The sequence below is a fragment of the Onychomys torridus genome, chromosome 17, assembly GCF_903995425.1.
Source record: "Onychomys torridus chromosome 17, mOncTor1.1, whole genome shotgun sequence".
NCBI lineage: Eukaryota > Metazoa > Chordata > Mammalia > Rodentia > Cricetidae > Onychomys > Onychomys torridus.
In genome coordinates, this window is record NC_050459.1 from 30,335,135 (window position 1) to 30,407,223 (window position 72,089).

At 43.6% G+C, this 72,089-nt stretch overlaps 1 protein-coding gene across 1 annotated transcript; it reads right to left on the reverse strand.

Moving 5' to 3' along the window:
* Nucleotides 1-26,261: 26,261 nt before the first annotated feature.
* Lonrf1 (LON peptidase N-terminal domain and ring finger 1) lies at nucleotides 26,262-58,645 on the reverse strand. Its single transcript, XM_036166508.1, has 12 exons — nucleotides 57,885-58,645; nucleotides 45,509-45,627; nucleotides 42,440-42,562; nucleotides 40,758-40,907; nucleotides 40,061-40,301; nucleotides 39,864-39,960; nucleotides 38,137-38,251; nucleotides 34,421-34,542; nucleotides 32,380-32,538; nucleotides 32,131-32,293; nucleotides 29,079-29,231; nucleotides 26,262-26,796 (listed from the first exon to the last, which is right to left on the reverse strand). Exons 1-12 carry the CDS (start codon nucleotides 58,591-58,593, stop codon nucleotides 26,638-26,640), a joined length of 2,310 nt encoding a protein of 769 aa, XP_036022401.1. The 5' UTR covers nucleotides 58,594-58,645; the 3' UTR covers nucleotides 26,262-26,637.
* Between the last annotated feature and the right edge of the window lie 13,444 nt (nucleotides 58,646-72,089).

Below are 72,089 nucleotides of genomic sequence, written 5' to 3' on the forward strand. Positions count from 1 at the left end.
AGTTGGTGATAATAGCCAGACAAGATAGAACCAAGGCTCATTTCTGCTGGTAGACACAGACCCACATAGACACATAGGGCCAGCAAAATAGGTCAATGGGTATATACCCTTGCCACCAAGCCTAACAAAATGAGTTTTATCCCAGGACCCATATGGTGGGAGCGAGAACCATCTCCCACAAATTGTCCTCTGATCTACACACACACACACACACACACACACACACACACACACACACACACATACACACACACACACATACACACACACACACACACACACACACACACATACACACACACACATACACACACACACACACACACACACACACACACACACGATGTAGAGATGCAGAGGAGAGAGACAGAGAGAGAGACACAGAGAGAGAGAGACAGAGAGAATTGACAGAAGATTAGAGTTGGTCCTGTTTACTGGATCAGCTAGGTGGCCATGACTGACCTGAGTAAGCAAACCAGCCACAAAACCCTTCACCACACTCAGGTTAGGGAGGGGATGCATGCTCTGTAGACTTTCTATTGCAGCTGAGCCTGATCTGATTTGGAAGGAGTGCCAACCAGAGCTGGTTTTAGCAAGTAGGGAAAGATCTTATCTGACATTAAAGCTCTCTGAAAAACACTTTGCTCTTCTATTGCATGAAAAAGTATTGGAAAAATCTCAATTCATAAATGCCTGTTAACCATTAGAATTCTCTGTGGGGTGTCTGGGTAATAACTTTGGAGGATGCAGTTGGTTGTATGCAAATATAGGCCCCCAACAATTTGCTCCATCGCTGCTTACACCTGCTCACCCGACAATCAAGAAATGGATTCCATTTCCCAACCCTTCAGCCTCTCTGGTCTTATACTTTGTTTTAATTTTTGTCCCTAATAGAAGTAAACAGAAGTGACATTCTGAGATTTCCAAGGCCAGGAACTAAGGGGCTAGTCATTTTTCCCTTTTGGAAGCCAGTGGCTTTGTAAATATGCATGCAAATACACTCAAATCACAAAAACTCAATAGTACAAAGATCTGAAAGTAAGATATATAATCATATGGCACGATCTTTACATCACATGTTAATTATTGCACTATATTACCTCAAAATAACACATATTTCTTATTTTACAGTATCCATGGGTCAAGATTCTGGGTATGACTTCACTAGGTACACTGTAACCTAGGTATTTAGCAAATCTGAGCAATCCGCAGGGGGAGTGTCCACTCCCAAACTCACTTCTGGTTGTTGGCAGGAAGAGACTCATCACAGGCCATCCGACTTTGGTTTCCTAGTGGATGTTAACAGGAAGACATCAGGACTGTCTTGCCTCAGGGCCATTCCTCCTTGCTTTGCGTTGAAAGATCCTGAAATAGAGAAAAGGAGAGATGAAAGAGGAGAGAAAGGGAGGGAAGGAGTCGGGGGAGTGAAGAGGGAATAGGGGAGAAGGATGGAGATAGAAAGAAGAAGTATTGTTTTGCCGCCCCAATCTTGGAAGTAATGTTTCACTAGTTTTGTTTTTGTTCTTGTTTTATTCAAAATAAACCGGGAGCAGGTGGTGCACACCTTTAATCCCAGCACTCCGGATTTGCAAGACCTCTCTCCCCCCAGGTTATGGAAGTGGTAAGGGCTGTTGAGGGACTTTCTGACTTATGGCACTGCCTGCAAGAGCATTCTAGGGCTTCAGCCTCCACGAGCCACCAGCCGTGCTGGGGAGGGACGCTGGTGACGTAACTGACTTTGGGTCATCAGTCCCCTGGTAAGTAGCTCCTCGTCTGTGTGCCTATAAGTAACCCCAATGAACATGTTTGTTTACTAAGCTGGACTGGCATTATGGTTACTTGGGTCTGTCACTGATTTCTTTCTAGGGTATATAGACATTTCTGCATATCTCTCTGGGCATGGTGTTACATAACTATCTATCTATCTATCTATCTATCTATCTATCTATCTATCTCCACATATAATGTAGCAAAAAGAGATTAACTGTTGATAGATGCAATTATATTGATGAAATACTACAATTTAAATATGTGCAAGATTTATACACCAATAAGTTTATAAATACCTACTTTTAAGTAAACAGTTCCCAAATTTATTTTAATAAATATATGGTATATATTTGTATACGTTTGTATTTAGTTTTTAAATTTGTATATAGTATAACATTGTATTTACAGTGTATGGTATGGTTTGTTGATTTGTGTATGTATATATTATTTGTTTCTTGGTAGCATGGTCTCAAGTCACTCAGTCTGACCTCAAACTCACTCTGTAGCCACATGATGACACCGAGCTCCTCTTCTTCCTCCTTCCAACTCCAAGAGCTGGGATCATAGGTATGTGCCACCACAACCAGCTAGTATTTGGTTTGGGGGTTTTTGTGGTGGTGTTTTTGTTTTTTTGTCTTTTCAAGACAGTGTTTCACTACGTAGCTCTGGCTGTCCTAGAACTCACTCTGTAGACCAGGCTGGCCTTGAACTCACAGAGGTCTGCCTTCCTCTGCCTCCTCAGTGCTGGGACTAATGGAGTATGGCCCTACTTAACATTGTTCTTTTTTTTTTTTCTTTTTAAGAAGTGCATACATGTGGTCTTGAAGACAAACATCTGAGAAGGTTCATGTGACAGTTAATCTTGTCAATTTGACTGGGTTGGGAGATGCCTAGGGGATTAATGACATTAATGGCATATCTCTGAATGTGTCTGTGTATGAAAGAGCCACCAAATAGGTGCCATAGCACCATCCAATAGGCTGGGGGCCTAGATAAAATTAGAATGAGGGTGGGCACAGAGGAAATGACTTGGCTCTTGCAAGTTCCATTCTTCCTGGTTGATACTCTCTTCCAGATCTTCTCCCTGGGAGACCGTCACTTCTTACAAGGTCTGGTATGTGGGCACATCACAATTTCCTTCTTCCTGGCTGAAGAATTCCAGCATAAATGTCCTAGACAAACAGCCATGTTTTCATGTTCTACTCATCCTGGAAATCTCACAGCATCACTTCCAAAGGTTTAACGGGAGGGCATATATGAAACACTTCTTGATGGGATGGTCCAGAGATTCACAGACATGTTTTAGAGACATCACAAAGGCCTGTGTATGGTGTGTGTGTGTGTGTGTGTGTGTGTGTGTGTGTGTGTGTGTGTGTAGACATGGTGTATATGTGCCTTTGTATTCTCTCTCTTCTTTCCCTCCATACTACAGCCTAGAATGTAACTCTCAACTATCCTGGACCAAAAGGGAGTCCAGGTTTCATAGAGACACGAAACAGATACATACATTGTGGAGCATCACAGCAACCATTTGCTACTACCTAGAGTCTTCTTTCTTGCTTAAGAAGATGATATCTGGAGTGTTCCACACACAGCTAAACCTAATTCATACTGATTATTAAGGACAGCAAGATGAGCAGTGAACACCCTCAAGAGATTAGGCAGGCAATAAGAGTAATCCTATGATAGTATAAGAAAATCATCTCACCAACCTATAAGTGCGAATTATTAATTAATTTTTACTTTGTAGGAAGAAATCTTGTATCTGACTTGCTATGTGTAGTCAAAGAGAAACCCTAAAATAATGAGTAACTCCAGAGGACTGAGACTGTAGGGCACCTAGTGGGGCGTGTCCCGAAGGAGGTAGATCTGGGAGCTAAGATCCAGTGCTCATCTCATTACATTATATTGTCATATTCTTTGATCAAAACTCTCACAGCTTCTCAAATCTGAACACTACCATCAAGACTGAAAAATCACTCACGGTAAGTTTTAGAATCAATTGATGAGTTTGGTTGGGGGTGGGGCACATCCCAAAGGCTGCCTCCCAAAGGAAGGAGTCGAGTGAAGGAATGATATGGCGAGTCTGTATAAAGCATGTAGGAGAAACTGGGGTGAACCACAGCAACTGGGGTCAACACATTGCTGCCTGAACTCCCCATGCTGGCGTTTTTTAGACAGCAAATCCCCAAACTTCACAAAGTGCCTATGAAATTATTACTATTGTCGTTATTGTTATTATTATTATTTTATAATTCTCCATCCTCTCCAGTTGACTATTTGGGATTTGCCTGCATGTTATACATTTGTGTGAGTTCTTTTTATATCAAGGGTCCCAGCAGAATCCTTGATGCTTTTTAATGTCATTCTTCATCACTCATCGTTCTAAAATACATACATACATACATACATACATACATACATACATACATACACACACACACACATACATACATACATACATACATACATACATACATACATACAACATACATAAAGCAAGCTCTGTAACAGTCCTGTCTTGGGTATTGCCAAGAATTCAGCACCATGGCTCCTCATGAATGGCCTCTTGCAGATAATTGCTGCAAGGTTTATGGTTTACTGACCAGCTGGGGTTCATAGAGAGTTATTGACTCGGAGCTAATTAAATTGTTGCCTGCCGCTTTTGAAATTCTGCCAGAGAATCCTTGCTGTCATTAGCAAGCCTCTCAGTTGGAGGCAGTGGCTGAACTCTAACAACCGCATTTTAGAGTAAGTGCTTGCCTGGGGTAGTGCAGGGAAGGGGGTGACCACAATGGGACAGCTTGACTTACGTTAAGGGCATGTACATAGAAATGCCAATGTGAGAGATTTAAAAAAAAAGTTTTTGGTTTTCATCTTTTTCATTTTTTGTTATTGTTAGAGTTTCTCAGATATTGGAACTGTGTGTTTGATTTACTACATACAGCTTCTGGGGATTTCTTTTTCAACAGAAGCTCCATTTGGCAACCATCTTGATTTCTTTTAACATATATAACTTCCAGGGACATTTTTAAAGAACGTATTTTGGTACAGAGGTGTGAATATATGTCACGTGGGATAACTTCACATGAAGGTGTAAACTTTTCAGTTTAGGATATGACTCAGGAAGCTATGAGAAGGTTTAGAGATGGCTCCTGGTTACAAGCAGTCACTGCTCTTCCAGAGGACTCGGGTTTAATTCCCAACACCCTTCTGGCAGCTCACAACTATCTGCCATAAACAATCATCTTCACACGATTTACAAATTTTGTCTCAAGTCTTTGTCCCATGTATCTCAACTGGAAGTAGTTAAATTATGTATTATTGTCTCTTAGAAATGAGGATAGAAAGGTTGTCCCTCAAGTGATTAGTAACTATAAAGACTCCAGCTGCTGCAATACTCTGCCCAACTCAGTCTTCAAGTATTTTGTACCTCACACTGCCTGTCCATCAAACCATGGAATTAAAACTGGAGTGAAAAAAATCAGAAAACCTCTTATTCAAGCCCTTCATCCAAGGCATGCATGACAGTAACTTCAGAAAGAATGATCTGCCCACGATAGCCTCTTCTGGAGAAGACTATCAGATTGCAATTATAACCTAAAAGCCCTCTCCACCATAGATCAAACAGAAACTCTAAGAAGGTTCCCAAAGCTACCTAAATCCTTCCTGGTGACAGACATATCTAAAGAACAACCTTGTAGAGGAGGGATTAATTTATTACTGATTCAGGGATACATACTCCATCATGGCATGGAGGGCACCATGATGGGAGTATCTCCCAGGTGGGAGCACCTCCCTGGAGTAACATTGGGAAAACACTGTGTTCTACTAGGGCAGAAATGGGGCCAGGCTATGATGCTCAGTGCCTGCTGGCACAACCCATTTCTTCTGGCTATGCCTTGTGTCCCATGGGTTCCACACCCTCCCCAGTGTCAGCAAAGCATCCTGGCGGAGAGCATTTATGGTTAAGAAGACTCATGGTAGTGAGGAATCTAGAGAAAGTGGGAGAGAATCAAAAGCAGAGGTAGCAGAGAGGGAGGAAGGAGACTGAGCCAAGATATAGCCTACAAAGACACGTCCCCAGTGACCTATTTCCTCCACCAAGGTCCTACTCCCTGAAATTTCCCAAACCTCTCAAAGAGTGCTACCAGCTGGGGGTCCAGCCTTCAATACATGAGCCTTTTGTGGGACTTCTTTATGTCTAAACCATAACTGAGCCCAGTGGTGTCTATAAACACAATCACACACCACTACTTAGTGACATTTTTGTCAGTGGCAAACTATGTCTACAAATGTGGTCGCAAAAGACTGTTAATGGAGCTGATCAATCAATATCATCTACTGACATTGCAGATGTCATGGACTGCAGTGCATTCCTCACATGGCCATTGTGATGCTAGTGTAAGCCCCAACTAATATGACTCAAGTAATGGAAATCTACAGAGCAGAGTACTTGACCGTGACAGATGGCTGTGTGAGAGGGTTTGGTGTTTACTATACTTTTCTCCAGTTTAGTGTTTCCCTTCTCCTCACTGAAACAAGTGTAGTGTGAAAGAGGGTGTTGTGCCACACTGACCACAGTCAGCTGTGTCTCCTGCTAGCAGCATCTCTCGATGGCATCACACTCTCTGTGCTTGATCTCATTTCATGGTTCTTTGTCCACCTCGGCCTCAGGGTATCAAGGTCTGCTGCAGAGACTAAGTGTGGGTAGGCAACACAATTTATGTTTATGTGGGCATACTCTTATGATATACCCAAATCTCCTAACCCTAAGCAAGAGGCATGACTGTATTGGGAAGGATAATCCTTCATGGAGTTGAAACTCCAAAGACAAGAAAGAAGTGTTCTCTTCCTAAAGCGATAAAAAAAAAAAAAGTGTTCTCTGAAACAAGCCAGCCATCTCTAAGATCAAGTTCTCGTTCATCTGAGAGCGAAGTTGTTTAGTCATTTTAAACACAGGTCTGTCTCTTCTACCACTGACCGACTGTGCCTGTCACCTCTCTCCACCACCTGGTAGCATAACCGATGTAGAATAGTAGAGTGATTTTCTTCATTTAACACCTAATCCCATTTTGTTAAGAGTGATAACGGCTAGATATGATGACTCAGTCCTGTAAGCCCAGAGGCTGAAGCAGGGGGATTGCTGGAAGCATGAGAACAATCTGGGCCACTGAGTGAGGTTCAGGTTCCCTCAGATCTCAAAGGCCCTGCCTCATAAAAATAAAAGCAAATAACAAAAAAAAAACCAATGACACGTTTTAGGTTCTACCTAAAATAAAATGACAATGCACACTTAATCTCTTCTATCCGGAGAAATTCACTAAAATGGAGAGAATGAAAGGAAACCGTTATTAAGCCACAGAGACCAGGAGACGGGAGATAACTTACAAAGGACAAAGGCCGTTCAGATGCTTCAGGGACAGAACGTAGATAAACGAGGTAACTGATCCACACAACAGCACTAGCTAAGACCAATAACAGCCCGTGTGAGGGGAGCAGTGGGAGGTTGTGCTGCTGTCTTGCTCTGAAGGTCACATGCTCAGAACTTGACACTGTGTGATGAGGAGGAGTGTTCAGAGTGTTGTGACGCGGTACTGAGTCTGTTCAGCTCCGATCCAGAGAGTGAGGGGTGGGTCCACTGGGAGAATATCTGAAGCCAAAGCTCTAATCTCACAGCCAGCTGGCCTTCACAGGCCAGAAGGACCAAGAGTAAGTCCACACACTGAATGGTGGCCTTGTCTCCACCTCCTTCCCATACTCTGCTTGTGCACTCTCCATGGAAGGAAAAGATGGCGGTGGTCGTGGTCAGCCTTAGGAGGAGAGAACCTAATGGAGGAATTGCTTCCATCAGATTGGCCTGTGGGGACACTGTGGGGCATTTTCTTGATTGTTAATTGACAGACGAGCCCAGCCCACTGTGGGTATTACCATCTTTAGGCAGGCAGGCCAGGGCTGTTTAGGAAAAGTGGCTAACTAAGCTTGGGAGGAAGCCAGTAAGCAGTTTCTCTCTGTGGATTCTGCTTCGATTCCTGTCCTAACTGTTAGGAACCTGCTCTCACTTGGGCACATGCGCAGCTTGGGGTCTTGCGTCTAGCATCTTCAGCAGGCGCTGGCGACTACGTGGTCATGCAATCTGTACCTTAAAAAGGTGGATGTGGACCACCACCTTCTCTCTGTGTTCTTTCTGTTCCCTCTCTGCTCTCTGCTCTGCTCTGCTCCCTCCCCCCAGGCCTGGCTCCCCTCTTCCTCCCTCCCCCTCCTAATAAAGCTCTAATACTAGAGTTGGGTTCTGTCGTGACCAGCGCTGTTTATCATAACTATCACTAACTTCCCTCAATGATAGATCAAAATCTGGAAGTGTAGGATGAGTAGACCCTTTCCTCCAAGCTGCTTTTGGTCAGAGAGTTTCATGAAAGCAACAGGGCAAAGCAGAATGAGCACACCACACACCACACACCACACACCACACACCACACACCACACACCACACAGAAGTCTCCTCAGCCTGGGAGTCTTAGATGAGACTAGCATTCAGCAAAGCTGACCCATATCTGCTTTCTCTCTCCCTCTCTCTATCTCTCTCTCTGATGGAAACAGGGGGAAGTTGGGAACCAAAGGTCATCATCATTCATTCCAAGACTAGCACCAACAGGAAGAATGAAAACTGGAATTAACAAATGGGAAATGAAGGTAAGAGAAACAGAATTCTGGGAAGCAGGGGAAATGACGCTTATTGTTTGTTACTGAAAGAGAATGTTATACAAAACCAAACAAATTTTAAAAAAAAAGAGAGAGAGAGTTCTTTAAAATTCATAAAATTTATATTAAAAAGTAACTGAAATTTATAAAAATGGTAACTTAATTGAAATAACAATTTAAGTTTTCAAAGACTGAAGTGGAGGAAATTCTATGGAAGCTCAACAGAAAAGAAGTTATGTGAAATGGGAGATGAAAGAAAATTGGAAGTTGAGAAGAAACGTAGGGAAGAAAACTGATAGCCTGACAGAATTTTTCAGCTAAAGAAAAGGGGAGAGGAAATGACTTCTGTTTGCGACTTCCCTTGGGGCATTTCCTGTGCGTGATGATGGCTGCCTGGCTTTCGAGTGAAGCCTTGGGACCTTCGCTTCTCAGGGACGTCCTTGAAGCATTTAGCAGAACCCACGGGGTCCATTCATCTTAACTCTGTACCTAGAGCTAAACAGTTTGCTTAAGACTCGCTCTTCTACCAGCGGCAGATTTGGGGCTCTCCTGACCGGTTTTTGGGCGTTTGTGTGATGTCACAATGCTGCAGTTAATATCATGTAATCCTTCTCCTTGTCGGTGCCTGAACATTTCTCAGGAATTTACCTTAGAGCAAGATTTCTGTATCACCAAATATAAGAAATTTAAATTAAAAAAATATTAAATGGCGCTTTCCTTGTGACACACTGATTTATACTCCATCCAGCAGAACATCTGAACATCTCTGCATACCTCAGCCAATACTGAGTGTTAATGACCTTTTTCTTTACTTTACAACCTAGTAGGTTAAAAAAATAACCTCCTATTTTTTCTTTCTTTCTTTCATCTCCTATTGTTCCTGTAACTTACACCGCTGTTGTTAAGGCCGATTTGATTTTCTGTTTCTTTGTTTTTCATGACTCTCTAAGCAATAGGCTATTAAACGTTTACACACACATGTAATATGGCTCAAGTATCTTCTAGAAAATGGATAACCTCCACACACCTTCCCAAATGCTTTAAGTCTTTATAAATTACTAGAAATACTACAGTGGGCAGGCTCTGTAATCTGGATTTGGCTGAATCTGTGGAAAGGGAGGGTCCACTGTACTAGATGGCTGTGGCATGAAGGAGTTTAGGGAAGCCACTGGGGCTTCACAATAGCCCTGGAAAGGATCACTCACAGACTGCACCAACCACAGCAGTCCCGGTGTGCTTTGCAAAACCAAAGGCGTCGGAGAAGGCTGCAGGAGGATGAGTTAGATGTGAATTAGCAGGTATCGTGCAGTAATAGGGGAGGGGATGCTGCGGACTCACATTCGTTAAGAGGTACAAGTGAACAAAAATCTGACACTAGACCACTGAAGGTTTAACCCCTGTCAGCCGGAAAGGAGTACCTAGCCAGTAATAATCACTTAGCAAAAAGAGAGAATGGTTGGCATTTGACTACCTGGCAGACATGCATATGCCGTTTAAGACCAGAGATCTGCAAAAAGGTTCTTTTTGACAAGTGACTCATTCATCAAAGAGCCTGCAAGGATGGACATGTACATATCCAGCATGAGGTTGAATGTTTGGTTTTTATCCATGTATTACCATCAATTATTATCTGTTTCGGATCTTTGAAAGCATAGTATAGGGGCATTTTTGGATTTATCAATTGAGATATTTTATACAAATCAGAAAGTGTGGTATATGACTGGCACTTCCTGCTGCATTCATGTTTTTCCAATTTTCTATCAATTTAGTATGACTAATCTTCCAGCAAGCCTCATCTATCTAAAAACATGTCCAAATGGATGGAAGGTTACCACCAATGGGACTGGATCACAGGAGCAGTGGAGGTGGGTGGGGGGATGACTATGTGCTTTGTGCTTTTTTGCTTGTCTGTATTGGTTTTCGAAGTATATATTGTCATTTGAAGCTATGTTGAAAGAAACAATGTAATAAAAATAACCATTTAATATCAGTGCATCTGGGCCTGGAGAGCAGCATGGTAGGAGAGTCACCTGGCCCTCCCTCACATCAACAGGACCTAGCTTTTTAGTGTTTGGTGCTGTGGAATGTTCCTTTACACTGGGTGAAGATGTGTCACTGTGACTGGTTTAATAAAAAGCTAAACGCCCCATAGGTAGGCAGGAGGTATAGCCGGGACTTCCAGACAGAGAGAGCTCTGGGAAGAAGAAATGTGGAGTCGCCAGCCAGATGGAGAGGAAGCAGGATGGGCAATACAGAATAAAGGTAACTGAGCCACGTAAAGGAATGTAGATGAAAAGATACTGGTTAAGTTAAGTTATAAGAACTAGTTAGAAACAAATCTAAGCTAAGGTTGAGCTTTCATAATTAATAATAAGACTCCATGTTATTTTGGGGGAGCTGGCAGCCCAAAGAAAAATCCTTTGTGGTGGTATTGTGCACCCTAATAAACTTATCTGGGGTCAGAGAACAGAAAAGCCACAATATTTAACATAGAGGTTAGGTGGTGGCACTCACACCTTTAATCCTAGCATTCCAGAGACAGAAATACCTCTGGATCTCCAAGTTCAAGGCCACACACGCCTTTAATCCCAGGAAGTGATGGCAGAAAGTAGAAAGATATATAAGGCGTGAAGACCAGAAACTAGCAGCATATGGCTGGTTAAGCTTTTAGGCTTTGGAGCAGCAGTTCAGCAGAGGCCCATTCGGATAAGGACACAAAGGCTTCCAGTCTGAGGAAACAGGATCAGCTGAGGAATTGTCCAGGTGAGGAAGCTGTGGCCTGTTCTGTCTCTCTGATCTCCCAGCATTCACCCCAATACCTGGATCTGGGTTTGTTTTTATTAATAAGACTCTTTAAGATTCCTGCTACAATCCTTCTATAGTTTGTCATTGTGTTTAGATTCTTTTTTTTTTTTTTTTTTTTTTGGTAGCCGTTGGAGGTAAGAAAAGAAACCCAAATCTAGACACTGAAAAACAAACACTGTTTTGCTGTTGTTGTTGTTGAGACAGGCTCTCACCATGTACTCCTGCCTAGCTTAAAATTCACTACGGACCTTTAATCCCAGGACTCGGGAGGCAGAGGCAGGTGGATCTTTGTGAGTTCGAGGCCAGCCTGGACTACAGAGCGAGATCCAGGAAAGGCACAAAGCTACACAGAGAAACCCTGTCTCCAAAAACAAAAACAAAACCAAAATCACTACGGAGCTAAAGCAGGCCTTTGACTCACAGAGATCTGCTTGCCTCTGTATCCCAAGTGCTGGTAGTAAACGTGTGAGCCACCATGCACCCTGCATCTCCCTGTTTCTTTCACATCTTTTTCCGCATTCGAGCTACACAGGCTTGAAGGAGATTCTCCGTTTGGTACTCTCATGTGCAATAATCATCATCGCCACTAGGTGGTGCTGGTACAAGGGAAACCAACTCTGAGCAGCATTCATTAGTCCTAAGAGAAGTTTTTTTTAGCAATCTGGGAATTTAATGACTCTCCAATTAAACTCAACAGAGAAAATAAGAATAAGTTATTTCTTGACAAAATGAGATGTGATCATAAAAAGAAGTTCCATAAATTCCTCTTTCTTCACAGGAAATCCTGATGGCTGGTTTCTGTTCAAACATCCCACATTTGAACCCTAAACGTATATTTGCGATCATGGAAGCATGGTTCCTGTAAGGAAATGGTGCAGGGTGCCTACTTCAGACTCGGGACTTGGAGGCTCTGAGCTGGATCTGACCTGAAAGCCTCTTTCCTGAAGACTGGCTTTCACAGTCATAGCAGGTGCAGCATAAGCTGCCCAGGGAGCAAGGTAGCAAATAGTCCTACACCGCTGTGCACCCATGAACGACCAGCATGGCAAGATGTCCCTAAGGCTCATGGGACAACAGTGTGCAGGTTCCTCAACGAGCTAGAAATAGATCTGCTATCTAATCCAGCTATACCACTTGCCGGCACATACCTAGAGGACTATCTGTTCTCCTGCAGAGACACTTGCTCATCCATATTCATTGTTGGGCTGTTCACAATAGCCAGCAAATGGAAGCAGCCCAGATGTCCATAACAAAATGTGGTATATTTGCATAATGGAATATTATTCAGCTATTAAGAAAAAGTGAAATTCGAAGCAAAGGAGTGGATCTGGAAATAATTGTTCCTAGTGCTATAATGTAGATGCAGAAACCGCCTAAATGTATGTTTACATAATTTATCATTTATGAAGTCTTTGTTCAGCCCCACCTCTTGACGTTCATAGCTCCCACTGCTCCCCAGCTCGCATAACCTCTCATGGAGTTTTGATAATGCATGTGCAATACATCTATTTCCCTACTAAACTAAGTTTTGAAGGGCGAATGTTGGCACCCAAGTGGCTGTGCCAGAGCAAGGCACAGAACAAACCGTAATAAGTAATTTGGGGGACCAAAACTAAATTTTAAAATGGTGCTAGCTTATTTAAAGGATCTAAGTTTTATCCGTGTTGCCAATGCTAATCTTCAGATATTGCCAAAAGTAGATTTCAAAGCTTGCATAAGAATCCCAATAACTTAATGACCAGATTACATTATCCTCATAAATGCATGGGTAACTTTTGACCTCCCCAAATTCCCTTCTCTTGTAGAGTCTGTTCATCTCCTTCCCTCGCCTGGAGCTGAGGACCGAACCCAGGACCTTGCACTTGCTAGGCAAACACTCTACCACTGCGCTAAATCCCCAACCCCTCATCTTTTTAAAAAAACTTTCTTTTTATATTCTTTGTGTCTTTTACCTGTTCATCTTTTTATCTTGAAACAATTAAGAGGTGGCCTAAAAATAGTGTGAAAGCCATGTAGTCAGTGACTGCCAGGCATTTGTTGACTGATTCCTGTGCACCTGAGTTACTGGAGTTTTTCAGATACTCTGACCTATAGGTTACCTGTGCATGCCTCACACCTCACAACTCCTCGGAATGGCCCTGTGGTAACATCTCTGGAGCCAAAGGCATGATGCCTTTGAGTTTGCGGGGCAGCTTCATCCTGGACTCCACACTTTTCCCATCTGGGCAACTTTTTCTGTACCTAAAAATCCCCCAACGCCAGGTCCCTACCATCAGCTGCAACCCACAGTCACCGCATTCCTTCACATGGCTGGGCTGACATCTTTGCCAGCAATCTGAAATTAGAACCAAGTTTTCGGGGGCTTCTACAACAAAACACCACAAACAACAGAATTATTCCTCCATAGGTCAAGGCTACATGTCCAGAGTCTCTCTCTCTCTCTCTCTCTCTCTCTCTCTGTCTCTCTCTCTGTCTCTCTCTGTGTGTCTCTCTCTGTCTCTCTCTGTCTCTCTGTCTCTCTGTCTGTCTGTCTCTGTCTCTGTCTCTCTCTGTCTCTCTGTCTCTGTCTCTCTGTCTCTCTCTCTCTCTCTCTCCCTCCCTCTCTTTCTGCTCCCTCCCTTTCTCCCCCATGCCTGTCCTGTCTCTCTCTATTTAGGGAATGGTCCTCCCACTCCCCCACACCTCCCATCCCCATCTCTCTAGGGAATGGTCCTTGTGAACCTCTTCCAGCTGTGGTAACAGTCACAGGCTTGTAGACTCTGCCCTCCTGCCTCTATGGTCACAGAGTTTCCTGTGTCTTTGACTGCTCTTGCCTCTCAGTGGTCTCTCTTCTCCTCCATGATGTGATAGCAATCACATGGGATTAAAGTCCCCTTCTTCCTGGGGACCTCATTTTAACTTAACCACAACTGCAAAGATCCCATTTCTGTAGAGATTTACCCTCTCAGATGCTCAGGGTTAAGACTGCAACATAGCACATTTGGGTGATAAGCAGCTCAACCTACAGCAAGCAGCTTTAGTCAGCAAAGCTAAACACTAAAAATAGCCCAAATGCCCTTCAACCTGGGAATGGATGAACAAACATGGTATTTTTATACAACAGGATATTACTCAGAAACACGAGCAAATGACTTACTGGTATGCACAACACCTTGGATGGAACTCAAGTGCCTCGTGCTAAATGGAAGAAACTGGAGAGCCACACTCACCAATGGTTCAGAAGGGGCTATTTATAACATTGTATATGAGAGAAACAGACAGCACAGAAAACAGTATTTCCAGGTACAGGGCAGATGGGGAAAAAAATATCAAGAGGGACTTGGGACTGATAGATGATTACCATCAGCATTTTGGCATTAAGGCTGGCTTGATGACTGCATGTGTTTGTAAAAATCCACAGAAACATACCCCAAAAGAAAGAATTTAGCGTATGCCACTTATACACAGTAAGCTTGAGTAGTCCCTCCACAATGGTATATGGGAAGCTGGATATCAATGGCTATGGGCTGAATAGAGTTTGTTCCCAAAAATATTTGTGTTGAAATTGAATCCTCATCAGGACATGAAGAATGGAATCAGGAGGGACATGGAAGAGGTAAGATTGAGACTCTACTTTCGTCATGGGTGAGTCTGTCCATGTGATCAATGGAGTCATAGCACAAGAGGTTATCTAGAGATCTGCTGTGGAAACCAGTCTGGCTTGGTCTCGTATATGCTCCCCATCTCTTGCCATATGATGCCTCATGCCACCTTGAATGCAGGCCCTCAACCATGGGCCAGAAGTGTGAGCCAGAATAGGCATACCCAGGGGCTGGGGAAATGGTTCAGTGGGTAAGAACCCTTGCTTTGCAACTCTGAGGAACCGAGTCAGAATCCTCATGTAGACCCATGGGGCATATGCACATATAGACACACACATACCCATATACACAGAAAACAACAGTAACAACAACAACAATAGAATAGGTTTTACCTATACTGTAGTACTGTATAAAATACCAATAAAAACTGGAGAAGACATCCACATATGAATCTCTCTCTCTCTCTCTCTCTCTCTCTCTCTCTCTCTCTCTCTTCCCTGACTATGGTGGTTTGGAAGAAAATGTCCCCCATGGGCTCATGGGGAGTGGCACTAGTAGGAGGTGTGGCCTTGTTGGAGTAGGTGTGGCTTTGCTACAGGAAGTATGTGTCAGTCACTTCCTGTTGCCTGTGGATCAGGATGAAGAACTCTCAGCTCCTTCTCCAGCACCATGTCTGCCCGCATGCCACCATGCTTTCTGCCATGATGATAGTGGACTAAACCTCTGAAACTGTAAGACAGACCTAATTAGATGTTTTCCTTTTTAAGAGTTGTTGTGGTCTTGGTGTCTCTTCACAGCAAAAGAAACCCTAATAAGACACCCTCACACACAAAAATTAACTTAAAATTGATCACTAACTTCAAGGTAAATGCTAAAGCCATCAAACTTCTAGAAGAAAATAGAACACAAAAGTCCTCAAAACCCAGGAGAAAAGTAAAGATTTCTTAGATGTGATATGAAAAGCAGAGACTATATAAAGAGAAGGAGACAGAGACAGACAGACAGGGAAATGGGACTTCACCAAAATTTTAAACATGTCCTTTTTTACAAAGGAGTTCTCCCTGGGATATTTGAAGAAGTCTCCGGCGACTTCAGGAAACAAATGCTGTCAGTGAGCAAGATTCGAGCAAGTGTTTTTAAAAATGGATAAGCGTAAAAGATGCTCACAGTAAACAGACATCAAGCAGTGTTGAGAATGCTTTAGAACAGCTAAAATAAAACAGACAAAATAAGTGTCGGCAAGCACTGGGAGCAGCTGATGGAAACAGCCAAGGACGGCATTGGTAAAGGGAGTGTAAATGGGACCGCCACTGTAGACAACTAATCGCCAGGTTTTTACAAGGTTAAACATGCATTTAAATATTATTAGTTTTATTATTATTAGTGTTTATGTGTGTAAAACAGAGAGAGAGAGAGAGAGAGAGAGAGAGAGAGAGAGAGAGGAGGAGGAGGCCAGGGAATAATCAGCCTTTTAACCCTTCCTTCCACTGCGGGCTCCAGGTACTGTTCTCGGCTCCTCAGGTTTGTGCTGCAAGCTACCTGTGGGGCCATCCTTGTGAATCCCAAACCAACAATTAATATTCGCCTAACTTTCAGGTATATGAAAGTAAAACAAAAACACAGTTATGCAGAGATGTATACCTCTCTGGAGGGTTATAATTCCTGGGTCATACATACACTTAACTTTATTAAGGAACTTGTAGAATTTTCCAAAGTGACTGCACCCTAAATTAATAGGCTGTAGGAGTTTCAGTCTCCCAGACTTCTGGTTCTCCATGGAGCTCTCGTTCTTAGTTAGTGGCTGTCTGTGGTTGATCATGAGAGCACCTAGGATAACGTAGGGGTCTGTTCTAGCCCCACTGATGTGGAAATATTCTTGAAACTAAAGGCACACTTTTCTTTCACTCTCCTATCTCACGCAGGACCTCTTAAAGCCTTAAAAAACAAACAAACAAACAAACAAACAAACAAACAAAACACCCTTTGTCATGACATCTTGTTTTCTTCCTTGGAAGTGTTATAACGATTACTCTGCCTGCCAACGATACATCCGTATGTCACTGCTTCTTTATTTCTTTATCTCCATGCTCTATTTGTTCCAAGGTCTATGTTCCTCCCTCCCTCCTCTCTCCCATCTTCTCTCCCTCCTCCCTCCTTGCTGTCTTCCCTTAGAAGAGTCTGACTTTGCTTCCTGGAGTAACTGGTTCATGTAGCTCTGCTTTACATCGGAGCCAAGTGAATTGAGGATAGGAACGCATTCATTGAGTTCTCCTGGAAAAGTTCTGAAGAGTGAAGAAGACATTTCAAATATGCACAGATCATAGGTGTTTGTTGTTTTTTTTTTTTTTCTGGTGTAATTATTATATATGATGGCTCTGCTGGTTTTTGAGTTTTGATTTCTGCTAAGTGAAGTTCCACAGAGATGAGAATACTCCCCTCCCCCTAAAAATTTGAGTGACTAATACAAGTCATGTACAGGTAATTATAATACCCGTTTAGACTAGCTTTTCATCACTGGGATAAAAATACTCGAGACAAATCACCTTACAAGGAGGAAAAGGGTATTTGGGCTCATGGTTTTCAGTCCATGATCACTTGGTCCTCGTTGCTTTGTGGCCAGTTAACATACCATTGCATAAGGGCGTGTGTGAGGGACACTGCTCGCTCACGTGGCTGAGAAATGAAACAAGAGAAAGGAAGGGGTTGTTGCCAATATCGCCCTCAAGAGCAAGCCTCAGTGTCCAAACTTCTTCCTAGTAAGCCCCACCTCCTGAAGGTTCCGCTCCCGGCCGCAGGTAGGTGGCAAGAGCATTCACCACAAGGACATTCCCACTCTGAAGCATGATGGACATTAGAATCAGGAGAGACAGTAAGTGTGAAGGAGGAAAGCAAATTAGAGGATTTCTTGTTGCTTGAGGGCGGAGATATTTGTACGACAAGAGACATGATGTTTTTAATTCAGCCTTAGAGGAGACCTAGAATTTTACCATTTAGGGAAAAGGAACATGGCTTCCGAGCCCAAGAACCAGGGCAAAGTAAAGATCCCTTAGCCTGCCTTAGGATAGCTGGGAAGAGCGGCAGGCTGAGGTCAGAGCTGAGGAGCTGGACTTCCTCCTGTCCTTGAGTAGGACAAGCAAGTGGGGAATAGAGGATGAGATCAGCATGAGGAAAGAGCATCCTTGGGAATCAGAGGACCAAGGATGAGGGGGAGGGGCTTTCAGAATAATTCAGGGCAGAGGGAACAGCTGAAATAGTCTCAAATAGTTTAAACGCTTTTGATTGTGACTTCTGTAAAACAAAACTAAAACCATGTTCTTTCTTGTATATTTTTAGGTTGAGTATACCTAATTATTTGATTATAAATTTAATACATTTTTATTATAAATATATATTATAAATTTAAATGATAAAATATACTTCTCAGCTTATTTTAGCCATGGTTTAGAATAAAATGACATACAATTACTTAAATGTACCTAGTAAAATAAATTTCTACTCCATTCTCCTTCAAGAATGTTATGTGCATATGCCTTATACTTGAAAACCTATTATTGTTCATAATATTTTTTAATAAAATTTTTAAAGATTTATTTATTTTATGTATGCAGTGCTCTATCTGCATGTACACGTGCACACCAGAAGAGGGCATCAGATCCCATTACAGATGGCTGTGAGCCACTATGTGGTTGCTGGGAATTGAACTCAGGACCTCTGGAAGAGCTGCCAATGCTCTTAACCACTGAGCCATCTCTCCAACCCCATGATATATTTCTTTACAACCAGAAGTGTGTTTGTTTTTATTTACATATTGTAAGTGTTTATTTCCTAGGCAACAAAGCTTTAGTATAAACACTTTCTTCTGCATTGAATTTCTTCTGGCTTGAGTGTATACATGGAATTGTAATTAGATATTTTAGATAATTTAGAATAATTTAGAAATGATCAAAATTCTAGATGTACATTGTAAATTTTGATAATTTATTGAGAATGTGTCTACCAATGGAAAAAAGCAGTTTCCTCGCAGTCAGACCATGTATCCAATAATACAGATAAAGTATTATTGAAGGACACAGGGTTTACCCTTTCAGGTTAACTGCAACAAGAAAAGCAATTAAGCCAACAGGAAATGGAAAAGCTACAGACTTTCTAGGCTAATGGGGCTATCTTGAATCCAGGAGAGTCAGTATAACTTCATCCCACAGGGTTTTAGTATAAAGAATTTGTGGAGCATTCAACTGGGCCTTTCAGAAGATAAATTTGTACCCCCATCTTAACGAGACAGTCGACTGGGAGATTTGGAAAACCTTGTCATTCAATTCAGTGGGGATCACGGATGTGACCGAGTTCTCTGAACAACTGTGTAAGTGGGAAGAATTTTTGCAAACATCCTCTTCCCGGTCTGTGGGATGTGAACACTTTGAATTCCTGATTTCCACCTTTGCTTTCTTTTCTGAGTTTCCAGCACAGAGTCTGGGAAGTGTGAATGAGTAAGCAGCCAGGCATAGATGGGGAGAGGGTGATTATGCCCAAGGAAGCGCATACTTCCAGCTTCTTCCTTAGCCCCCATACAGCCCTGGACAGATTCCTGACTGCATGGCCCAGAACTTCCAGCATGAAGGAGAAACATGGGAGACCTTGATGTTTTTCCCTCAGTCATTTGTGTTTATTTTTAGGACAGAAACCAAGCAACTCCCTTGTCCAATCACAATGAGAAGGTACACAGTGGCATGCAGATCCCTAAGGCCTCTGTTAGGGATTCATGTCCTACAGATCTTCATTATCTCTGGTTCCCTGAGGAGAAAAATAAGCAGAGTCTCCCAAGCAACCTTCCCTCCTGACTTCCTACCTCCTCCACGTGATGACAAGTTCCAGGGTGTATTGTATCTACCCCAGAATATTTTTAGCTTTGAAAAACAATTTTACGAGTGCTGGGATTAAAGGCCTGCACCACCACCACCACCACCACCACCACCACCACCACCACCACCACCACCACCACCACCACTTCCACCACCACCACGGCATCTTTTAGGCTAGCAAATTGCTAGAATCACATATTCGTTATCTTCTGCAAGCCAGTATTGTTTTGGTTTACTCTTCTGGGTTTGAGATCTCAGGCTAATGTTGAAATTCTTGATTCTGTTGATCTTCTGTTTCTTAATCTGCCAGGAGACCTGCTTTCTACTGCCTGGTACTCTCTTGAGTCACCCCTCCCCCTACTCCACCACCTCTACCCCCCCCCCCCCCCACTACCCCCACCCAATCCCTTTGCTCTCACCTACCCCCAGTTATCTGCTTTTCTTGGCTCCTGAACATATAACTCCAGAGGATCTGAGCCTCAGGTCCCAAATTCAGGTGTGAAGAAAACACTGCCATTTTTTTTCATCTTAATAAAACATCAAATACTGATTCTGAATTTACACTGTGATGGGATTGTTGGGGGGGGGGAAATCAACTCCTATCATGTTATAAAAGTTTGCCTTCTCCCACCACAAAGTTGTTAGAATCCAGGTCTTTGGGAAAAAGGCAGATCTCAGCAGCAGAAAGTATATTTGGCCTATAAAGCCCTAGGTTCGATCCTTAACCCTTAAATCAGTAAGTCAAAAGTCTTTGGTCCTCCTGTTTTCTGCTTAGTGACATAGACCAGACTCAGCTGTGCCTGCCCCACCCATAGATTGTGTTCATTTGAATTGTGAGCCAAAGCAAACACTTCTTTCCTTCAAAAGACAAAAACAAACAATAAAACTTTAAGGGTGGTGAGATGGGTGAGCAGATAAAGGCACTTGCCAGGCCTTGAGACCTGTTTAATCTTGGAGTTCTGCTTGGTGAAGGAAGAGAGCACACTCATGTAAGTTGATTTTTGGCCTTCACACATATGACTTACAGTGATTCTCCTACTCACCCCCACCTACCCAGGGCGGGAGGGGGGCCTCAAATGTTCTAAATATTTTGTTTACAAGTCACATCTCAACAGACAAGTTCATTACAGGTCTGGGGAGTCTGTTGTTTCTACACTATTCTTAGGGTTCAGGGCAATGAAACAAACTAGAATACTGCAGCCCACGGTCTTCAGCTACTCAGTTAATCTCTCAGCCACCTCTAAGATCTTGTTAATGAAGACATGCCCCTGAATGACAGAGTCCCCACTTTCTCCTAAGAACCACAGATCTCAGAAAAGTTTTCCTCATCACTAATCTCAAGCTCTTGCTTCCTTCTCTCATCATTCCAAACCTTCACCTAAATCCTTCACTTGCTTAAATGATGATGGTGATGATGATGATGGTGATGATTGTTGTTGTTTTGAGACAGGATTTCTTTGTGTAGACCAGGCTGACCTGGAATTCAGAGATCCTCCTGCCTCTGCTTCCGAGTGCTGGGATTAAAGTCATGTGCCATCACTGTCCACTTCAATTTTAACAAGGGACAGATCATCTCCCTATATCATGCCAGGCTACCTGCAGAGGCAAGACATGTAAAACAGATATCTACTTCGAGAAATCTTAATAGTGGTTACACAAATCAGTGGCTACACAAATCAGTGGCTACACAAATCATGGGTGTGCAGCAACTTAACAGTGAAGAAGACAAACATTTAATTAATTATCCTGCCACGTATGCACAGATGTAAAAATCTGGCTGTAGCTCTTCGCACAGACAGGTTTATCCTACATATGCTCTCTCATGTGGACAAAGTCATCACTCCTCCACGATGCTCTAAGGCCAACAGTGTGAAGTATCACTACTTTGCATCCTCCCTACAGATTCCTAAGACAGCAAGAGTTGTTTCTGAGACCGTAAACAAAAAGCAAAACTCAAAATTGCAACCTCAAATCTCTCCACTGCTTTTTATGTAGCTCTAGATAGAGCTCATTCATCTGTGGGGACTTTAGTAACTGCTGCAGGCTAAGCCCAGGGCGGCGACAGTTCCGAGGATGTCTTAAAAACAAAAGCTGAGGCTGTACTGCAAAATTATTGAAACCTGCACAGCGTCCTCTTCCTAAACCTAATCAACAGCGTGTCCTGTTGTTCACCTGGGAGGGTAAATCCTTGACTTCTCCACCCATTCCGAAGAGTAGAGTGCTGTAGAGCAACATCAAAACCCCCTTCTCAAATCCCAGGTTATATGTACCACTTTCTCCACATCCGGTTCCTCTGTATTCCTGCCCTACAGTGCACACACCTGCTTAAATGTTCAAAAGACCCGTCTCCAGGCTTCATCTGGCAGACTTGGTTACAGCAGTCATGGCTGCCTCTTGTCTCAGTAATTGCTGTTCCTTTTGAGGATTACTTTTTTTTTTTTGTCTTCAATTCCTATTTTAAAAGGGGAATCTGGAAGTGAAACCTCATTCTCACTACCTCTCTTGTCATAGGAAGTGATGTCCTCTGACATCTTCCACTTAAGGGTTAGAATATTTCACTGGACGGTGGTGTCAAATGCCTTTAGCCAGCACTCAGGAGGCAGAGGCAGGTGGATCTCCATGAGTTTGAGGCCAGCCTGGTCCGCATAGTGAGTTCCAGGACAGTCAGGCTAGATATACCCGGTCTTCAAGAGCATTAGAATCTTTCATAGTCTATGGCTCTGACGATAATTAGGTTGTAAAAATGCCATACTATAAAATCAGTTCACTTTATTTTCTATGTTCTGTCCATCACCAACATTTGAACTGCAAGAATGTTCTGGTCTCCAGGTTAGTACCCTTATTGTTGTCTTCATACTGATTTCTGTTCATATTTCCTACTATTGAGCCATAGCAAGATGACACCAACGACACTCTTGCGGGCACATGGGCATTCAATTCTTAGCCATCTAGGTTTTATATACCTCAACTGCAGTGCTAACAATGCAGACTTAACAATGCATGGTCACAGTCTTAGGTCCCAACTACCTTCATAAGGTCGGGTTTCCCATGGAAAAGCCAGCTTACACAAGAATACATTCCTCATCAATCTTACTGATTTCATTTTGGCATCCCGTCTTCTAATCTCCAAGTTATATGCTGCAGAGTAACCATGTTATAATGACAAAATTGAATCACACATTTCCGTACATTAGTCCCTTGAGTTATTTTTAATGATTGAATACTATTTAAGTTTTTCTTTGCTGTTTATATTAAGTGTTGGTTATTTCCGTCTTTGCTGTTCTAGAGTCAGTGAAAACTATTCCACCTATCATGCATGGAGCTTTATTTTTAAATTACTTCAACCCCTCCCAAATTCTATTGGCTTTCAGGTATAGACATTTTAATGATCTTGATACGTTTATGAACTATCACTGCCTAAAAAGATTATCAATTTACCCTGCTTCCCAAAATACAGGGCTGAATGTGACTTGAGCATCTCAACAGTATTCACAAACATGCTAATTCCATAACTTTGAAATACACCCTTCACATGTAAATCCTATGCCACCAATCACTTCTGGAACCTTCACTCTTTGGTCTTTGATTACTTAATAGAACAGTCAGGTGGATCGAGGCTCCTCCGGTTCAAAGCTCCCCTGACCACATGGCAGCTCCACAATCCTCAGGCAGTTAGTCACTGCACTCAACACTTCCTGCTCCTCACCTGTATATGAACACCTTCCTTTCAGGATTTTTCTGAGAGTGAACTGTGATGCCCACTATCTTAAGGTTACTCTTGCTGCAATAAAACACCGTAATTTTTAAAATGTGTACTCATTTATGATTGTGTTTATCTGTGTGGGTGTGCATGTGCCAGAGCATGAGTCTGACAGTCAGACTCATGTGGGAGTCTGTCTCTCCTTCTGCCATATGGGTTCTGGGGACTGAACTCAGGTCAGCAAACTTGGTGGCTAGTGTCTTTGCTGGGCTGTCTGGCCAACCCTAACAATTTTTAAATACTGTCAGATTCACATTGACTTATGCAGAAAACACATGTTCTTACATTTGTGTCCTAGGGACTGTCATTCATCACTGGTCAACGCTGGATGATGTTTCCCTATTGTTCTTCTTCAGTCTATCTGTGTACGTAGTCTTTATTATGTGAATGGATCTGGTCCCTAAGAGTGCATAGGAGATGTTGCTGTAGTCTCAGCATGACTCATGGAAAGTTACTTCTTTCTTTCCTTCTACTAGAAAAAAATTTCTCAGCCGGCCAGACATTAAAATTTTCCTATTGCTTTCCTTCACGTTCCTATTGATTATTCTTTCCTGTTATCCTTCATGTTCCTATTGATTATTCATGCCTATTATCATCCTTCACGTTCCTATCTCTTATCCTGGGAAAGGCTTTAGCTGCATCCTCCCCTGGACTCATTATCTGCACTCAGTCTACTTGGCTGGGTGACAGACTTCACTTGGATGATTAATTCACTGGCTGAACGTTATTGAAGTTTCTAATGGTGGCAGAGACTGAGAAACTTTCCTGGTTCTGCCATCTTTGGGAGGATTGGGACCTCCCCAGATCTCAGCACCCTGCTGTTTTCTTCATTATCTTTAAACCTCTAGGATTTGCTTGTCTACTCATCTTTGTTGTTTGAGATGAAACCATTGGGGTTAGCTTAGCTAATGTTGACCATGGAACATTCAGGAACATACTGCCCAATATGAGGTGGCTTGTCTCTGAGTAGGTTCTTGATCACATAGGAGATCAGTATCTATGAAAGGTATGGTGAATCTTCTCTGGCCCAACACTCATGTTCAACGAACTGCTGTTTCTGTTTACAGCACAGTCGGGGACAAGGACAAGTTCAAGTTCGCACTCACCCTCCCTATCATCTGAGTCTGGGGGAGAAGGGGGAGGGAAGTCCCCTGAGCTACTTGCACTGGGTCCACAGTTCTCCACTTATGCAAAGCCATGGTCTCCTCAAGTCTAACATGCCAGCTTCACTTCGACCTCTGATACACTCAAAGGCTCCTGCCCATTCTTGATGTTCTGATTTCATAATGGCGTCTGATACACTCAAAGGCTCCTGTCCATTCTTGATGTTCTGATTTCATAATGGCGTCTTCACTGCTTCCCTTTGCATTATTATCTGAATTTGGGGAGTATGCAGAATTGTATCTTCAAAATTTTAAATTCGTTAGTGGCAAGACGTATTTTTAGCATATTGAAAAAGAATATCTTTATCTTAAAGGGATATGGGTTTTTTTAAAGGTTAAAAAACAATGCTTTAGAGAATGGTTGTTGGACCTAAAGCCTCAAGACACCACACAACTTGCTGGGTGTGGTGGCAGACGCCTTGAATCCCAACACTCAGGAGACAAGCAATTGGATCTTTGTGAGTTCAAAGCCAATGTGATCTACATAGTGAGCTCCAGGACAGCCAGAGCTATGGAGAGAGACCCTGTCTCAAAAAATACCACCCCCATCAAAAAAAAAAAAAAAACCAAAAAAAACCAAAAAACAAAACAAAAACCCCCCACAACTTAAGTCCTCATGTCACAAAACAGGAAACCAAAGACATGTGTTCTCTACTATATATAGCTTAGACCCTGTATTGACAGGTTCTTATTTGTTTGTTTAACAGCATTTACAATTTAAGGGCTAAAAGTATTATGAATTTAGCTTTTATTCAAAATTAAATAAGCAAAAGCAAAAATCTTAAGAAACTTGTACAAATTACTTACATAAAAGAAAGTTAATAGAGACAGTCACAAGTCTGCAACAGATAATTATAAAAGGGCTAGGGCAGCATGGATATAACCGTGTCAGAGCACGGCGCTAACTGGGAGGTGAATAAGGCATAACTAACATCGGCACCAAGACCAGAGGAAAAACAAAACAAACCTTACAAGCTTAGTTCTACGTTAAGCTCCTCCTCCCCCAGATCCTCAACGGGTTTATACACTACCTAATTCCTTAAATACGAGTTATCATGGCAAACTCTAAATGACAGAGACGGGCAGTGAATGTGAAAAGCCCCCCTAGAATGTACAAGCTAACCAGGTGAAGCGAGTTCTCCATCGACCTCTATGTACATTTGAATGTAAACCATATTTTCACAGTTTTAAGAATGGATGCACAGTACCATGTCAGGTTTGCAGCTGTCCCTGAAGAGAGACTGGCTCTGGATTCTGCATCCCTGCCTGCCTGCCGGCCACGGGGATGCAAGTATTTACATAAATAGGAAACTGTGTCATAGTCGATGGCCAAGACAGTTCAGCAAGAGCAGGATTCCCAACAACAAAAAAATGATACTCTGTACCATAGTTTATAGACGTGTGCAAATAGAAGCATCAGGACAAATAAATCTGAGGCAAATTCAATCGGCAAAAACTCCTATGACTACTGCTGCGCTGTAAACATGGGCAACAGAGGGCCCTCAGCAAGTTCACTCTCTATGGCTTTTTTTTTTTTTTTTTTTTTTTTTGTCTTTTAAAATTTAAAGCCAGAGGAAAAACACACACGCTACCCCACACAAACACACAGGCACGCACACACGCACGCCGGCTTGCATTCACACAGGCATACACACGCACACATCATACACACGCGGAGTACTTAGTTCAGTTAGAATATGGTACATAGTGCAACTTCATCACAATGTAGAGGTTTAACACACATTCAGTGTGTGTTTTCTGTGCAAGTTCTTAGTGGTCTGGGACCCAGTTGAAGGTACTCATTTGCAGATCCACGAGATTCAGGAGGTTGAAGGAAAAAAAAAAAGTTTCCTTAATTTTTTAAACCAGCACTGGGTGTGCAAAGGCAGCGGACAATCTGGCCATCCACGAGCCAGATTAGGGTGACTTTAAAATGAGATCCAACCGCTTCTTAGCCTTGGGGCCAAGAGCAAGCTAAGGAAGATCCAAGCGGTCCATCACTTAGACTGGTCTCTGGAGAAATAAGTCAGAATGTGCTGTATCTTTGTCAGCCGCTCCTCCAGGGACTTCATTGACAGCACGGACAGCTGATACCGGGGGTCCACAGGAAGGACTGCCAGCAGCCACCAACACCATGCAGGTCCATTGGGGGTTGCCTAAGACCAACCGAACAGTTCACACTGTTAAGAAAATGTAACAGTAAGAACTACCCAAAAATGCTCCACTGTACCTACATGCCAGGTACTACCGAGTCTCTTAATCATAGAAGGCAGGCAATTATTAAGCCCCCAGACACTGAGGAACAGAAGCTGGGAACTGGGATATAATCATCCCTGGTCTCTCAGCTCACATGCTAGGGAGTCAGGATTTTAATCCAGCCCTGATTCCACAGTAAACTGTTTCTTTTGTCAATGCAAGGTCAGGCTCTGGGCCTCAGGCTGCTGACATTTGGGGCCTGAGGACCCTTTGCTGTGTGCCACAGTCCTGCACTCTCTAGTTCAACAGCAGGTACCTGTGACTTCCATCCACTAGACACCAACAGCACCTCTCCAGTGCTAACAGTCAAAATGTCTCCAGATAGTGCCAAATGCCTCTTGAAGCCAAACCTGGCTATTTAAAGCATTATGGAAAGTTAATTGATAGTTGAATTTTTTGTTAAAACATCAGAATCCTCAAAAAGAAGAAAAAACTTGACTTCCCATTTTGAAAAATGACGTGTCTCTGCCAAGGAAGTTCCTGTGTATTACGGGAACAGCCGCTGAGACAAGGAATTTAAAGAGCAGGATTTGAAAGCCTCCCTCACTGCTCACTGCACTGGTGCTCACAAGGCAGGAACTACCAACTCTGAGAATGAATAAGGAACCATGACAGTGCCTAGGGGGTGGCTCCATGCACTATCTGCATTGTCTCAACTCGGCATCACATCTCCTTGCTTCTACATCCCAGAGACTATGGTTCCCAGAATCCTCTCCTCCACATGTCTCCAGGTTAGACTCAACCAGGCTGGCCAATGGCATTCTCAGCACATGCAGACACTGGAAAAGAGGTCATTATCCTCTGGAAACTCTTACCAAGTGTGTATGTAGGGGTGGGTGGATGGGTGTATGGGTGTGTGTGTGTGTGTGTGTGTGTGTGTGTGTGTGTGTGTGTGTGTGTGTGTGCAGCGTTCCAGAGAATTCTAGAAAACCATCCACTCCACTGCTGCTGACTGACAGGCAGATGGGCACTCCCTGGGGTCCTAAAACTGCAGCACTTTTCCTCACAAGTTCGTGTGAAGCATGGTGCTCGCCCTTCCAGATGGACCACAGTGAGATTCTGTTTCCTCTGGTGTGGCCACCACTGACCTTCACTCCTCCAGTCTCCAGCGGCTGTATCAGCTGTGCATGGTACAATGCTCTCCAGCGGCTGTATCAGCTGTGCATGGTACAATGCTCTCACTCCTGGACTGCACACAGTGGCTGCTTCCGTTCCCTGACTCCTAAGCTGTCACTAACGGAAACCAGTGGCAGTGACTGAACTACTGGGGAGGAGTGAGACAATGCAGAGGTACTGCCGGAAGTTACTTCCAGAGATTTTTTGTTTTTGTTTATTTATTTATTTACTTCTGGAGATTTTAAATGCACTACTCTATTCTGTCTGATAAAAGCCTATTTCTGTAATGTTTAACCAGATTCAACACCATAATGGGCAGAGACATGGTGTAACACAGCATGGGTCCTGTCCTCAGATGAAGAGAATCACTGGGATGAGAAACTCAGACCAACCTTTGAGGAATGGAATGAGATATGTTGCATCACACTGGGATCTATTATTATCTATTCCACTATGAGATTATCATCTTTTAACCATAAATATTTTTATGCAATTCAAAGTGCTGTGCCTAACACTGGTTCCTCCGTGGGTCTGTGATCGGATCCCCGAGGTAAGTGACTCCTTATGGTTTTTGCAATTGCTACCGCAGAGCTCCTTGCAAGGACAGCATCTAAACCACATTACTACTTCGGTTCGGTTTTAATGTAAAGCCCCAGTCTGGGGCAGGTCCCCAAGAGTGACAGTTTTATGACAGTGGAAATGTTAAACACAAACAGACAAAAGTGAATTGAACTGGTGAATGAGTCATAATGGATAAAAGGAGAGATGAGCAGATTTTTTTTTTTTAAAGATGGAAAAATCACTCATCTCTCAATTGCCAAAGTGTCAGGTGATGGTCTGGGAGGTCAGTGGCCTCTGAGTCATAGTTTAATGGAGGCTAGCATCCCATTTGAAACCTCTCATGCCTCTAGAAATCCACAGACAAGCCCTTCCTCCCTCTGTGGCCTAGAGACCAGGGCTCTACAACATACTCGTGATTAGAAAATAAAACAAGGAAATGTGTAAGATGATTCATCAGGTGTGTGAAGAAGTGAGACCATCGGCAACAGCACCAAAGTCATCTTACCTGGAGGTTTTCCTCCCTCTCAGGCATCGATCCAAAGTGCTGAAGGATTTGGCTGCGAAATCTATCTCTTAAATTCTGAAACCAGCTGCAGGCTTGTGAGTACACCAAGTCATGAAGCTCTCTCAGACTCTGTATTTCATCTCCATTCTCAATCTAGAAAGGAGAGTCGTCGGTAAGATCTCTGTGTCCGATTTCCCAGCCCTTAGCCTCAGCCACACAGAACACAAAAAGCATCGACAGAACAGAGGAACAGCCACGTCAGGCTGGATTATCACGGTGAGACGCTCTCGCGACAATAGCTTATGTTTCTGCCCTACAGAGTCCTAATGGGACTCACTGGGAAGAGCACGGCCTGATCGCCACTGAGAGCAGCCGGCGACCTGACTGACAGCCTGGGAAGAAGGATGGCGGACAGTGAGTTCTGGGTCAAAGGTCGACGCAAATTTGGAATAACACAGTTACTACACTACAGAGTCAAATGGGTCACCTGGGGTGCAAACCACATGGCAGAAAGCAGGATCAGGAGAGCAGTCATCAACACATCTTTTCCAGAGAACTGGGTCAAGACACAAAACAAAAAGCAGCAAAAAGACCTGTCCCCAAACTGGCAAACCAAAAGGTAGAGAATAGAGCAGACAATGTTCAACTTCTGCCATACAGGCTGAAGGCTGTGATCCCTCCATTAACTCCTCCACGAACCCTTCAGACCACCGAATGGCAAGTGTCAAATGACAGGCATCTTCTAGCCAGGAGACTCACAGAACACAGGTGGACCGTCAGGGAACTCATCCATTTGAACAGGCTTTCCCACGTTCCTGCCCCCACCCCCCTCCGGCTATGGGCCTGGCTGTGCTCCGAGACAGATGCATCAGTTCATCTGAACACACAGCAGGCAGGTGCTGCAAGACAGTTTTCTGGGCAAAGGGGCTTGCTGCAGAAACTGAGAGCCTGGCTGGGGACCCACACGGTGAAAGAGAACGGACTTCCAACATTGTCCTCTGAACTCCACATGAGCATCATGGCATATGAATGCCCCTGTCCCCACTACAAGTGAATGAATGAAGGAAGGAAGGAAGGAAGGAATGAAATATTTTTAAAAGGCAGGCTGACTCAGACTCTCATATTTTAAAGGATGACTAAGACAAAACCACAAAGGGACTCTGGAAGACTTTGAAATACAAAAACACAAGACACCAAAGGTCATGCATTTTACTCCTGAAAAAACTAAAATGACAATTGAAACTAAGCACCAAAATCAGTTGCAATTTGCATAACATGATCTACCCATGAGCTGTGCTTAAAAACAGATAAAATGGTAAAGGGCTGCACATCTGGGAGAAAAAGAGAACCAGCCCAGAAGCAAACCCATTTCAAAAGCAAGCGGCTTTAAGGTTATGAACACTGCTACAACAATTAAATAGAGCTTAAAATTTCATTTGACATTACAGAAAATAGGATTACCACAAGAAGAAAAGGTAAATAATAAAACTGAGATCTTCCAGACCAGAATAGTCAAAAACAAAAGCAAAGAGCCAAAACATATGAAAGGGAAAAAGAATTCCTAGACATTGTTATGACCAAAGACAAGAGTCCAGTCTCCTAAACATGGCACCATTTTCTAAACACACTTCCAACACACTACTCTATGGATATGAGCTTTCAGCCATAGATGTTCAGCTACACACTCAAGGGATTTTGCCATTAACAGGCAAATATATATATATATATATATATATATATATATATATATATATATATATATATATATATATATATATATATATACATATCATTACACAAATTTACCTAAAATTAAAACAAAGACCATTGTCTTTCACAAACAATTTCATCCCAAGTACACTAAAACAAAGACTGTCAATCAACTAAAATTTTCAAGTCATTCAACATTCTGCCCTGACAGAGCAAAGTATCCTCCCCCATGACTTTTCTGTTTGTTTGTTTGTTTCAGGCAGGGTCTCTCTGTGTAGCCCATCTGTCCTGAAACTCACTATACAGACCAGGCTGACCTCGAACTCTGCCTCCCTCTGCCTCTTCCCACATGACATCCTTCTAAGAGAGACCAGGCAAGATCAGACCAGTCAAGTCTATCACCAGAGAGGCAGCATGGTGCAAGGAGAAGGCACAGCGTGTGGAGCCGGTCAGCTGTCAATCATGTGTCACATACTACAGATTCCTGGGCGAGTGACCAGCCTTCACTACTCTCCCTTCAGCTGTTAACTGTCTCAGAGTTGAAAGTCTACGAACTCTCGGTGAGGCGGGCTGCCTGGGCCCAACAGTCAACAAGTGTTGACTGAAAAGAACAGTAATAATGTTAGACCTGTGCTTTACCCTGCCTTTCCCATAGGAATTGTTTTCAACTTGCTACTGAAAGAGCAACAACTTTCTGGTACTTTAATTCCAGTTGGTAAACCAGGTCCTGAAAACATCGTGAGGCCACATCAACCTCGTCTAAGAAAGATGTCTGTCACCTTAGGAAAACTATCAGCAGCATGTGTACACGGGCAGTGTCTTATCTGGGACATCTTACCATTTTAAAACAGCATCCAATTGTATTTATTTTCTAATTAAGATTGTCTCTGACACAGGAAAAATCCTAACACACAGAACAACCATTAAAGAATTTTGTGTTTACTTTCACATTAAATTTTAATCTATGAATGCTAGCAGTTTTAATTATTAATGAATCAAATACAATAAGGTAGAGATCTGATGAGCTGGGGGCTCAATTAGTCAACTGCTACTGTTAAGTGATTATCGAGAATACAATACGAACAAGCATAGGTAGGGTCCAGGCACCATACTGCCGGGGATGCCTGGAATGTGATGAAGCTGGAGATTCTCATGCCCAGGCTCTCCAGAATGGGCAAACGATTCAAGAGCAAGATAAAAAAGGCAACTGGAGCAGATCCTTCTAAGCAGCAATGACGAGTGTAAGAACTGGTTCTGTGCCTAGAAAACCTCACCTATATGTAGGTACCAAGCCCTAGGACGCGGCAGCCCAGAACACAGCAGAATAGAACATATTTAATACCTTAACATCTTCCAGATACTCAATGTCTGCAGTGCAATATCCGTCTTTCATTCCTCTTTTTAAAACTCTAAACCGCTTTCCTCCAACTGTGTCAACCACAGACCTTCCATCAGGTAAGAAATGCACATTTCGAATTTGTAACATACAACCATAATCTGCAAAACTAAAAGAAAAAGAGTGTTTCAGCGTTAAGTGTGCAAAACCTCGTTCAGACACACAGGAAGATATCAAAGTTCACAAGGAGTCTACCTGTTTTGTGTATCACTGACACACATCCCGAACTGCTTGGTTCCAGTCTGTATACTTCTTCGAATCATGAGCCTGTACCTGGGCTCAAATACATGGAGAGGGCAAGGCACAGTGGGATAGGCCATAGTGCAAACAAATATTGGGACATTCTTGGTCAAGCTGAAGAAGAAGAAGTTTCATTGTTATTGACCAAATCAGACGGCGGCAAAAATACATCAGGATTATAACAGTGAGAAAATGGATGCCAAAACAACAAAACCTATTTTAAGTACGTGCTCTCAATTCCTGGCTAGGACAGAAAGCAGTTCCCCTTTCTCAGGTTCACACTGCTGCATCCTAAGCCTGAAACTCTGATTACGTTCCTCTTATTTATAAGCTTGAATTCTAAAACAGTAGGTACCATCTCGAGCTAAGTTACCTTTCTTCTGCCAGATTGTGAACAGTAAGAGCAACCAAAGCAATGCCTAGGTAGCCAGGATGAGTAAGCCTGGCCTTGTGTGTGTGTGTGTGTGGGAGGGGGGGGCGAAGCTGACAAAGAAATGCACATCCAAGTACTTGGCTCCACAGCAGGAAACCCCACAGGTTTTTGGGTAGAAAATGTTCATGTTCCTTTGGACCAAGAATTTTTCTTTTTAGAAATAACCATCAGATGCAGAAATGAATATTCACAGCGACATTGTGGGGAGTATCTGGAAGTTGGCAATTGGAAGAGGAGACCTTATAGTACGGGGCAAAGCGCGGACTGGCCAAAGATGGAGTGCTGCCCCCTAGGAGGCCCAGCACTGCACTGACCTACAGAGTGACCTGCACTATGGAGAAGAGGACGGTGGGCAATAATGCTGCCAGCATGCTCCCTTTACATCTCACCAGCATGCCCCCTTTACATCTTCCTGCTACATGACCACTCATGACCTAAGGACATGTGAGCCTCCACACAAAAGCCCAGTTAAAAAACAGGCCTGCAAGCAAGCATGGATGCCCCTGGCTTCTCGCCACCACACTCGGCTCTCCACCTGCTGCTTCTGCAATGCCTCCCTTTCTCTAGGGGTGGGCTGGCTTCGCCACTGTGCTTCCCATCTGGAGCGCTGCCACATCTCTCTGATCTAGGCTTCTTGTTCGGTATCAAAGACAGGCAGGGTCTTCCCCTCAGTATCTTCTATCATAAACTACATGATAAAACATCAGTTTCTTAGGAGGACAAATCACTAACGGGCTGTGAAGAGCTTAGGAACTTCTGTGTTGAAGGTCACTGGCCTGGGAAGAATTTCCATGGGCAGGCAGAGGTGGGCAAACCTACCCAGCTCCAGCCAATCCATGGCAGTTGGGAGAGAGGCTAGCACCCCAAAGTCGCCTCTGGATGTTTCTTCATCCTTCCACTAACCTGGACATTCTCCATCCTGGTATCTTTGCCCAGGATATGACCCCTAAGGCATTCTCATGTTTCAATCCCACCCCATTCCAAGTCTCTAGCCTAGTGGTTCTCAACCTGTGCGTTATGATCCCCTTGAGGGGCCGCCTAAGACCACTGGAAAACATGGATAGTTACATTACGATCAGAACAGTAGCAAAATCACAGCTGTGAAGCAGCCACAAAAGCGATTATATGGTGGGGGGTCGCCACAACATGAAGAACTGTATTAGACGGCTGCAGCATTAGAAAGGTTGAGAACCACTGAGCTAGCCTGTCAAAGTCCCTGCTAATGTAGGTTGATGTTCCTCCTGGTCCAGGATGTGGGAGACCAGTTTGCATCTACCTTACCTAGTTCACCTCTACCCCATCCCACCGCCTGTTGTCAGAGCAGGAAATTGCTCCCTAACCTCTAACATTGCTTCAGTCCTAAGAGCTGCATTGATGACTCCCTACAGAACATCTGGACTCTACCGATCGAGCGTCCGAGATCCCATCTGCTCAGGACAGGAAACCTGACCAACCGTCGGTTGACATGTACCCCTGTGCTAGACTGACTAACTGCATCTGGCTCGCTCAGGGAAGGCTCTCTTGCTGCTTTCATACTCACGGTTAATTTCACAGGACACTTACTGTGAGAGCTCAGCAGTCTCTTCATCGTAGATTTTCTTCCTCTCAGACAGCTCATCCGGCAGATACTTCACTATTAACTCTTCCAACAGCTGGGTGACGCAGTACCTCCTGTCTGCTAGATACTACAAGACACAATTATCGCACACTCCAGTAGATGTTTGCCTACAGTATAAGGCAGGCAAAACAGGGTAACTGAGAGATCCAAGCCTTTGTTATAGACCAACACACTCGATTCTGACTGCATTTAATTAGCGAGGGGAACCCTGCAGTTCGTGCAGCTACACAATGAGCCTGCCTGGGCCTCTGCTCCGAGACTGGAGACACAGCTGGAAGCAAGCCCCGTGCCACAAGCACAGATCTTTTATCGGCAGCAACCAGCCTGGCCCCTGCCATCTCCCACAACACAAGCCAATTTCGAGGAAGCAAAAGGAAGACGTGGATGAAGACAATAATGCACTTGGCTGATTTCAGAAATTCAAAACAATTCCTGTTTTGTCTACTTTCAAAGATGAAGTCTCTACATCACTTTTGTGGTTGGGAATGCTGTGTCTATTTCTGTGAGATAAGGTCTCACTGTGTAATTCAGGATGGCCTGGAACTTGAGGTTCTCCTGCCTCAAGTTCTAGGATTGGAGGCATACAATACCACTCAACCCTTTAATTTTCCTCTTAGGTTTTCTTTCCAACGTTACTACCACTTAGTGTTCATCAGGACGATGCTTTTCCTGTAGGATCATCCCCACCTCTATGTAAATGGTACATTTGTGCTCCCTTTTAAACACTGAAAAGCTGCTATCCACATTAGTATATCTCATTGCTGATACACTGGAAAAAACAAAACAAAACAAAACATCCACCTCACTCCTGTCTGTCAAAGCTCTCTTGGGTCAGGAGCCAACTGCGTGTTTCATGACATCTTCCTTAATTACCCTTTACCTTACACCATGTATTTTATAGTTTTTACCACAGTAAAGGGACATAACCACCTCTACACTGTACCACATGGATATGGATACATAAGTATCTGTAACTAAACTAAAAGTTGCTTAAGACCAGGGACAAGCTCAGAGTAGGTAAACAAAAAATACACATGTATTAACTACACGTAGTCAGAAAGAACTCGGAAGAAAAACCACAAGAGATGCCATCCTTCAGTCTGTGGAGTCAACCAAAGCAGCAGTTCTGTCCAATGGAGAACACAACAGGAAACCGAAGAGTTGGGGGAGGAAATGAGGGAAGCCGTTTTCAGCGTTGACTAGGAGACAGACTGCAAGACCTACCCAGGATTCTGACTCAGGGGTGTGGTGTGGAGTCTGAGAATCAGTTCCTGCAAGGTCTCAGCTGACCCAGGTGCTGCTGCTCAGTGCACACACTGGAAGGAGGGCTGGATTTACAATGGAGAGGAGGCCTGAGCAGTACTCCATTAGACTGTGTGTGTGGACAGCAGGAGTTTGCCATGAGACTAAACACATTATACACTTCGTAAGAGCAGTCTTCTTACTATTTTCTGTTAATAAAGAGTTCTGAAAAAATGCATGCGCACACAGTTACAGCTGATGAAATAGTTCCTTAGGCCCCTGGGAGGGGTCTAAATCTGTGTGGCAGTTGTAAGGGACTAGGCAATCCGACAAATATTTTAGGAATACTATAAAAATATAGCCACTGATTCAGTAGTTCACCTCCCAGGAACTCAGCCAAGGATGATGCTAGCTAGCTACACTCATTAACTGACAAAGGGACAGAGCACTGTAAGTTCTGGAACAGGGAAATGCTGCAAAGCTCATGTCTTTACACCACACTTCATGGGGAAAGGAGGATGGCAAAATGCAAGCAGGAAATACGGGAAACTAGAGCATAGCAGCATTATTTTCAAATTCTACAATATCTACATTTACACTTTACAAATGGCAATGTAAGGTATTTGAAGAAAGCTGGAAATAGGATAGATATTTTTAAACAAATAGTTATATATTCAAATAGTATGTTCAAGGCTTCCTTCAAACTACTAATATATATATTTGTTTTTCGAGATAGGGTTTTTCTGTGTAGTTCTGGTGCCTGTCCTGAATCTCACTCTGTAGACCAGGCTGGCCTCGAACTCACAGAGATCCTTCTGCCTCTGCCCAAGTGCTGCAATTAAAGGTGTGTGTCACCATCACCCGGCCAAATTACTAATATTTTTTAAAGACAAAATATTTCTAAATGAAAGCAATGTACTGAATAGTTATTTTGAAAATAAGAGCAATTATAACACAGATTACCTAAACTGTGGGAAAAATTAGCATGTTTAGCACAGTTTATTCAAAAACATGGAGAAGCTGTTACAACTGGTAAACTCTTCTAAGACTTCATCTTACATTTCTTGACTTTGCAAACACTGTATGTGGGTGTGGGTGTGGGTGTGGGTGTGTACATGTGTGTGCTTGTGTGTGTTTTGAACATACCAGCTTGCTATGTAAGACACATATCAAATGTAGCAATACACACCACTGTGTTTTCCACACAGGTATTTTTTATATAGAAAATAACTACATTTAAAAAGGTTTTACTCATATTTTAATTCACTGGTGGAGGATGCTTTCTCTGTACGTGATACAGGGAGGCATGTATCCACAGATGCTCCCACTGCAGTTGCTCCATGGCACCATGATGAGCCCCACTTTGCTGATCCTGATCGAGGGGGCCAGCAGACAGCCCTGCCCCCACCTTGCCATCACAGGATGAGGGTGCTGGCACTGGTCTGACTCTGAGATGAAGGGGGATGCTTCTTCCATCACACCACTTCTTAGAGCTACTCTGTCCAGAGCAATAAGCCCTGGTCACCGTGCCTCAAGGGTTACAGTTTACTGAACAAAGTGAAAACCAGTCCCTTGGCCACTCTAGCCACAATTCAAGTGCATCGGCAGTCACATGGGCTGGTGGCCGCCAAACTGCACAGGAAAGCTGACCATTGCTACCATGCAGAGGCTGTACAGGACAGTTGCTCCAGGTGATAAGGGTTGTGAACAGGCCTCAAATCTGGGCGGGATGCAGGGCAGTAGAGTTTCCCCTAATAGTGTCATCATTAAAACCGAGCCTTCCCTGAGCAGGCAGCTGAAAGGGCTCGGTCTTTAGCACCTGTCTCTCCCCAACTCTCAATTCCCCTTTCCTAAACAACATGGGTGTCTAGTTAGGGTTTCCATTGCGGCAACCACACACCATGACCAAAGGGCAAATTGGGGAGGCAAGGGCTTATTTGGTTTACACTTCAGCATTGCTGTTCATCACTGAAGGAAGTCAGGGCAGGAACTCAAACAGGGCAGGATCCTGGAGGCAGGAGCTGATGCAGAGGGCATGAAGGGGTGCTGCTTACTAATTTGCTTCCTGTGGCTTGCTCAGCCTGCCTTCCTATAGATCCCGGGACTACCAGCCCAGGTATGGCACCACTCACCATGGGCTGGGCCCTCCCCCATTGATCACTAATTGAGAGAAATGCCTGACAACTGGGTCTCATGGAGGCCTTTCCTCAGCTGAGGCTCCTTCCTCTGATGACTCCAGCTTGTGTCAAGTTGACCCACACACCAGCCAGTACAATGGGTAATGAGCAGTGTGTGCATAGTCAGACAGAATGTACAATGCACCTCACTTTGAAAATGAAATCACTCTTTCTGGGCCTGAACAGAAACCAAACCATGTTGCCAAACTAAGGCCAGTAAACAGATGCAAATGCACACTTACCTCCTTTAAGCTCTCTTTGCAGAGGGGACAGTACGGCGTGTGATCCAAACAGCGCTCAAGACAATTCTTACAGAATGAATGTCCACAAGGGGTTGTTACTGGCTCAAAAAACAACCTGAAATCAAACAAAGTACATGTCAGCTTTCCCACCAGGAGCCTTCGAGTCAGAAAAGCATCTGTTCATGATGGATCACAACACAAATCTTTACTTAGAGGAGGGAGGCCAAGCTAGGGAGCAGGAGAGAAGGAAGAGGGCAATGCTCAGTGTTTTGCGCCCTCCTGAACCCTCCTCTGAAAGATCTTCATCAATGAAGTATGCTCCCGGGGCCTACAACTGTGCCGGCCACTGTAGTGGCCACTAAATGGACACTTGTGGCTACCAACCCCTTGAGCTGTGGCCCATCCGGACTGAGCCTCGAAAGCAAACTGTCAGCAAACGCAGATGTCAAAGACAGTTCAAAGTAATAAAGATCCTTATACAGCCTCATCAATGGAAGACGGCATTTTGTAGTTTCATGAAAGCTTTACTACATAGAATACACTAAAAAAAAAAATATTCTAAGCAAACTATAATGATGGAAGTATGAAGATGCCATGATGAAATTCCTTTGCATATTAACACAAAAACTTAATTTAGGGAAAGAATGATCTAATCTGGCATGGTGGAACAGGTATTGAATTCTTTTTTTTTTTTTAAAGATTTATTTATTTATTGTGTATACAATGTTCTCCCTACATGTATGCCTGCAGACCAGAGGAGGGTGCCAGATCTCATTACAGATGGCTGTGAGCCACCATGTGGTTGCTGGGAATTGAACTCAGGACCTCTGGAAGAGGGGCCAGTGCTCTTAACCTCTGAGCCATGGCTCCAGCCCTACTCCCAATATTTTAATCCTAGCTCACTGGAAGATGAGGTAAGGCAATCATCAATCAGTTCAAAGCACAGGCTACACACACTGAGACCCTGCTTCACCAAAGGAAAACAGAGTAAGTATGACTGAGGAAGCACCAGAATGTAATATCAGATATGACTCTCAACACAGAAAAAAATGTATTTATTCTATAATTACTTCCTAAAAAATAACCGTCTGGCTTCCCCAGAATACTGCTAGATATTTGTATATACTTTAGGAATGATAAGGAAACTGAGGTTCCCAATTAAGAACCCACAGAGGAGTATTATAGAGTCTCACTCTCACCCTAGAATGGCCAGCCCCAGGCCTTGGACAGGCTGTGAACTCTCAAGTCTACCATAATTCATGAAAATGAAAAAAAGTCTTTTCAAACCATCCTAACAGCCAGGATCATAAATATTCACATAAGGGAAATCCTCATCCCGTGTTATTTTAATAGGACTTAATGGTTACTATGAGAAAGACAAGATGAGATCCATACAATACATCCTTTGGATTCTTACTCAAATCTATCTCAGGACACATTACAACTTGCCACATTCTTTTTCTAATTGAACACTGAGGTACAGGCTGTGCAATTCTTTTTCTAATTGAACACTGAGGTACAGGCTGTGCAAACACTGGCCTCACTTTCTAAACCTGCAAATCTGAGATTCAGAGATCTAGTCCCTCAAAGGTGTAAAAAGCTAAACTTAGGACTAAAAATTCCATCGTCTGATCCTTAACTAGTATCATTACTCTTTCCTAACATTACCTTTATCTCTACTACATTCACATCAATAGAGTCATCTTTATAAAATGTGAAACACTTACCTCATACAGAGAGAACATTCAAAATCGGAGACATCTATTAACTCTTCTGGGATGTCACCATAAGCTAATGACAACACACAGTCTTCACGGGGGGACTCTATTGAAATAAACAGACAGGGGTTCACTCTTCAGGGAGGAAGTTCAAAGGCCATTCTGAATCAACCCTTCCTGGGGTAAGGGTAGGACGGAAGCCTTACCACTCTGCTTTTTAAGTTTATTCCTCCCATCTTCATTAATAATCACATCCTGTTCTAAGAGAGACAGCTTCCTTTTCAGCAGAACGCCCTTTCCCTGAGTGGACAGTAAAGGTTCTGAGGACACGCGCTTCAGACCATCTTCTCTGGCAGGCACTGGCGCTGCACTGATGGCTTGTGCTGACCGAGCACGGTTTAAACTCCCTTTGACAGGCACTGGGGCGTCCTCTGGTCGCTCTTCAGTCTAGAGAACACAATACACAGAGGTAACTCTTCTCGCTGTCCTTTATTCTTGCCCAGGAGAAAAATGGAAGTGAGGTTTCAACTCATTTAACGGAACTTTTTAATTCCCAAACTGGGCAAGTAAATGAGTTTGGTCAGCATTTACACAGCCTTAGACATCACGCTGACTGACGTCACCGTGAGGGTTAAGGCCATGGTGCTAACATCGATGTCTAGGAAGACCGAGAATAAACCATTTAAAACTGTCTGCATGTTCTAGAGCACTGTCAACTTCCTGACAGTGAAGTGACCTAAAATGGTGGTCAATGAAAAAACATTTTAGCATAAATCAAAAGCCACAGACAAGATCCTGCTACGATAACTAGACAGGCAATACACACTTCGGGGGGGGGGGGGCGCCCTCAGCTGTGAGGAGGTGGGGCTGTAGAGCAGACGGTCACCTCTTCCACCATCTTACCTGCCTCAGGCTAAGCTCCCCCGGAGAGGGAGGCTCTTCCACCACTGCAGGAAAACCCAAAGGTTTGTTTTTAATACACGGTAAGGAGCTCCAGGAAGACTCCTTCAGGCCTTCCTTCAAGTTTTCAGGCGACAATAAGTCACACAAGATCTGTAAGAAACATTATCAAAATATAACAGAAGGTACATACTATCCGGTGAAGAAGGACAAACTTACCTATTCAAATTCTCAGAGGTGTTTGTAGCAGACGTTATTTTTAATGATCAGGGAAAATAAATCAATATATTTTAAAGTTTTTTTTAACCAAGGTATGTCTCAGCAGGGATCATATCACCTCAAGAAAAAAAAAGGGTAGGGTCAAACCTTTGAAAAAAAGGAAGGCATAGAGTGGCCCGAGAAGGCACTCAGGGGAAAGGCTGGCTTTTTAAACATAGGGTTATAAAGGGAAAGGATTTTAAGAGAAGCAGAAACTATTTAATCTATTAGTGAGCCCGATTCTGTCAAGACAGACCAAGGGGTCCAGTCCAGTGTATTTTGAGGTTGGAACTGGAGTCCTGTGGTCCTGTGTGAACCACAGACTCTGGATTCAAGCCCCAAACTCTGAAGGTCCCTGTGCTTACGCCGCACTCAGCCTGTCACTAACCAACTACCCATAAGGCAGCCTGCAGTGGTGGGCACTTGCTCGGGAGCAGAGTGCTGCCCTGTAAGAGCCGGGAGTTCCAACGCAGCCGGCTGCACCATGGAACCTTCGGGGTGTGCAACAAGCAATACACCTCAGCCACTCAAACAGGTTTATTAAGAGAGAGGGAATGCCTGGTTTTCAGACGCTCTGTCAGTCTGGTGGCAGCTAAACGTTGGCCTTTTGCTTCTGTTTTGGTTTGTTTTCCATGAGGGCACCTATTTCACTTGGTTTGGTCCAATCTTTCCTCTGAAGTCATTTGATCATGGAACTCACATCTCCCCCAACCCCTGTCTACTAAAATAACAGCTATATCAACAGCAACAGGGCAATCGATGGACCAAGATGTGTGGTGTGCTGAGATATCATGGAAAGAAAAGGCCTGAATGACAGGTAAATCCAGAGATTCCTGAGTGGGTATAATGAAAGCAACTTTCCATAGGGACCATCAGCTTGGTTCTGACAGAACAAAGGACAGACCTTTCCAAAGCGCTTGGGGCCAGAAGGGTTCTAATTAATTATTTAACTATTAATTAATTTTAAATTTTGGAGTACTTACAAGGAGGTATCTTAGGTATGGGCCACAAGTCTAAATACAAAATTTGTCTGTCTGTATCTTGTACCCATACACTGAGGGTAATTTTATATCATGTTTTCAGTGCTCTTGTGTTTGGACTGTGACCAATCACTCATATGAGGTCAAGTATGAACTTTTACACATTCAGCATCTCACCCCCAAAGTTTCAGATTTTTGATTTTCCAATTAGAGATGTTGAACATCAACTTGGAAGCATCTGTATTAATTAAGCAAAACTACCACACTGAAATATCTGTGAATGAAACTCCTTGGTTTCCTCAAGAATCCAATATCTGAAGATAAGAACATGTTTGTCAAATGCTTCTCAGATGAAACTCCCGAAATTCCTGGTCTCACTTTTTTAGAGAGCCTGGTGGGTGTCCGCCCTGGCTTAGACAATGGATGACTATAAACACACTGTCATACCTTTTCGACTTGTAGCTTTGCAGGGGCAAAGTCCTCGTCCAGGGCTAAGCACTGAAGGAAGAGCTGTAAGGCATCGCCTAGGAAGCCGGCGTCCTGGAGGACCTTCCCCTTCCGGAAGTAGACCTTCAACAAAGCACACACGCCAAGTGTTAGGCACAGGACTCTTGGCCAAAACCATCCAGGAAACAAAGCATGCTCAGACATGCTGATTCTGCAACTGAGTGACTCTGAGGACAAAGCATGTGAAAGCCTACCTGTTACTCCAAAGAAATACTAATGGGTAAACTGAGGCCCTCAAATTGACTGGACCAATGTTGATAGCAGTTAGTGTTTCTCAAGACCAGAGATACAGCTTCACTTGACAAACTACTGATTTATCTTTTATCTCTCTCTCTCTCTGTGTGTGTGTGTGTGTACATGCAGGTACCCGAGAAGACCAGAAGAGGGTGTCTGAATCCCCAGGAACTAGGGTTCACAGGTGGTTATGAACTGCCCTCCACAGGTGCTGGAAACTAAACTCAGGTCCTCTAAAAAAAAGCAGCAAGTAATCTTAATTGCTAAATACCCCAAATCACCAATTGAAAGATTACTCATATAAGAAGTTGTTTGAGGGAAACAGGAAATAACATGTAGAATTTATTGACTTTAAGATGTATCAGAAGCATGTATTAAAAAGCATGTAAAACCCTCATATTTAAATCGGGGCGAATAATATTAATATTTAAATTATGAGTGATTTCTTCCAATACACTGAATAAATCATTACTAGTTACAAATAACTTCAGTAAAATTTAAATAACCTTGTAACTGTTAGTGACAAATAATCTAGGTAAAATTTAAGTTATTATCTTATAGTTCTTAACAAACAACTTTCAAATGTGTCTAGTGAACAACCTATGCATGTAAATAGTCTCGGGAGGCAGAGCCAGGTGAATCTCTATGAGTTCAAGGCCAGCCTGGTCTACAGCGAGATCCAGGACAGGCACCAAAACTACACAGAGAAACCCTGTCTTGAAAAAAAGAAAAAAAAAAAAAAAATCAAGCTAAAATACAACGTTCATACTATCTACAGAATGTGAGGGGATTTAAGTAATCAATTAACTGAATTCTCTACTACAAATTACCCGTGCTTATTACTACGCTCAGTTCCAATGACCTCTCTCTCTAGACACACACACACACACACACACACACACACACACACGCACACGCACACGCACACACAGACATTCAACTCATCTTTAGAAGGTGGAATTATTCTTTGAGGGCATTTTGTAATTAAAACAATTGAAGAAACATGTATATACTCATAAGTTTTTATAAAATTAAACAGGTTAAACATAAAACAATACATTTTTTAAAGTAAAAATAAATTCAGGGCAGCAGGCCAACATCTCCCAAGTTACTAAGGAATGTTATCTTTCTCTTTCTCTTTTGAGACAGGGTTTCTCTGTGTAGCTTTGAAGCCTGTCCTGGAACTCACTCTGTAGACCAGGTTGGCCTCGAACTCACAGAGATCCACCTGCTTCTGCCTCCCGAGTGCTGGGATTAAAGGAGTGCACCACCACTGCCTGGCATATCTTTCTCTTTAGTCTGTCTTAAGTAAGAATTTATAGACACAACCTTGTCAAAATCCTTGTCCTGTCTTATTTTTCTACATGATATGAGTTCAAGTTCTATGACAAGAGGTGAATCCTAGAAATCACCATTAATTCAGCAAAGATTCAGTGTGTGGGTCACTTCCACAGCAGGCAGCTTGGAAACATCTTATATGGTCAGAAGGAAGTGGTCTTCCAAGTCACAGGTTCACGGGTGCTAAACAGCATTAGAGGGCGCTAAATACTGTCCATGTCAGTTCTTAGTTATCAGTTCAATTAGTAAAGAAAATCAGATTTCTTTTTAAAGAAAATCAGATTTCTTTTTAAAGAAAATAATTTTGGGTTATTTTATGTGTATGTATTTAGGGCCACATGTGTACCACATGCACGCCTGGTGCCTGTGGAGGCCAGAAGAGGGCATCAGATCCCCTAGAACTGGAGTTACAGACAGTTGTGAGCTGCCACATGAATATTGGGAATTAAGTCCAGGTCCTCTGGAAGAGCAGCCAGTGCTCTTAACCACCGAACCGATCTCTCCAACCTGAAAACTATACTTATTACACCATTCTAATGAAATCACCAGAGGGCTCTTTCCTTTTTAAGTCTTAATGCTACTTCCCTTGTGCAAACGACCATGAGAAGTGTATCATTTTCCTCACAATGGTATGAGAGAATCCTTATTGGACTATCCTCAGAGACAGTTTTGAGTGGAAGGAGAAAGTCTAGCTCACAAGAGGCAGATCAGGAGAATCGGTAGGTGGATCACATCTTATATACATATATCCCTTGATCCTTGTAAAAACTACCCAGGCAAGGCCCACTTCTGTACAAATCCACTGTGCGGTCACCGCACTGAGACTCCACCACCTCCCAGCATCGCCCAGCTTAGAGGACTATGTGCTTTCCACTAACAAACTCGTAGTGAGTTCGCATGAATCCATATTTACAATGCAGGAAGTGGAAATTTTTATTTAAAAATTGTATAACATTTTTCTTTGTCATGAATTGTTTGTTCTTTACTTGGGAAACAAAGGAGTTTAACAATCCATCTTTTCAGGTAATAAAATTTGCTTAAAATACTTACCTTACCTAAATTTCTAGGAAGCTATGTATTTCTTTTCAAAAATGGTTTTCATTTGTGTGTATGTGTTCATGTGTAGGCAGGTGTGCATGGAGGCCAAAGGTCAACCTCTGGCACTCTTCAGGCACCGTCTTATGAGCCCCAGGGCTCTGCCTGGCTCTGCCTTCCTGGATTATAAAGTGTCCTGTAGCAAGACACCTGGTATGTACATATGGGTTCTGAGGCTTGAACTCGGACCTCTAAGCTTGTTTGGGAAACACTTCATTGACTTAGCTCCAAACTTTTTCATCTGAGGCCAACCAACCATTCTGTTAGGACCCGTGGTTCTAACTGAAGTTCCTCATAGTTGCCACTTTACAATCCACGAAAACGTGACAGTCAGCATCTTACCTCAGGCCAGTTTGGAAGCTGGAAGAGAACTGCATTTAGGTCCTCTATGGCTGCCTTAAACTCCTGGAGGCCAGCATAGGACTCTGCTCTGTAGATTTTGAGAGTCAGGTCACTAGGCTCTGAAATAGACATTTCACAAAGATATAATTAATTTAGAAAGATTACTATAATAATCTGCAAAATATTACACTAGCTTAAGACTTGAGTCCAAAGCCAAGAACTATCAAATTAAAGTTTATAAACCAAGTACAGCATTCATGCAACACACTTCTTATATTAAAAATTGAACACAAGTTCTGTCATAAGATTAAATGACGAGAATTATAATTAGAAACACTGGAAATATTTTTGTGATGAAAAAATTACTTGTAAAAAAAACCTCTTTTTTCCAAAAAAGTACCCTATAAAGATTTTCAAGCCACATGTTACATGTTTAGAAAACTTGTCTTTTTTGAAACTTTATCAATTAAAATAGAATTATATTACTCACCCCTGAAACTTTAATTTAAAAAACACTGTTTATAAAAACAAACTGTTTATAAAAAAAAAACCCAAACCACTTCAGATGAAGTGATGTGTGTGTCCATGGTTCAGTCTTACAGCAGTGTAAAGTGGTCTTGATTCTAAAGGGAATGGACTGATCAGAATTAGTTTGTATGTGGTCAAATCTTTAATTACCAGCCACAGCAGGGCTTGTACCTAAATACATACATCTAGTTTCAAATGCTCCTGGAAACCAGCTGTTCTCCTCACTATCCATTATGCACGTGCTTGAAAAACCAAACTCTTATCCAGTAGCTTTAGGACTCAGACACGTAGCTGGTCCTCTCTGTGACTGTAATTAAGTACTACAGGCGCTCGAACTGCCAGCTAAAGCCTAAGCAAATATTTAGTACACTACTGAGGAGGTTCAGCTGAGTCTTCTTTAGAGCTATTCATCTTTGAGCTTTCAAAATCTTACGTTTATAAAATAAAGCATTTGTTGTAAATGACACTGAATGCCTCCAAAAATACATTTAATAAAACTCCATACTTCCTAATTTACTCTAGTTTTTAAGTAAGTGTTTCCCACAGGTAGCCCCGACTTGAGAACTCAATTAGGCACTTTCAAGTCTCTGCAGCATGCTCGAGGACTCACTTTTACATTGATGAAAAACCTTGGATCAATGTTTCATGAGAAATACTTTACTTCCTAAATAAAAAGACCTGGGAGCTGCACACAGGAACTGACAATGGTGGTGACGACATGCACAAGCCAGACACATCCTCAAACCAGAGCAATGCCCAGCATGGGGAGGGGAGGCAGACAGGAAGTCCCACCCCTCACGGAAGAGCCTGGCAACTGACAGCTGCTGGGAAATAAGACTGTTTCAAGACTCCTGCCAATTGGCAGGTCAACCATGCGCCAGTGGAAGGCCACACATCCATGAATCCACGGGCCACACAAATTGCATTTGGTGGGTGGGGGAAAAAAAGGAGGACACAAAGCTGGGATGAAGTGGATCTGGGAGGAGTTGGGAGAAAGGGTGAATGTGACCCAAACTTGTTGACCCAAAGACCTGATAAAAAGTATTTTGAAAAAGACAGGACAAAAATTTCATGTTTCTTCTTAAAGCAATAATTTAAAACAAACGCTGAACAAAACTGCACAGAAATTTAAACGGCCCAGTGATTGATCAACCAATTAAAGGGCTCCCTTCCATTCCACCTGCCTCCGAGCACCTTACAATCTAGCGGGAAACAGCATCAGCAGCACTGACTGGCGAGCCGAGTGTGCGAGCCAACACCACCCAAAAATCAAGCAGCAAAGTCTCGGCATCCAGGAAGTGTGATTTCACATCACCGCTCAGGGGCTTCCAGCCGCCTCGGTGAGGCAGAGACCCACGGAGAGGTAGTTCAGAGCGGAAGCACAGCCCGCTCTGTCCCTGGACCCCTTGGTGGGCTTCTTCTCCTGTCACATGTTTACAAAGTTCTCACCATGCTGGGCACATGGTGCACACTCCCATCCTCCCATCCACCCACGGGACTGGAGTGTGAACTGGCTTCCTCCTGCCCCTGGGGGCACCTGGCCTCCAGCTGCTGGCAGTTTAGGGGGTCAGGGAACGTTTTGCACGTGGGGTCTAGATGGCAGATACCACTAGGCTAGAGGGCTGTAACCTAGCCGGTCTCCAGGCAGACATGCTTCCTGGTTGGTGTCACATATAGTTTGCCACCACCATGAAGCCACCGCGAACCACGCTTTCCTGGTCACCATGCCTAAACATAAGTCATTCTACAACAAGAAAAGAAGGAGCTGTCCTCACTCTGACAAACACGGAAAAGAGGCTGTATCTTCTCTACAAACACTCAGCTACACGGTCCACCTAAAGCCAGTCCTAAAAAGTGGGTGCACTTGGAATACTCTGAGAAGAGAGGAAAACAGAGCTGGAATTACAACACTTGCCCAGCTCCGTGCAGGTCAAATGTTAATGGAGTAATTATCCTGAGTGACCCCATTAGCAAACAGCGGTGTGTCAGTGAGCTCACACTTTGATAACTTCTGAAGAAAGCAGCCCCCCCCCACACACACACTCACTCACTTCCCATTCTCAATTCTCCAAGGGACCCAAGCACCCTACTCCAAGCCCTTTGGATAGTCAAGTGTACAGAATGCTTACTCTCCATAGAAGCTTTCAAGAAAGCCAACTGAAAATAGCAACCTGCCCTGGCTGTCATCAACCCAAGGTTAAACGTCAACAAGGATGAACCACCTGCTGCACACTTAAAGACACTGGAGTAAACAAAGGACTTTAGCACCTGGGTCACCACAGAGGACCCCAGTCCACCACTGCAGGTGTCCACAACACCCGGCACATGCCTGGCATGTTATACCCTCTGTTGAAAAGTTAGGAACTGGGATGTGACATGGTTTGGGTTAACCAAACTGAGGGAAATCGCTGTGGTTCTTAAGAGCTTGGCACTGTGGGGCCCACCTGTCACCTCCACATTCAGGAGTCTGGAAGATCCTGAATTAGAGGCTAGCCTGATCTACCTGATGAATTATAGGACGACATGGTGAGACCTGGCCAACAAAAAGATTTAAAAAAAAAAAAAAAAAAAGTGTGGTGGTCCTGAACTCTGTGATCTCATCTGGCTGTTTCCTGCCACCAGGCATGCGTCTACCTCTTTGCCATTATTTACCTCTAGGGTCTGTCCCGAGTCTTGAATTTTTACTCCAGTGTCACAATCGTACTTCCATCCTGCTATAACTCTCCTCCAATCAGCCTGTCCTCCATCAGAAAGTACTTCCGCCTCTCTATGAGGAACAGTGCTGTCTTCTCAAATTCACATCATCCTTAGCGCGGAGAAGGCTCTTCTCTGTCCCAATGCTCCTGTTAGAGAAGCTAGCCTCCTCCTGCCAATAGCTTTACCGGTCCTCACCATCCACAAGACAGAGATGTGAGTGAAGCCCTGCCTCTCTCAGCCTTATTGTTATCTTCACCCCCCCCCCAAACCCCCATTTCAATTCCCAATGAGAGACGACTGCTCTTCGGATGCCAGTCTACGCCCCGACTCCTCCCTTCACTCGGTCTTCCCTCCTCATCCTTCTGTCCCTTACATAGCCCTCTTCTTCTCTGCGTGACTTTTCCAGCCAACGTGTGACTCAGCTCACCAACCTCCTTTCGGGATGCTTTCCTCTGGAGTCTGCCTTGGTACAGAAGATCATTAGGATCAATAGTGTGTGAGGTCAGACGACTTGGCCCCTCCTCACTGTCATCTGGGGAAAATGACAAATATCCTTTACTTCACTTAGCTCTGCCTGAGGAGTTTAAGGTTTTAAAACTTAACCAAAAAAAAAAAAAAAAAAATCTTGCGCAGTAGAACAGGTGTGCCCATGCCACAGCACCCACGTGGAGGTCAGAGGACAATCTCAGGCATCAAGCCCTCAGCTTTGACCTAAAGACAGCGTCTCTCCTGTTCCAATGCTGCGGCTACCAGGCTGGCTGGCCACTCAGCCTCTTGCTGTTTTCGTTGTTGGCTTCTCACCCCACTATAGAAATGCCAGGGTGACAGATCCACGGTACTGCCTCAAGCTTTACTTGAGTGTCCATGCATGCACTCACCTAGGAAGACATCGCCCCACCCCCCCCCCCCTGAAATTTATTTTTATGAGACTGGGCCTGCTGGCTCGGATTTGTAACCTCGGCTACTAGGGAGACAGAAGCGGGAAGATCTCAAGTTCAAGGCCTGCCTAGGCAACTTAGTGAGGCCTGTCAAACTAAAAAGTGAGGCAAGCTGGGGATGAAGCTTGGTGCTGTAGGGCTTGCCCACATGCATGAGACCCTGGTTGTAACACATGCAACTTGCCCACGCTGGTAATGAAGGACTCAAGATTCTCAACCCAGGGTGTTCATGCTGTTCACCTCCACACAGCTAGTAATGAGAAATGAGCACAGGACTGATGCATGGGACACGGGGTGGGCTAGGCTGATTGTCTGTCATGGTATGTGCACAGCCTTGGAAAGCAGCTCCGTGTTGAGATAAGGGACGTCTCTGTCTTTTACTCTGTGTCCTGAGTGTTTTGTGATCTAAGGGAAACACTAAAACCTGAGCCGTCTGAACTCCTCGGTCAAGTTCTCATTTCCTCTTGCACGTGGTACTGTCGTCTATAGACAGCTAAGCTCTACTGCACAGCTGAAGAAACTAGACGAGCCGCCCACGCACACCATGGACTGAAGGGGTTCTCTAGCCACGGTTCCTCATCACCGCGTCTATCTTCAGGGATCTACAACATTAGCGAGAATCTTAAAAGTTGTTTCTTTAATCCACCTTAAAGATTTTTTTTTTTTTTTTTTTTGCCGTAGTGCAAAAGTTCTAAAATGCATACTGAGAAATTCAAAAATAAAGAAAGTTAGGAATTAAGGTGGATAGGGTGGTACATGTTACGACTTTCAGCATGTGGGTAGGTTGAGGCAGGATGGGGAACTTGAGGCCAGCCTGTACTAAATGTGTTCAAGGTTAGCCTACATGATACAGTAAGAACATACCTCAAAAGAAAATATATGTGTGTGTGTATATATATATGTGTGTGTGTGTATATGTATATATGCATATATATTTTTCCCTCTCACTCCCCATCGCCTCTAAATAGCCAGTATCTGTACCATGAAAAGACAAAATCGAGGTACACTAGCTGCAAACTTTATCCTAGGGGAGGAAGAGCAAGGCAGGTGGAGGCAGGTGGTACCCTGGGCAACCAGGAAACTAGTGACAGGCGAACTCCACTTCCAGCTGTTCCAGCAGCAGCGATGGACTAAGGATCACACGCTCCATCATCACCAATACCTCAGACTCTTCTCTCCTCCAGAAAATCGTCAGGGACAGGTAGGGATGAAGTGTTCTGAGCTGTCACATGTGGGAATTTGGGAATCCACATCTGCACAAGTCAGGAGTCTTACCATCAGCTCAGTTACGTGAGTTTTAGTTTAACCAGTCTTCAGGTTCTCCAAGGTGCACATACACCATCATCACTGCACACTGCCAGTGGAGTTCTCATCCTAGCCAGGAGACAGGCCAGCCAGCTGTGACCTGATCATGTATTACAACAAGCATGAGTCTATCCAGAGGCAGAGACGGTTTCTTTAACAAAGACGGGGGTCATGACCACAGGAATCATGACAATGGAAACCATATAGTAACGACAGAGAGTGCCTGTCACCTCAGCATAAGTGACAAAAAAAAAACAAAAAAACACTGTTTGATTATTCTTGAAAATCTATAAAGAACAGCTTTACAATTTGCCACGTTTCTTTATACAAATTTTAAAATCCACATCTAGTTTTACACAGAAAGGAGAATTGTGGTTGCAGTTTAGTTACACTGATACCACGTCAATGCTGAGATCCATCCATCTATGCATCTGTCCGTCCGTCTGTCCTCTGTCCATCTGTGTGTCTGTGTAATAACAATCTCACACTGAACCTGAGGTCATCAATTCAGCTAGACTAGCTTGCCAGCAAGCACTGTGGAGTCTCCTTCTTTCTCCCCAGCCTTGGGATTAAAAGTAGATGCTAATAATGCTCAGCTTTCTCCATGGGTGCTGGGCAGAGAACTCAGGTCTCCATGCTTGTGTTGCTGCCTCATTTTCCCAGCCTCATCTGTGGGTTTTATGAAGACAGAAGGGTTTCCATAATAGGAAGTGCCACAATTCTTAACAATTTCAGACAGCTTGGGATGGGCGAATTGTATAGATTAGCTGTATTATAGAGTAAGTATTTTAAATACAGTATCTATTATACTGAAAGAAATCTCTTGCCAGTGAGAGAGATTTCAACATTCAAGTTGAAAGGGTTATGCATGTTCTGGTAATCAGAAAATATGCTTTTTTGGTGATTCATTTTTATTAGCATTTTGAGAATACTTATTGGTTACATTTGGGGATAAACCATATTATTTACCTCAAAAGTATAGGTTCTGTAAAAGGTTTTAATGAGTTTTAAAACTCTAATTGAACACACAGGTCAAAATCGAAACATGTTACTATGTCCTAAAATTTCAGAAGTTTTTCATTAAACCATGTTTGATGTATGGCTGCACCACTGGATATTACCCATCTCTACATGTTCACCTGTGCAATAAGATTAGTGTTGCAATTATTTTTCAAGGAGAACAAAATGTCAATGCATAGTCAGATAAAACTCTGAATCAGTTTCACTAAAAGTATTCTTTTTGAGGTGAAGACCCACGCAGCCGTATCATGGGGAGACAATGCCCTCCTTACCCATATGCCTTCCGCCACATTCAATGTGACATTTCAGTCAGTAGAGATCTGCATTTCTGACAGCAATCCTACAGGATTCTAATATCACCTCGCTGTGTAGGCCAGTCCACTCAGGCATGCCCACAGACTACCAAGAGACAGGCTAATGATACACCCTCAAGTGATGTAGGACTCTTAGCAGTAAGTTTCTACATTGTGTGTGTGCACACAATGTCCTCATGGATGGCCTTATTATTTCTTCCTTATTGATATATTAAACTATCAAAATATCCAATGAGTAACAAAAAAATAAACTTTTCCATTGTTTTTTGAGTAGTCACAGGTGAGGAAAAAGATCCCAAATGAGGAAAAAGATCCCAAATGAGGTGTGGATCCCAAGATGTGGGTTCAGGTTCCCTTCAGGCAGCTTAACTCTTTGGCTCTCAATTTCCCCACCTAGAAAGTGCTTCTCTATAAAACAGTTATATCGGAGGGCATGGTAATACATGCCTTTACCCCAGCACTCAGGAAGCAGAGGTAGGATTATCTCTGGGAATTTGAGGCCAGCCTCAATTTGCCACGTTGTGGAGACTGGACACCACAGCTGTCCAAAGTGAGTTGGGGAAAAAAAAAGAGTTAAACAAAGCTGCTGTCTTGTAGATCAGAGTGTTCTGAGGTAATTTATTTTCTGTAACAACTCAATTCCAATTCTGAAAAATACCTCATAATAAAAGAAATGGAAAACTATACCATGTTATCTAAAATGTTACTTGAGGAGGCTGGAGAGATGGCTCAGTAGTTAAAAGCACTGGCTATTTTTGCAGAGGACCCAGGTTCGATTTCCAGCACCCATACTGGGCACTCGCTAATAGCCTGTAACTCCAGCTCCAGGGAACCTGACATCTCTTCTGGCCTCTGCAGGCACTAGTACACATATGGTGTGTGTGTGTGTGTGTGTGTGTGTGTGTGTGTGTGTCTATATATATAGACACATGCATTTACACACACAAACAAATTTTAAAAATAACAAATCTCTAAAAAATATTTTAAATTAAATAGAAACAATTTTGAATAAACAAAAAGTTACTGTACAAATAACTACAAATCTAAGGTAACTATGTTTTGGTATATTTTTCATTATTTGATGAATAAGTGACAGGTAAAGTATGGAAAGTACTTATTTAAAACAAGACACTTAAAAGGTATTTATAGGGCCAGGTTTTCCATCTTCTACAACAAAAAGACTATTATATCAGTCTTTTTAGTAACATAACACTGTAAAAGCCTTTCAAGCTCCTCATTAACTAAATGACTATAGTATCAATTAATTAGAAGTTCATAATTAACAAATTCAATTCTTAAAAATATTTTTGAATAAGTATCATTTTGCTACAATTAAATAAACCAGTAATACAAACTCTGCAATGACAGGAACTTTATTTTCTTCTTTATTCTATTTCCAGAGCCTAAAACACGTAGCATATGTTCCTGCCATATCAAAGACACTCAGTAAATACTCGTTGAATGAACAGCATGGAGAGTTAATATTCCTTACATGCTAATACTTCAATCTACTCCATTTGCAGGGGCAAGTTACCTGGTTTCTGCTTAGTTCTAACTTGACTATTGGTCTTAGAACCATCCGCAACTCTTGGGCTTTCTTTCCCCAGCCCATGAACTAGAAACACTGATGCTTGCCTTTCAGTTCACACGGGTTTTGGAGCGTTCAGCTAAGATGATGGAAATGAAAATATTCTGTGAACTGTAAGCAGCACATATCTGCCCGTGTTCTTTGTGAACAAGGATATAAATACATTTAGAGTAAATTCAAATGCAATCATTTGAAACTGGTTGAATTGTGGAAGACCGCAAAGCTCTTTACATTCTCTTTAAACATATTCAGAATGTATTGGATTTGATCAATCTTTTTATAACTAAAACTTTGTAGTATTTTTTTGTTTCCCCAAACTGATATAGCAGGCTGCTACTAACTGACATGCATAATCTACAATCAGGATTTCACTTTTATTTGGTAATAATGTATATAGAAACTGGAATTGAGCATGAAACCACAAGGCTTAGATTTCAGTTTCAGCCAATTCACTAACAATAACAAAGCATTCGCATTGTGAAACTGTCTATGGTTTTCTGTGTGAGGCACTTTTTTTGAAGCAGTTCACATGTTCCAATCAATGAATTCTCACAGCATCCCTCTGAAAGAGAGACCACGCTCACGTTTTAGACAAGGAAGCCAGAGCACAGAGAGGTCAGGCCACATACCCAGGTCACACAGTAGGTAGAGGCTGTATCCTGCAGGACTCAGGTAGTCTGCTTCCAGCGTGCACAGCTTTGTCATTAGTCATAAAACATCTCTAGCTTTAGAGGCCTCAACTTCCTGCTGAAGGTTCCCTGAAGGATCCATTCACACATACAGAACGACTGAGAGTCAAAAACTATATAATTAATATTAAAAACAAAAATCTGGGAAGGTAAGATAGCTCATCCAATAAAGACATTTGCTGCCAAGCCATTCCCAGGTCCAACATGGGAGAAGAGAAGCGATTCCCACAAGTTGTCCTCAGGCTTCCACACGCACACCATGGCATGAATGTGTGCACATGCAATAAAGTAAATAAATGAAAACATTTTAAAAACCCCCTCAAAAATGCTTCCCTTTCCTTTAACAATTTAAATAAAAGCGCACACCGGGTTTTTTAGTAAGCCAGCTCAAACTGTCAGTTAGACTGTTGTGTTTTCATCTGGTGAGTGGGGACACAGGAAAGAGGGGAGGTCAGTGTAAAACCCCAGTGTAAAAAGACAGTAGCACTCCACAGCGGGATCAGTTCAAAAGACTTTAGAAAGATTCAAAGCAGAAAAGACTTTTACATAAGCTCCCTGAATGCTAAGAGGAAAGTTATGAAACATCTGAGAGTTAATACCAAAAGATCAATGGATTAAATGTTATCTAAATATATTTCAATGCAACAGAACCTTATGTAATCTCAATGGGACTTCTGATTTTTGGCAAGGGTTTCCAAGCTTTCTTTTTCTGTCGACAGGGACAAGTTGGGTTGTGTGTGGGCCAACTGCAGACTGGATTTTTTTTTTTTTCTAATAGTATTTGTTCCATTCTCAGAAACATGAAAAATTACAGCAAAGGATTTTTTTTCATTATCAACAATGACAGTACCATTAATAACTATAGTTGGGACAATTATAAATGCACTTCAAATGCTTACCTAGTTAACTCACCAACTCCAAAAAAAAGTTAGCACTGGCAACTGTATGGACAGATTTATGAGGCTAGCAGCTAGCAAACTGTGGTGGGTTGTTTGTTTTGAAGGCCGGGAATGCAAAGCAGAATATTACACATGCCAGGCGAGCACTCTACCCCTGAGCTATACGCCTACTCTTATTAATGCCCATAAATTATGAAACATAAATTTGCCATCTACCAACTAAAATGTTTTCTCTAATTGTCTCCCTTTATCTCACATGAAGAATTCAAAAGATAAAAATTAGTATCACTGAGATACATATTCAGGTGCAGTATCACTGATTCTTGAGAAACCTACAAAATAAGGGGAAAAAATAAACCAATAAGCCAACAAAGTGAAAGGCAAGAGACCTGAGTTCTAGTCCTGCAAAAGTGTGGTTACATAGCGTGTAGGCAAATTCTACATGCATTCTTGAAGCTCAGAAAACAAAGAGTTCATCATTCATGGCTTTTTCTATTAAAGATAATGTCCTGATCGAAGCCCTAGAACCTTAATATTGGGCACAGGATGCTAAGTTAGTTCCTCCTTAGGAAATGAACTCATTATTCTCCCATGACAGGACCTGAATTGATCAGGTCAAATAACTACATCAGACGCTAATAACAAATATTGCTTCAAGTTTCACTCTCGATTATATACTAATGACAAAAAAAAACTTTCATTGGAAATAGGCATTAAATTTTCTGTTAGGTGAACTAGAGAGATAGGTGAACCCTGGTCAACATGGAAAATGGAGGGTCTGAGCTGCCTATACAAGCCACCACCCAGGTGACTGTGGACAAGTCACTTGTCCTAGCTCTGCTTCCTCATTAAGGTCAGACCACAGCCTGTTACTGGATGACTGGAACAGCCAAGTCCAGCTTCCCCACTGGACTTTATTCACCCAGGTAGCTAAGTCACCCCCACCAGAACCGTGGCTTGCAAGGCTTTCTTTTGTTCTGGATTTATCACTCTAGTTTATTAGTGCCTGCTCCTCATGAAGATTCTGGAAGACAATGAAAACATGCCATATTTGTACTTTAAACTCTAGGGGTATGGCTGACTCTGCTGTCACCTGTTCAATATGACCAAAAGACTCACGAGATGATACTTTCTGTAACAGTTTATAACTTACCTAAAACCTAAAATCAGTTCATATTTCCAGTGTCACTGATTTCCTAGGGATTATTCCCATAAGTAATTACTTGTAGCAGGCAACAGATACAAAGTATGCCAAACACCAGGTGACCAACAATGATACTGTTAACGTTTGGGCCTGATTAGTTTTTCACGTAGGAGGCTGTGAGTCTGGGAATGTTCAGCAGCATTCTTGGAAGGGCTTTAGATGTCAGTATTGACACGACCCCCAGAAGGAGTCGCCATCCAAAGATGTCTCTAACTGCTTTTCTAGATATAAAATCCCCAGGCGGTAAGCTCCCCCTCCCCAAACACACACACTCTCAAGGGCCCCTCTCCCCAGCCCCGGCAGAGAATAACCGAATTCAAAGATCTAAAGAGAAACTCGTGGTTTTACTAAGTTTGCATGACCCTTTTTCGCAGCCTAAAGTCATCTCAAGAAAAAACGATGAGCGGGGAGACGAGGACAAGGCTGCTGCTTCTTGGAGACGAAAACATAAACAAAAGACAGACAAAGCTTCCCTTCACAGGTCTACTGCGAGTACGGCAAACTCTTGCTGGGAGGCTACCTCTCCACCAACACCAGGGGGTATGTGGGAGCACGCCCAGTGGTCTACGGAAGCGGGATCTGAGGGAGGCAGGTGGCGGTTCCAGGAGCAAGCGATCCCGCAGGCACTTTCAGGTAAGAGTTGACCACCTCGTGGGCAGCCGGCCACCAACTCCGAGCCCGGCCGCCGCTGGGCCTCCGGGGTGCCGGTGCCCGCGCCGAGCTCCCGCCACGCCCACCGAACGTCACCCGTTACACAACGCCCCCCCACCCAGCTTATGCAATTCTGCCCTCCCGTGGCTTCCAATTGCCCCGGTGACTTTAGTGCAAGACCAAGGTAGACGCGGTACCCCCGAGCTCCTCCTCGTCCGGGATGGGGTGGAGGGGGATGCTCGCCCTACCCGGGCTAGGGTGGGGAGGGGGGCTCCCCGGACAGCGCGCAGCGGGAAAGCCCGCGGCCCCCACCTTCCCCGCGCCCCAGGCTCCGCGGCCCGGGGGCCCCGCTCCGCGCGCGCACGAGGGAACCTCGCGTCCGCGCCCCTCCCCGCGCCGCGTCACTCGCGACTCCCAGGCGATCCCCACCGTGACCGAAGCACCCCGGGGCGCCGCCCCCTCCCACACCCGCGATCCCCGCTCGCCCGGCCCGCACCGCACCGCACACCGCACACCGCACCGCACCGCAAAGCCCCTCGTCACCTGCTCGCAGGGCGTCGCAGGCGGCGGCCAGGGCCTCTCGGTAGCGCCCTTGGTGTAGCAGCTCCCCGAGGCGGCCGGCCGCCCGCGCGCGCTCGCGCTGGCCCGGGAACCACTTCTCCGCCAGGTGGTTGAGCACGACGCTGGTTCGGAAGTCGGCGATGGCGGCGGCCAGGGGCGGCGGCCGCGGGGTCCCCTCGGCGGCGGCGGCGGCGGCGGCGACAGCGGCGGGCGGCAGGCGGTCCCGGCACAGGCGGCAGCGGGCTCGCAGTTCCCTTCGCAGGCAACGGCGGCAGTAGCTGTGGCCGCACGGCACGGTCACCGGCTCGCTCAGGAAGCCCCGGCAGCCCAGGCAGCTGAGCAGCCCGGCCGCGCCCGCCGCGGGCGCCGCGCTCCAGCGCAGCCCGTGCCGGAGCCGGTAGCTGAACACCAAGCAGTCCACTAGCGACCCGAGGCGCTCGGGCCTGGCCGGGGCCCCGCGGCGCAGCGCGGCCGCGAACGCCTCCAGCGCTCCCTTCAGGTGGCCGCCCAGCGCCAGCAGCTCGCCGCCGCGGACCAGCAGCTCCCGGCGCCGCGGGTCCGCGCCCGCGCGCTCCAGCCGCTCGCCGCCGCCGCCGCCGCCCACTTCCCACGGCCGGTTCCGGCTCAGCGGGCCGCCGGCCGCCTCCCGATTCCCGCCGGGGGACGCCCTCGCCACGGGCGGAGACGACATGGCCCGCGCAGGGCTGCTCCGCCACCGCCGCCCGCCGCTACGGTCTGGGAACCTCCGGGTGGCGCGACTCCGCACGCGGCCGGCGAGCAGGGGGGCGTGGCGCGCGGACATGGCGGGGCGGCGCGCGCCCGGGGAGCCCCGGGGGCGGGGTCTGGGCGCGCGGGGCGGGGCCTAGCGAGGCGGAGCGGGGCGGGGCTTGGCTGCGGGGCCCGGCCTCCCGACACGCGGCCGGCCACCCAGTTCCCCGGAGCTGCTGGCCCACCGGTCCCACCCTCTCTCAGCCCCTCCTGGAGAGGGATGAGAGATCAGATGATCCCCAGCGGGGATCTAATTGGCTTCTCTGACAAGGAGGGCATGGCTCGTGACTGAACAAAGCCCGGCGTCTCTCTGGCGGCCTGCCCTCGGACACCTCCCGGAGCCCTGGCCCAGTCCCCAGGACTCTAAGGTGGGCGTCTGCGCACCCGCAGCGCTGTGGCCCCAAACCTGCTGAGTAGGGACTTCGGCCCCTCCTGATGATAGAAAGAAGCCTTGGGTGGCTCTGGATGTCCTGGGTGACTGCTGGCAAGAACAAGCAGAGAAACTAGGAATGCACGGTGGGATGACTTTGAGACTCAAATCTGAAATCGGCCAGTTTAACACACACACACACACACACACACACACACACACACACACACTCCTGAGGCTGTTTCTTCCCTGCACGCAGCTAGGTTAGTGCTGACTCGTGATGAAAGTTCATGAAGAGTACGAACGACAGGAATGAACTGTCCTAATGAAGCCCGATACCGCTAAATTTTAATTTAAAAAGTGCAATACACCAAAACCATAATGGTTAAACAAAGAAGCCCAAAAATGTTAAACAAACCCAAAAATGCACTTAAGAGAGTGAAAGTCCCCAGGTTCCTCAGGTGCGCTCCACATCCTACATGTACATACTAATCTACAGTTGCTTAAAGTTTTGAATGAGAACACGGGAAAAACATATTCTCCCGATGGCGGAAACCAGATCACTACAATGTAAGCAGTCTGCAGCTTTGTCGACAGAAGACGGTTTGGCTCATATATAATGGGTTCTAGTCCCTTTAAATGTGACAGCAGCAAGTTTAATACTCTCAATGGAAATATTTATAGATTTGATTACAGGGTACTGGTTTGTTAATGTAGGAAGGGATTTGAGGCTTTTTGGTTCTTTTTCAGATACTTGGTAACAGGAAGGGAAATATATTTGTACAGGAACCCCACAGTCAGTTTTATAAGAAGATTTTAGGATCTTCTCACTGTGACTTTATCATATACAGTGTTTAATAAACTATTACCTTTCTTTGAAAATTTTTACCTGCGATTTTCAAAATAAAGCAAGTTGATAGTCATACTGTCAGAAATTTGCTAACAATTGATGATGCCCCTGTTAACACAGAGCAGGTAATGAAGGTTCCAAAGTGTCTTCCTGCTACACAATGAGCAAACTCTATCTTCAGAAACAATAGGCGGGACAGGAAGAAAGAGGCAGAGAAAAAAAGGGTTAAGAACAGTCCCAGGCTCCTACTCCAGCAGTGATGCAGAGTTTCATATTGTCTTTGAAGCATGCTACAGACAGGCAAAGAGCACCTCATCATCATCTGTGGTGGGGAGCACGGACAATCGTTCATGAGCAGAACCGTAAATCTAAGTGACCAGGGCAGAGCAATTGTGTTTACCTTATTTGTGTAGCTCTGGCATCAAGCCCAGGACCTCCTGCCTGCTAGGCAAGCCCCCAAGCATGGAACCACAGCCCAGGCAGAACAATGGTTTTAATTAGATTCTTAGGTATTCACTTAAGACTTAAAAATCTAACCAGTATAGCAAACCACACACACACACACACACACACACACACACAGGCACACACCATTCACTGTTATGCTACATTCTTATCCCCAGCAGTTTTCAAACTGTGCCCTAGCAAACATTTCATTAAGTGCAGATCATGATCAGAGTATCATAAATTGATGCACATGTATTTCTTTTCAGATCCAGTTTAAATCAGGTCTGTTATGAAATTTCTCTCGAAAGGAAAATGGGTGCTTTAGAAAAAGAAATGAAGAATCACTCTGTCCTTTGGAGTTTCTTCCCCTAATGAATAAGACGGATACACCTGATGCTGGCATGAAATGAAGTGCTACAATTATGATAAGGTTGGGGGGGGAGGGGACGGTAGGAGGAACCACATCCTGTTCTCTGTGGCGTTTGTGAATGGTTATAATTCATGTTTGCTGGTTTATACATTTACATAACCTGTTCTCTCTCATTTATGTAACTTATTTATGTAAGAGGCTGTACTTCCACTGTGGCCTTTGTATGCAGCACAACTTCCCCAGGAATCAGGAAGCCTGAACACAGTAACCACCGGCTTTGTAATAGGTCACTCTTCTGCCTTTCTGTACCACCAGAAAGGGTATGCCCTTTGATGCAACTGCCTCTTAAACTCAGAGGAGAGAGAAATTAGTAGCTTCGTTCGTTCATTTTCTAAAATGTAGCCTTTGGTCTCTGACTCACCCAGAAGTCTGTGATGAAAAAGAGGGCATCCTGCAAGGCAGTCCCTGGGCAGGAGGCATCTAATGGCTTTCAGAGCTCTCTCCTTTTTCCCGCGAGCATTACTGGTTCTTGTCATTCTTTGCTAACAGAGTAGTAAAGTCAGGAGATTTGTATTTCATTTCAGTTTTTTTTTTAAAGTGTTGTCTTCTAAAATAGATCAGTTATGTAAGAGAGGCAGAAGAAAAGTGTATCTGTTTCCTAATTTGGAAAATGCTTATCACCATCGTTCCATACTTATCCCTCCTGCCCGCTGCCCACTGCCGCACCCCAAGACTTTTCCTGTTATAGTTAGAATGTTAAGAATAACATCGACACAATGGTCTTCTTGCACACAATTCGGCAGAAGGGCATTTGAACCTCCCGTTTGTACAGTCAATGAATTTACCATTTGTTTTGCACATTATCATTAAAAAAAAAAGACAGCTGAGTCTCAGCTTGAAAGACCATGGGCTGGGGGATGTAACACAAAGGTAGAATTTATACTTAGGCAGTTCTGGGTTCAGTTTTACACACATATAGTATACATACATACATATATACTTATATACACACACATATATATATATATACATACTTACACACACTCAGTTACACACTTATAGTATACATACATACATACATATATACTTACATACATATATACATACATACACACACACACACACATACAGTCCATCTCCTGGTTCAGGTTAATGACATTCTAGCAGTTAGAATCTAGCTAATGCACTGAAAACTGAACCATAAAGCCTCATATAATCAGCCCACATCCAATAGTATTTCTATAGGTGAAACACCTATAGAAAATCTTCCTTCTAATAAGTTTCATTCATTACATATGAAAGCAGAGCTGAGAGACCTTTGGCTTGACAGAAGTCCTCTAGGGAAGGGAACCCAGACACCTTATTGCTAACTATGTTCCCTGGGTTGTTGGGGGAGGTCGCATGCTTCACTGGCCCCGGTCTGCCATCTGTACAGGGGACGAACTCAAAGTGGCTCTGAGTGGCCTTCTACCTTTGGAGCCTAGCTGGAGAAGTTTATGTGAAAGCAAGGGCAGGTGGAACAGTGTCTCCCAAGCTCAGGAACACAGCAGGATGACACCTGATGCAAATGGAACAGAAGAAAGAGGCTGAAAGGGAGGGACCGAATCTTGAGAACTGTATGTTGTTGCTACACATGCAACCCTGCTCAGAGCAGGTGGAATGAGCCTCTGGGACAGGAACATGATGCAGCCACTGGACAGGGATCCCCTAACCCTTACCTCGCTGCTTACCCCTACTATAAATCTGGGCGAGGCTGGAGAAAAGCCTGGGGAGGGGGGGGGGGATGGTTATGTAACAGGCATTTGTAAGGAAGTTTATATAAGATGCTAAAAATACAGTATATGATCGCTGCAATAGTGTTCTAAGTGAAAAGCCCTAATGAGGACAGCCCGAGCAGGTTAAATAGAGGTGATCCTGAACAGACGTCTAAACCCTTGCAGGGCAGCTTGCAGTGACAGCTGTCTGGGTACAACGTACCTCTTGCTGAACTGCCTGCTAGCTCTGGGAGGAAAACTCAAGGGTCTTACTAAGGGTACTTGCCCTAACTCTTCCAAAGACTCTAGGAGTACTAAGCATGTAGTTGCTACTCTATCGTATTATATTCAAATGAATGTGTTTCCCGAGTGTTGAGTTCTTATAAAGAAATAAGCACAGTGATGAACCTCATATGCTAGTTCAATTCTAAGAACTAGCTACCCAGGTAGTTCTCTGGTACCATTATCATCTGAGCACACAAACACACACACACACACACACACACACACACACACACACACACATATTCACACATACCTCCTTAGTACCATTATCATCCAAACATACACATAGATGCAAATTCACACACACACACACACACACACACACACACACACACACACACACAAGCATACACACACAACCTCCTTAGTACCATTATCATCCAACACACGCATAGATGCAAATTCACACACACACACACACACACACACACACACACACACAAGCATACACACACAACCTCCTTAGTACCATTATCATCCAAACACACACACAGTCACACACACTCACATACAAACATGCACACACACACACACACACACACACACACACACACACACACAGAGCCCTCTAGTACATAAGCTCCTTGGAACCTGGGATTTCCGCCCTCTTTTTCACTGATGAGTCTATAGTGTGAGCAAGACATCGATAGGTAATTGTTAACTGAGCCCATTCACAAATGGGAGATATCATCTGATGAGCTGCTTTCCTGTTAACACCAAGAATCTGTTTTTTGCACTAACATACTGGAACACCCATTTTTCTCCCCTTCCTTCCAGTTGTGGCTTGAAGGCATCCTCTTAAAATTCAGGTGGAGCATTGCCTTCTCTGTGATGGTATGGGGGAGGGGGATTGGGAAGCCATTGGGATGTGACAGTGGAGCATCATGAGTGATAGAACTTTTATAGGAGGTCTGGGGGCTTGCTCAGTCTCTGTTGTTAACTGTCATTATTACTATTGTTATTGCTATCGCTCCAGTGCTGAGGATAGAAGGCACACCTTCATTAAATATCCTACAAGTTGTATTGACTGATTAATGCTGTGGATTATGCACATGGTTAATAATAAAGCTGACTGGTCAACAGCTAGTCAGGAAGAGATTGAGTGTGAGAACCAGATAAGGAGAATTCTGGGAAGAGGAAGGGCAAAGTCGGGGCAGACGCCAGCTAGCTGCCAAGGAAGCCAGACATGTTGAAGATGAGGTAACAAGCCACAAACCGTGCAGCAAAAAAGAAATATGGGTTAATTTAAATGTAAGAACTAGTTAGTAATAAGCCTGAGCTACCTGCCAATCATTTATAATTACTAAAAGCCTCTGAGTAATTATTTGGAAGCTGCCATGGAACAGGATATCTTGCAATTATATATGATAGTTCAACATGCCCCCCACCTCGTACATCTACGTAAAGCCTTAGAAAGCTTACAAAGGTGGGGGGGGAGTTCTAGAACACAGAAATGGAGCCAAAACCAGCTTCCTAGTTGTGTCTCTCATGCAGGCTGTGGTCCAGAGACACAGCAGTATGCAGGCTTGAGCTACAGCATGGTGGATTTCCAAGATGGTACACAGAGGCATCTCCAAGTTGTGCAGTGTGCTATGTGGTGGATTTAGCTTTTGTTCATACAGACAAAAAGGGTTAAAAAACACATAAGAAATCCATAAGAAACACAGTAAAAACAGATTCAGACAAAAAGGCCTCTAAATGGGTCATGGTATGTTTAAACGATGTGCTTAGGCTTGAGAGAGAAAAGAGAAATATATTTATTATATATTATATATATCCTTAAATTAAAATATAGATTTAAAATAATAAAATAAAGTCCTTAAAAAGGGGAGTACAGTAATATAAAAAAAATGAGCCATGCATGAATGGAAAATACACAGAGAGTCTGGATTACATATGTTGTTGTGTTTTATTTGGATTTTTTGACTGTTAACAAGCTAACTCTGAGAGACATTTGATTGTGGGGACTGCTAGGTTAAAACAACCTTTATATTTTAAAAATATATTGACTTCAAAATTTGAGTCTGAGAATGTTGCTTTGTGAAGGGGGTTGTGCTTATGTTTCCACAGAAGGTGAGAGTCTATGGATTCATTTTGAGTTGGAAAAGATCAGGTTTGTTTGAGGAAGACCCCCTGAAAATCCAGACTACAGACATGGGAAAATAAACGTAACTACAAGATGCCTGGCACGTATTTTACTTGCTCAGACATAAAACAAAAATTTATCTTTCACTGCTTTTGTAAAAGACAGAGTTTCTACTTCTATTAATATGGATATATATGTTACCTTTAAAAGTTTATATGTTTTCAGAACAAGGGGGCCAGACACCAATAAAAATGGATGACCCAGATGATCCAATGTTTCAATACACCTCTGTTAGTTTCCTCTGACTTCTGCACCAAAACAGCTTTAAGGCTGCTGGCTGAGATGGACCAGCAGCACAAAATACCCCAGTCAGGACTTGACCATCATTTTAAATCTTATCAGAGTCCCCATAAGATTACTAGCACCACCTATCATCAGGAAATAGTCTAGAGAACTACACCCAAGTTCCCAAAATATTACTTATGGATGTTAGGTTTCAGTTAAGGGGATTGGTTAGAAATTGTTAATGGTCATAGTCAATCTCTTTCTAAAGAAGAAAGGGGGCTATGATATAGAAATGGTGTGGAAAAGTGTAGATTATTATGAAAAAGGGTAGATTATTGAATCTACTTTAATACATAAAACAATTGTTGATCTCAAAATACTTTACATTGATATGAATGTTAGTTTACTGATACAAATTTAAAGTTAATTTTGTTATACCCTATGTATATTTCTACTCTTGTTTAAGGCATTATGTTTATGCAGCTCATTTAAAAATGTAATGTGTAATTAAAAACTACAGATTAATAGTCATCTATAATAGTCAAACTTATAGCCATATTAGGTCTTCTAGGTATACAAATTTATATTTCAATTAGGTAGGTAATCTTCCAACACTTCAAAGACTAAAGAATATGGCGTTCAAAATGTTTTAATAACTTAGACTTTTCATGGCAATGATACACATCTGTTCCTGGCAGGACCAATTACTTCAAAGAGATTAGTGGACATTGAAGAAACTCCTTATGGAGTTTGCTTTCAGTGTGGCAAGGCTAGCCATTTTGGTAAGAAACTGCTCCTACCTGGACTGCTTGACAATATGCTATATAAACTGGACATGCAGGACCCACAGGAAAGTGACCACTGAACCTTGCCAAAACAATGCAGGATGGTCCTTCAGGTTCCTGCTTCACAGAAGAAACTGCCGGACATTCTGAAGGACACAGAGGAAAGTGACTGACAAACTTGGCCAATATAAATAGGATAGTCCTTCAAATTCCTGCTTCATTAAAAAGCCTGCCAGATACTCTAGAACTATTGGCTGGAGACAGATGCCCCAACATTACAGAACTTTGGATGACTGTCCAGGCAGCCAGATGTTTCTGTCATTTCTAGACTTTTGGAAGTTGCTTGCAATGCACTTCTTGTTTATTCAGGTAATAGTATATCCTTCTGGGCCTTTGATAGCCCAGACTAGATAATGATAACTATAGTTCTCCTTAGTTATGATAAAAGATAAATTAGATATGAAACTGTAGACTCACAAAGACAGGACAGATAATAGAGTATTTTTTTTAATTTTGCCAAATACAAGTAGACTGGATATTGTTACTGTAATTCTTACTTGATAACTGTTTTTGTTGTATATGATTTTACTATATTAAGGTCAAAGCCTTTTTGAATTAGAAAAAAAGGGGGAAATTCTTTGGGTTATGCTCATTGTTAATATGGACTGATATGTTAATATGGACTGTTATGATGGACTGATAGCTGGGAGGAAGAGATTGAGTGTGAAAGCCAGAAAAGAATTCTGGGAAGAGGAAGGATGGAGTCAGGACAGATGCCAGCCAGCCACCAAGGAAGCAAGATGTGTGGAAGATGAGGTAACAAGCCACGAACCATATGACAAAGCATAGATAAGAAATATGGACTAATTTAAATGTAAGAACTAGTTAGTAATAAGTCTGAGCTACCTGCCAATCATTTATAATTAGTATAAGCCTCTGAGTGATTATTTGGAAGCAGCAGTGGGACAGGAAAACTTCTGCTTACAGATTAATATTTCAATGATTATGAAGATTTTGCATGTTGAAGATTCAGATCCAAATTATCATGGGCTGTCTTAAATCCCTAGGTAGCCATTTATTGCCTACCCTTGTATGTAATGTAAAATCCTTGTAACTGTTAGGGAAGTCCTTTTAGAATGTACAGACTTCTAGCTTTTCTCCAACATAAAAGCTAAGAATATCATCAGACAGCAGCTGAGACCTATAGCTGAGATGCCCTGTAACCTGTCTACAAGATGTGTCCAGCCATGTATTTTAAAAGTGCCCTGATTTATAGTGTCCTTTGTTCTGCTGCTACAACAATTTCATAAAACTCTTCCTATGGATTTGAGGCAACCTGAGGATGTGTTCTCAAACCAAAGCCACTCATATTTGGTAACAGAATACTCCCTTTTATTCCCCTTGAAGCAAAAGCTGTGTTTTTTGTATCAACACTAGTATGTGGAGATGTGGGAAGAGACTGGCTGTCTGCAAGTGGGAAAAGACCCAAGCAGGAAGACACCTCGACCATAGACACCCAGCACCCAGACCATGGTTCACTAGCCACTTTGTCTCTGATACTTTTTCATAGTAGCTGAAGCAGATGCAATCTCAGTGTCTCCCCTGCCCCTACCACCACCTCTTTCTCTTTACCCATCTGGCCAACCTGACAACCTACCTTCAGAATATACTGGAATCATCTTCCCACTTAGCCCCACCCCCTACCCCCCACCCCTCACCTCCTACCCCCCCACACACCCGTAAGGATCACAGCCCAAGGCAATAGCATCTTTTGTTACAAAATTAAGACAACCAATTTTGTTATTTATTTAGGTACAAGACATTTTTCTTCCCCAGCAGAAACATATATAAAGAAAGTTATATTCAGAAAAAATATAAACAAATAAAGCCTAAGTAATTTGGGCAAGGCTTTTCATGTTATTGATGGCATTGTTATCTTTCTACATGCATAAGAATATTAGCATAAACGTGAAGATTTGCGATTTGTTGGGCTGCCCATGGGGATCAAAATAGCTCGGAGTCATACAAAACTCCTTTCTTTCTTTTACTACCCACTTGTTTTCCAGAAAATCCTTTCTGTTCTACCTTCAAGCTGCATCCAGAATGGTATTGTTTTGCATCTTCCCTCTATCTCTTCCCTGTCCCCAGCCACCAGCACCTCTCACCCTTGCACCCAGGCGCTGCCTCTGGCCTTCCACCCCTTCCTTCTCTACTAACAAGACAGCTGAACGTCTTATCTTGAATCAGGCGCACACTTCTCAGATCACAGCCTCTGCTTCCTGCTCAGAAGGAAATGCCAAGCTGTGACCATGCCCCAAAGTCAGCACTGGACCTGCTTCCCACTCCTAATATCTCTGACCTCACTCAACTGCTGCTGGTCTCCCCATCCTTCACTCCGCTCAAGGCCTGTTCTAGGATTTTGTTCAGTCTCCCTTGCCTGGGATATCCTAGACACCCTCAAGGTTACGCCACTCTCTTTTTATTGGCTTTTGCACAAAAGTCACCTCCTCTGGTGACTTCCTTGGCCCTATTACTTCCCTTATTTTATCTTTAATGTCTCTCCCTGAGATACTATGGATCTTTATCTTATTTGCTTCCCCCAAAGAATATGCATTCTACTCGCGATTTTATCTGCTCTATAGTCAGTGCTTGTACCACAGAACAGGTTATTTATAACAAATTGGATAAGATGGTGTGTACTTGCAACCCAATCACTCAGGAGGCCAAGTCAAGAGAATAAGTGAGTCTGAGGCCAGTCTGGACTACACCTTAACATCTGCCTAGTTTTGTTTTGTTTTTTTAATGTGGAAAAATTGAGAAAGGAGCTCCAGGACTACCTATAGAAACATGTTGCTTGGATGCTCAGTTTCTTGTCGTGGAAGTTGAGGACATGGTCACAATGAGAAAGGAGATTGATGCTAATGAGGTCAAGGATGTGCAGGGACTCACAAGAGGTTAACTATATTCAAGAGAGATACATAGAAATAAAGTTTCAATATCAGCCTACTTGAAAAGCAGTCATTAACCTTGGTGATAGACACTGAGTAAACAGATCCTTTGGAACGTTCCTGAAAGTACGGGACGATGCCCTCACCACCGCCTTCATCCCACATGGTTTTGTTTCGCTCTCACATTCCCGAGATTACACAGCTTGGCTGGGCTGCCTCCTTTGGACGACGAGGCACATGGGACACTTTTTACTAGCATATTTTCAGCTTCTCCACGATTGCTTTTTTAGAACCTGACCTATTGAATAAATCATAAAACATTCAGGATTATAATTTGTGAAATAAAGAGTGTCATGGAGAGAGTGCCTGTATATACATTTTGGCTAAAAGACTAGAGTGGGCCAACAGGGCTTGGAGGACTTTGGTGAAGGAGAACGTCAAGCATACAAAGTGTGAAGACCCTGGGACCAGGTTAGCTCAGGGGATCTTCATCCCAAGATGGTCCACAAATTCACCGCTAGAAAGGGAGAGTGATGACTTCACAAGCTAGAGGAGTCTATGTGTTAGTCAACTTCCATCGCTACAGCAACTGGAGATCCCAGCCCATCATAGGCTAGGCCTATGGTGAGGCAGCTATCATGGTGGGGGATTGGGCAGAGCAAATGGCTCACCTCATGCCCAAGAAGCAAAGATGGATGAGGTGAGGACAGGGACTCAGAATTTCCTTCAAAGACATACCTCCAGCAACCTGAAGATATTCCATTAGGCTCTACCTTTTGAATGTTCTCTACTTACTGTAACAGGATCTTACTAACAGGTCTTATTAACAAGATCAAACCTGAGGCCAGTTATTGGGGTGAACACTGAAAGATCAGAGAAGGAGAAAAAGCCACAGCTACCTCACCTCGCCAGTTCCTCAGCTAGTCTTGTTTCCTCAGACTGGAAGCCTCTGAGTCCTCATCCAGTATGGATCTCAGCTGAACTGTGCTGCTCCAAAGCCTAAAAGCTTAACCAGCCAAATGCTGAACCAGCCAAATGCTTCTAGTTTCTGGTTTTCACTTCTTATATATCTTTCTATTTTCTGCCATCACTCCCTGGGATTAAAGGCTGGACTTCTGGGATTAAAGGTGTGTGTCACCATGCCTGGTTGTTTCTAATGTGGCCTTGAACTCAGAGATCCAGAGATGTTTCTGTCTCTGAAATGCTAGGATTAAAGGCATGTGCTACCACTGAGTGTCCTCATGTTTAATATTGTGGCTGTCCTGTTCTCTGACCCCAGATAAGTTTATTTCAGGGAATACACAATATTTCGGGGAACACAATACCACCACAACTTACCACACTGGGGAACAAGGTGTTACCACATGGTCCTTTCTAAGTACACTCAAGACAAAATTATAACAGTTCATACCCAGGAGACAGCAATGTACAGATCAGAATCAAGACAAGGATTTAAGGCTAAACCAAGCAGCTAAAACAGTAGTTGAGAAAGTCAGAAGAGACAAGGAACAAGATAAGGACTACAGCCGGGAGAAGAACATACCAGATGTCTTGACTCAGTGTCAGTGTGAGCTTTAGGCCAAGCTGTTTCAAGAGCCTTCGACAAAAGATGGTTGTGTCTCTTTTCCCATTCAGAAGAAGTTAAAGAGAATCATCTTAAGTGGAAATGGCATTAAGCAACACAAAGAGCTCTTTCATCTAGTGTGGAATTCAAGTGTCTCAGTCTGCTCCTTCTGCTATAACAAAAGTAGTTTAAATGATAATTTATATTTAAAAAACCATGAATATCTTGCTCACATTATAAAGGCTGGGAAATCCAAAGTCAAAGCATCTAAAGATCTGGTATCTGATTCTGTTATGCCTATGCATAACATGCAGTGTCTCACTCAGCCATCATCAGAGAAGCTTCCTCCTGCAGGAGATGATGGGAACTACTACAGAGAGCCACAAAAGGACAGTGAGCAGAGAGTGAAAGACCTTGGAACACTTAATTGGGATGTCTCCATCAAACTCGTCCCTTTCTGCAAACACTGCAAAGAGAAGGCAGAAAGATTCTAAGAGCCAGAGAGGATAGAGGACACTAAGGAAACAGTGTGTCCTAAATACAACTGGATTGGTGCACATATGAACTCATACAGACCATGGTAGCATATGCAGGGCCTGCACAGGTTCAAACCAGATGTGGGCCCATCATTGAGAGAAGAACTGGACACAAGCTCCCACCCCTAATCCAGAAGCTATCTCTAATTGATAACTGCTCACAAAGGAAATGTAGGTTTTCTCCAAGTCTTACTGGGTATACAAACCACCACACTTAAGGGAGGCCACATCTAATGCCCAGCAATAGACGGCCAACATGAAGTGAACTTAATGGTATTTTTAGAGATGTTTTGTCTCATAGTGTGCTGTGCATTTTAAACCTTATTTGCCTTTTGGTTATCTTTTCTGGGTGATTTTATGATTTCGTGTGTGTGTGTGTGTGTGTGTGTGTGTGTGTGTGTGTGTGTGTGTATGTGTGTGTCTTGTGGCTTTTCTTTGTTTTGTTTTGTTTTCCTCTGTTTGCTTTGTTTTCTTTAGGTTTGTTTACTTTTTCATTGTTCTGTTTGTCTTCTAAATAGAGAAAGAAAGAGAGAAAGAGTTGGATGGGAAAGGAGATGGGAGGATCTAAGAGAAGATGAGGGAGAGGAACCATGACCAGAATATACCACATTCAAATTTTTTTTCAATAATAAAAAAACCAATTTGGTGTCTAGTGAGGGCCATCCAATCCATAGATGACATCTTGCTGCTGTGTCCGCCCCCCCCCCCCCATGGCCAAGGGAAGAGGGCTCTCCACACCTCCTCCAGAAGACAATTTTACATTTGCAGTATCTCCCACATGCTCTTGTTCATGGACACTTGCTCTCCAGCTGGCTTTTGTGGGGCCTTTATGAAGTTAGACCTGGGGGTGGTAGAAGTAGATTACCACTTTGAAGGTTGTCCCCACTTCTGCTAACTCTGGTTCCTGGTCTTGCTTCCATGTGGCTGGCTCCTTTTGCTATGCACCCCTACCACCACAAGTTCCCTCCACTGTGGATTGACCTGCTCATCTGCCATACGTTCCCATCTGTGATGGTGACACCATAGAGGCAAATACACTTTTTCACACTTCAGTTCCGTTTGTCACAGTGATATGCAAAGTAACCTGTAGCTTGAGTTTTCCTCTCCCGGTCCCGCCAGCCCACTTATAAAATAATCAC

What these genes read in the sequence shown, in the direction of transcription:
- Lonrf1 (XM_036166508.1), bottom strand. Translation starts at nt 58,593, where the DNA reads ATGTCGTCTCCGCCCGTGGCGAGGGCGTCCCCCGGCGGGAATCGGGAG. An exon ending in AGTATCTGGAAGATGTTAAG is followed by an intron (nt 29,232 to 32,130) that starts GTATTAAATATG and finishes TCTCCTTTCTAG; the next exon opens with ATTGAGAATGGAGATGAAAT. An exon ending in AGAGGGAGGAAAACCTCCAG is followed by an intron (nt 26,797 to 29,078) that starts GTAAGATGACTT and finishes GGTTGGTCTTAG; the next exon opens with GCAACCCCCAATGGACCTGC.